At 36.4% G+C, this 72089-nt stretch overlaps 4 protein-coding genes across 9 annotated transcripts; 1 reads left to right on the forward strand and 3 right to left on the reverse strand.

Moving 5' to 3' along the window:
* The first annotated feature begins 34552 nt into the window (after window positions 1-34552).
* LOC113281702 (SNF1-related protein kinase catalytic subunit alpha KIN10-like) lies at window positions 34553-39363 on the forward strand. Of its 2 annotated transcripts, none has more exons than XM_026530502.1 (11): window positions 34553-34831; window positions 36020-36210; window positions 36430-36614; window positions 36704-36886; window positions 36983-37114; window positions 37323-37508; window positions 37682-37771; window positions 37853-37936; window positions 38290-38430; window positions 38567-38797; window positions 39003-39363. In XM_026530502.1, the coding sequence occupies exons 2-11, from the start codon at window positions 36024-36026 to the stop codon at window positions 39114-39116; spliced, it is 1533 nt and encodes a 510-aa protein (XP_026386287.1). In that variant the 5' UTR covers window positions 34553-34831; window positions 36020-36023; the 3' UTR covers window positions 39117-39363. The 2 variants fall into 2 exon arrangements, with proteins under 2 accessions (XP_026386287.1, XP_026386288.1); XM_026530503.1 differs by having other exon boundaries at window positions 34553-34807.
* A 1996-nt stretch (window positions 39364-41359) lies between these two features.
* Window positions 41360-43000, reverse strand: LOC113277460 (ethylene-responsive transcription factor ERN2-like). The gene has a single exon (XM_026526549.1). The coding sequence runs from the start codon at window positions 42968-42970 to the stop codon at window positions 41603-41605; it is 1368 nt and encodes a 455-aa protein (XP_026382334.1). The 5' UTR covers window positions 42971-43000; the 3' UTR covers window positions 41360-41602.
* A 1850-nt stretch (window positions 43001-44850) lies between these two features.
* On the reverse strand, window positions 44851-49558 carry LOC113281703 (CSC1-like protein HYP1). Of its 2 annotated transcripts, none has more exons than XM_026530504.1 (10): window positions 49349-49558; window positions 48619-49002; window positions 48370-48525; window positions 48113-48176; window positions 47728-47937; window positions 46522-46820; window positions 46042-46318; window positions 45634-45900; window positions 45304-45537; window positions 44851-45180 (listed from the first exon to the last, which is right to left on the reverse strand). In XM_026530504.1, the coding sequence occupies exons 2-10, from the start codon at window positions 48897-48899 to the stop codon at window positions 45031-45033; spliced, it is 1938 nt and encodes a 645-aa protein (XP_026386289.1). In that variant the 5' UTR covers window positions 48900-49002; window positions 49349-49558; the 3' UTR covers window positions 44851-45030. The 2 variants fall into 2 exon arrangements, with proteins under 2 accessions (XP_026386289.1, XP_026386290.1); XM_026530505.1 differs by lacking the exon at window positions 49349-49558 and adding an exon at window positions 49234-49251.
* Window positions 49559-50201: 643 nt separating this feature from the next.
* LOC113281704 (CSC1-like protein HYP1) lies at window positions 50202-55035 on the reverse strand. 4 transcript variants are annotated; one of them, XM_026530510.1, is made up of 10 exons: window positions 54917-55035; window positions 54049-54467; window positions 53799-53954; window positions 53542-53605; window positions 53171-53380; window positions 51966-52264; window positions 51485-51761; window positions 51040-51306; window positions 50704-50937; window positions 50202-50605 (listed from the first exon to the last, which is right to left on the reverse strand). In XM_026530510.1, exons 2-10 carry the CDS (start codon window positions 54330-54332, stop codon window positions 50450-50452), a joined length of 1947 nt encoding a protein of 648 aa, XP_026386295.1. In that variant the 5' UTR covers window positions 54333-54467; window positions 54917-55035; the 3' UTR covers window positions 50202-50449. The 4 variants fall into 4 exon arrangements, with proteins under 4 accessions (XP_026386295.1, XP_026386293.1, XP_026386291.1 ...); XM_026530508.1 differs by lacking the exon at window positions 54917-55035 and adding an exon at window positions 54708-54876; XM_026530506.1 differs by lacking the exon at window positions 54917-55035 and adding an exon at window positions 54704-54876.
* Between the last annotated feature and the right edge of the window lie 17054 nt (window positions 55036-72089).

Below are 72089 nucleotides of genomic sequence, written 5' to 3' on the forward strand. Positions count from 1 at the left end.
TGGCAGCAGCCAAGAATCCACTACCAAACTGAAATATGACTGAGTTATCAAAATCAGGATAGTACCCATGCATTCTATCATCCCCAGGAACCCAATGATATATTTGAATTCGAGCTTCACTTAAATCAATAACTAACATGATCAATCATGATCATCAGCATCAAGAACAACAGCCTGTCGATTCTGTCCTGGTTTGGATTATTGAAGACGAAGTGCCCCGAGTAAATAGGTCGGGTGTCTTCAACAGATTTTTGAATTCCTGCCTCCCCTTTTTGTAAAAGATCGAACTTCCTTTAAAAGTTACCCTAACTGGACTGCCCCTTAACAGGTCCCTTAACATTCGATCGGGTGCCAATAGTAGTTTCCTTGTAAAAGGACCAATTTTCCCTTTTATGCTTCTAAGTTCTTGTTTTGCTCATAACTTCTTCATACGAACTCAGAATGACTCTGTTCTTTCGACATTGCCTTCGTCTTCTCGTCCTCTACAAAATAAAAGTATAAATCTTGTAGTTGAATGAGTTCCAATTGGTCTATGGCACTTCTCCACTTGTATCTAGCTTCTTTTATTGCACAATTAAGTGTTATTTCACTTCTTTTGGATGATTTACCTAACAAAACACAAATAAGAGAAAACAAGCATAATATACAATAATTTGCAGGAAACCAACAAATACTAGCATGGAATTGACACCAAATATGTGTGAAATACGCACTTATCAAATTCCCCCACACTTACCTTTTGCTAGTCATCGAGCAAACTAAACTAAACTACAACAACTCCATTTCACCGACGATACGGTTGCACTTAGCATGTGCAACAGGCCTTTAAACCCCTAGGTGTCCCTAGTGGACGAGTTATAGTCTCGTGAGGGCTTACGAGAGGTATACCCACAAACCTACTCCAACTTCAAAGCGTTCCAGCTTCCCGAGCATCCAAAGAGCTATGAGGACATAGAGTTTCTGCATGCTAGTAATAAGAAGTTAGAAATACCAAAGAACATATATATTCTTAAATCTTGAGTGAGAAATAACCACACCATAATGAGAGAATGCGTGTTTGAGAGCGATCAATAAGCATTTCGCCTCGACTTCTGCCTCACTTAAAAGGATTTTATGATAATTGCACTCAATAAGACAGCTTTTTTATGGGTCTCACATGTGTGCAAGTAGGAATGAAGAGAGAAATCCTACACACGTTTAATGGTGGGAAGGAAACCTTCCGAAATAATTTCTGGAGACTCCACAAAATCGTGGAAAATAAAATACTTTTTCTGATGATCTCTAAGAAAGGAAATGAACCATTATTATTAAAAATAGAGGATGAGAGTACTTACCACCTTCACATCTGATTGCAATGATGATAACACCACTCTCACAGCATCCAATAGAAACGTCTTCCTTCGGCTCGTCTTCTTGGTCTTCGTCTTCGGTCTTCAACTGTTGACGATAAATTCTTGAACTTCTTAGATCCTTGACAAATTGTAACTCTTTTCCTCAATTTTCTTATTACTTGAAACTTCTTTATATATTTTTCTTCCCATTGCCTTATTGAACAAATAACAACCTAATGCAAATCTTTTTGTATTTTCTATTTTTTTTTGAACAAAAAGATTGCAACTACAAAAATAATAACGAAATTAAAATTAACATGACCATGAAAGAAGTACTTTACCACTTGATTCTTTACAACTTGTATCGTCTTTTATGTCATAAACTCCATTAATCCTCATCTTTTAATTTTCTTCGCTCTTGTAATAAGTCTTCAACATGTATATAAAATCTGCTCGTTGTATGTTGCTTTACTCGGATATAAAATTTGCTCTTCCTTGTACTGTTGCTTGTAAACCTCAAACATCTTCAACCTTCCTTGTATATTTTGATGTCGCTCCACTTTTTGATGATGATGGTGTTTCTATGGATCTGTTATTGGCGAGAGAGAGAATGGTGCTAACTGCAAATCAAACTACAAGAAGGTGGTTTTCATCTATAGACGTCACCCTCATGATTGAAAAAATTAGCACTCAAGAGATCAAAGTGTAGTGCTTCTATTGGTGGGAGGTTGGGTAGCTCACCATTCTACCCGGAATTAACGTACGGTGACACACACCCAAAAGAAAGCTCTTTAGTCATTGATAAAGAAATCTGGTCTGGTGCCTCAGTTGATATGAAAATGGGTAGTCTCCACTAATGATTGATCAACAACTCTAATAATGCATTTCTCCCTGCACCTCATTTGCATCACCGGCATGATTAAATCCATTATTTAACACTCCAATTCGTAAGAAATCCGAACGTAGTTCCCTAACACTTCCAAGTTCAGTTATGTCGGTCAGAATTCTCTATGTAAACATACCTAGAAGTATGCTAGCGACTCTAAAATCTCTAAAAGTTGGAGGTTTTATGCAAAAAATTTAAAAACTTTAAATGCAAAATACTCCCCCATACTTAAATTTTACATTGTCCTTAATGTAATTGACTCATCTGAAGTAAAATCAAGGTGGGAAATCAAAATATGATATGAAAAGCTAAGAAAAATAAAATACAAAAGATAGAGATACAAAACCGATGGGTTGCCTCCTATTTAGCGCTTAGTTTTACGTCCTCAGCCCGACTTGGCATTCTCCAAATTACTCCTCCAGATGGAGCAAATCATGAAGCTCAATCTCATCAATATCCACTGTAGTGAAGTTCTCGTAGTATGGCTTCAGTTTATGGACGTTGATCTTGAAAACTTTTCCAGTTTTAGGACTAGTTATTTCAACTGCACCATGAGGAAAAACATTAGTAACAACAAATGGTCCCACCCATCGGGACATTAGCTTGCCGGGAAATAACTTAAGACGAGAATTAAATAAAAAGAACTTTTTTCCCCACAACAAAATTTTTTCGAGAAATCATTTTGTCGTGGAATAACTTCGTCTTTTCCTTGCATATACGAGAGCTCTCATAAGCATCATTACGTATTTCCTCTAGCTCATTGATTTGTAGCTTTCTTTGTTTCGCAGCTTCATCATACTCCATGTTGTACATCTTTACCGCCCAAAAAGCCTTATGCTCAAGTTCAACCGGGAGATTACAAGCTTTTCCATAAACCAACCGATACGGTGACATACCAATTGGTGTTTTATACGCCGTTCTATACCCCCAAAGTGCATCATTAAGACTGAAGCTCCAATCTTTTCTCGTAGTATTAACATTTTTCTCCAAAATGGACTTAATTTCACGATTTGAAATTTCAGCTTGCCCACTAGTTTGTGGGTGATACGGTGTGCCAACCTTGTGTGTAATGTTGTACTTCTTGAGGAGAGCATGGAAGGATTTCTTGAAGTGCGAGCCTCCATCACTGATAACCACTCTTGGTGTACCATGTCTAGAGAAAATATATTCCTTCACAAACTCACAAACAACTTGAGAATCATTAGTAGGGGTGGCTTTAGCTTCCACCCATTTAGAAACATAATCCACATCAAGAAGTATATAAAACTTTCCATTCGAATTAACAAAAGGACCCATAAAATCAATGCCCCACACATCGAAAATCTCTACATTAAGAATACGTGTGAGTGGCATTTGATTTCGAGCACCTAGATTGCCTGTTCGTTGACATCTATCACAATATTTGCAAAAAGCATATGCATCCTCAAATAGGGTAGGCCAATAAAATCAACTCTCAAGAAATTTGAGAGCGGTATGTTTAGAACCAAAGTGACCACCGCATGCATAAGAATGACAAAAATACAGAATTGATTGAAATTCAGAGTTAGGTACGCACCTGCGGATAATCTAATCAGCACAATATTTCCACAAGTAGGGCTCATGCCACACATACTGTTTGACTATTTTCTTAAGATTTAGCTTTTGAAAATTAGACATGGTACCAGGTACTTTCCTTGTGACCAAATAGTTCACTATATCAGCATACCAAGGTGTTGATTCTTCAATCGAGAAGAGTTGTTCTTCTGTAAAACCATCTTGTAGGGGAAGTTTTTCTTCGGAAATAAAAAGTCTACTAAGATGATCAACAAAAGTATTCTCGACACCTATCTTGTCTCTGATTTCAATGTTGAATTCTTGTAGCAAAATAATCCATCTTATGAGTCTTGCTTAGCCTCCTTCTTTTTCAATAGGTACAGAAGTGCTGCATGATCATAATATACAATCACTTTTGTACCCACTAAATAAGCTCTGAATTTTTCTAGTGCAAAGACTATAGCCAGCAACTCTTTCTCAGTGGTTGAGTAGTTGATTTGAGCCTCATTAAGGGTCCTTGATGCATAATAAATCACATGAGACCTCTTGTCTACTTTCTGACCCAAAATAGCTCCGACAGCATAATCACTTGCATCACACATTAACTCGAACGGCAAACTCCAGTCAGGTGATTTAATAATTAGTGCAGTAGTCAACATCTCCTTCAATTTGTCAAAGGCATCCTTGCACTCCTGATCGAAGTTAAAGGTAACCTCCTTTTGCAACAATTTGCACATCGGCGTTGAGATTTTGGAGAAATCTTTGATAAATCGCCTATAAAAACCTGCATGACCAAGAAACGAGCGAATCAACCTCACCGTAGTGGGGTATTGTAAGTTTCTTATCAAGTCTATCTTTGCTTTGTCCACTTCGATCCCCTGAGAGGACACGATGTGATCGAGCATTATACCATGGTTTTCCATAAAGTGGCATTTCTCCCAGTTTAAAACAAGATTAGTGTCTATGCATCTTTTAAGAACAAGTTCAAGACTATTTAAACAAATATCAAATGAATAACCATAAACACTGAAATCATCCATAAATACCTCAATGATTTTTTCCACATAGTCAGAAAATATACTGACCATACATCTCTGAAAAGTGGCAGGTGCATTTCAAAGACCAAACGACATTCTTCTATATGCAAATGTACCGAAAGGACAAGTAAATGTAGTCTTCTCTTGATCCTCCGACGCAATAACTATTTAATTGCATCCCGAATAACCGTCCAAAAAACAATAATGTGAATGTCCCTCCAGCCTCTCTAACATCTGATCAATGAAAGGAAAAGGAAAGTGATCCTTGCGGGTATCCCAATTGAGCTTTCTGTAGTCTATGCACACTCTCCATCCTGTTTGAACTCTTGTAGGAACAAGTTCATCATCTTGATTTCTGAAAACAGTGACACCTGATTTCTTAGGCACCACTTGCACCGGACTAACCCATTTGCTGTCAAAATTGGGTAAATCACCCCCACACTTAGCAATTTGAGGATCTCTTTCTTCACGACCTCCATCATTGGAGGGTTAAGCCTACGCTGAGCATCACGTACTGGCTTGCTATCATCTTCCATAAGTATTCTATGCATGCACATTGATGGATTAATACCTTTAATATCAGCAATTGTCCAACCAATGGCCGTTTTGTGCTCTTTCAGAACCCGAAGTAAACGTTCTTCTTGTATGGCAGTGATGTTCTTTGCAATGATCACCGGAAGCTCCTCTTTATTACCCAAATAAGCATATTTTAAGTGATCGTGAAGAGGCTTCAATTCTAGCTTAGGTGCCTGCACAGTAGAAGGTAAAGGAACCTCATTAGTTACGGGTAAAGAAATATAAGAGATATTTCCCGTTCGAGCTTCTTGTAATGTTGTTAAAGCGCCACACATCTCCACTAGCTTTTTGGCTAAGTCGACGTCCAATTTTGGTTGCCCATGAACGCCCAAATCTATGATATTACGCAACACAACTCCAAGTTCATCTTCATTGCTCAAATCAAACATTTGTTGTGCTAACAAACCAATAACATCAATAGAAAAAGCGGAGTGCACATCACTACGATAACGCATGGCCTCAAATATGTTGAAGCGAATGATCTCCTTATCATATTCCATAGTGAGTGTACCTTGTACACATCAATCTTCGTCTTTGTTGTTTTCATAAACGGTTTCCCAAGAAGTAACGAAGTAGATGAACAATTATCTCCATTTTTCATATCCACAATGTAGAAATAAACCGGAAAGATTAACTGATTCAATTGAACTAACACGTCATCCACGACTCCCTTAGGATATATATTGGACTTTTTTGCCAATTGAATAGTAATCTTTGCCTCTTTTAAAGGTCCAAGATTCAAAGAATCATAAACATCGGCTGACATAACACTTATGGATGCTCCCAAATCAAGCAAATAACGCTCGAATCGACGATTACCAATAGTAATAGGCACTGTGAAGCCACCCGGATCTTCACACTTTGCAGGCATCTTCTTTAGTAAGATAGCTGTAGCACTTTCTCCCACCTGAGTAATTTGATTAGCAATCAACCTATCCTTCCTTGTACACAAATCCTTCAGAACTTTGGCATACCTGGGTACAGTTATGTTCGCCTCAATAAATGGAATGTTGATTTGTATCTTGCTGAAGATATCCATGATCTCCTTGTCTTGAGATTGCTTCTTTGACTTGGAAAAACGACTAGGGAAAGGAGGTGGTGTGGCAAAGGTGGGAACCGTGTCCTTAGGTTGTCCGGTTGAGGTTGGATTTTCCTTTGAGACGGTTTCCTCCTCTACTTCCTTTTCGATGTCGTTATTAACCACTTGTTGTTGCTTCGGATCTTCAGTTTGTCTTCACTTCTTAGAGTTACTGCATTAACGTGCTCTCTTGGTTCACAAAATTTTGTGATGGGAGTGTTGTCGACGCATGAGCCTTCATAAGATTCATATCAGTTGCCAATTTCCCTACTTGAGTCTGCAAATCTCTAATAGCATTATCAGGTTTTAACTGATTCTGTTCGACTTTCTGTATGAATTGATCAGTTTTCTGCTGACTTTGTTGAAACATAAATGAAAGACCTTGCATCATGGTAATCATCTTCTCAGAGGCGTCCTCCTTTGGAGCTTGTGGTTGCTGTTGTGGTTGGAATTTTTGTTAAAATCCACCTTGTCGAGCATATGGATTAGGAGCTGCAGCTTGCTTGTTTGCATAACTAAAATTTGGGTGATCTTTCCAACCTGGATTGTAGGTGTTAGAGTACGGATTATATCATGGCCTCTTATTAGGAAACACAACATTCACATGTTCAGACTCTTCTTCATAGGTAGGAATAATCACTGCTGCCATTCTTTGCACTACCTTTTCGATGTTGTTCATCCGTTGTTCTGATTGTGAAGTTTCTTCTATCTCGCTAACTCTTCTGACATTTGAGATGATTCTGGTGTAGAATTGTTGAGCGTTCGAAGTCATGCTCTCAATCAAACTAGTTGCCTGCGAGATTGTCTTTTCAGTAAGTGAACCACCAACAATTGCATCAATCAAATTCCTCTGTTCTGGAAGTAATCCTTCATAGAAGTATTGAATGATAAGTGTTGAAGATATGTTGTGGTGTGGGCAGCTTGCCAACATCTTTTTGTACCTATCCCAGTATTCATAGAGAGACTCCCCAGTAAACTGAAGAATACCACTAATCTCCTTACGGACAGAGGCTGCCTTAGAAGCAGGAAAGTATTTCTCTAAAAATAGTTTTGTCATCTCATTCCATGTTGTAATACTCCCTGGAGGAAGGTAATACAACCATTCTTATGTTGAATCTATTAAGGAGAACTGAAAAGCTTGCAACAATGTTGTATCACTGTCTTCGGCACTTGGCCTAAGACTTGTCATTTTCTGTTGAAATTGTCAAAGATGACGATTCAGATCTTCACCTGGAAGTCCCTTGAACTTTGGTAGATGATGAAGTAGATTTGACTTCAGCTCCACTGGGTTAGTGATTGTTATACATAGTGGTTGTGAATCTAAGCATGGAGATGTCAACTCTCGCAGCTTCCTTTCCACGGGTGGAGGTGGTGGAGGATTTGTATCGTCGTTCACATTGTTGATGTAGAAGGTTCTTCTTGCGTTTGCTGACGTGCTTGTAGTATTGTTCCTCTACGAGTTTGAATACCGCACCTCTGGTATTCCCAGTCTTTTGGTGCCAGAGATTAAGTACCTGATACCAAAAAAATTCTAGAGTAAAATCTAAAAAATATTAAAATTAATAAATAAAATAATTAACAATTTTTTTTTGTTATAATAAAAACTGAAAGAAAATAATAAAATAAAAACAAAATATAAAAACAAATTAAAAAAAATTACTCAAAGAAAATAAAACAACTAAAAGCTACCGACTGCTCCCCGGCAGCGGCGCCAAAATTTGATGCGCGTCGTTTACACAACAAATTAATTATCTTCTTTCCAAACTATTAATCGGTAATATAATGGCAAGGAGTTTGTTCCCACGAAGAGCAGGGAGTTTTTAGTTGTTAAAAGTAACCGAAAGGGTTTTTTTTTATATTTTAATCAAAGTAATTGACAAAAGAAAATATAAAAGATTTGTTGTAAATAATAAGAAGAAAGATGACTATAGAATCCTTCGCCGTCACTGAACCGAAACTTAATTGAATACAAGTTTATCTATTGTTGAATTTATATTGTTACCAACCGTAGAATAGCAATAAGCTCTGCTATCCCCCGGATTCCTGTTGTCACTGGATACGGAAGCGCTCGACTACCAGTTTCTATTCAACTAACCCACCAAGAATAAGCTCCCAAGGTGTAGATTAACCGAATGCTTTACACTTTGTGAATCAGGTTGATCCTAGCATCAGACGCATAGGCTCGGCCCGCTTACTAGTGTTATCTTTATACACAATTGCTTAACAGAATCCCTCCGTCAGCTCTTGCGATTTACTACTTGTGTAAAGAGCTGATGCGATAATTACACGTATCACACGACCCTAAACTAGTAGAAGAAATATTGATTGGTTAATTTAATTGATCACTTTAAATAACCCCTCTATATTCTTAAACATTGAAAATAATAAAGATAATCAACAATAAAATAAAACTTGAAATAAACTTGGTTTAAGAAATTAAAGCTTCATTGTTCAGGACTTTGAAATCATCCCTAATCAAAAAGAAGTTTAGCTACTCATACCTAAAAAGTAATAATAATTAAATAAATAAGAAAGAAATATATTGAAACTAAATATAAAAGCTCACAAGAAAAACTAGGGAGAAAAACTTTATTTCTCTCTCTGTTTTTGTCTCTAACTACAAAAGGAATAATAAAAGAAGAAGTGAAATTTTCGTTGGGTTTTGGTCCCTATTTATAGTCTCCAAATACCCTTCTGATCCACAATTATCGTACAAGATAGAGGTGCAAAGTCGGTGAAGTTTATCCAAGTGCCAAAATATGCTGATTCGGTGCAGGCAGGTCATATTTTAGTCGTATGCCCACAGATTCTGATTGGTTGTACTTCATATGAGATCCTTATATTGTCATCTGTGTCGTCGGTCTATCTACCTTCGATGATACGTAACGCACCGAATCACCACTTCTATCAAGAACGCTTCAAACCTGTGTTTCCTCTTCTGAGAATTACTTCAATCCTAACCCCACCACACGTCTTCTTCCGCTTTCCCTTTTGCTGCACGTGCTGGGTAGGTCCCGTCGTGACGTCACCATTTCTATCTCAGCACTGCTCGTCAGCTTCCAATAATGGCAGCAACACAGACTCGAGCCAACGCTGGTGAACGACCAAACAACATCATCACCATCAATCACCGTGGATATCTTCATTATTGCGATCATGAATAGCAACAACCAAGTCGGAATTCATCCCCCTTTTCAATGTCGAACAACTCATACTTCTCTGTTTCGTTCGAGCTTCTCTACCACAACAAATATGGCCGCAATCTCCATCCTCATCTCTTGATGGCAGGAACAGGACAATCGTGTTTCACTGATTTGAAACTCATCACCAAGATCGGGGTTAATTGGTAGCAGCCAAGAATCCACTGCCAAACTTAAATACGACTGAATTATCAAAATCAGGCTAGTACCCATGCATTCTATCATCCCCAGGAACCCAATGATATATTTGAATTAGAGATTCACTTAAATCAGTAACTAACATGATCAATCATGATCATCAGCATCATCAACATCAAGAACAACATCCTGTCGATTCTGTCCTGGTTTGGATTATTGAAGACGAAGTGCCCCGAGTAAATAGGTCGGGTGTCTTTAACAAATTTTTGAATTCCTGCCTCCTCTTTTTGTAAAAGATCGAACTGCCTTTAGAAGTTCCCCTAACTTGACTGCCCCTTAACAGGTCCCTTAACATTCGATCGGGTGCCAATAGTAGTTTCCTTGTAAAAGGACCAATTTTCCCTTTTATGCTTCTAAGTTCTTGTTTTGCTCACAACTTCTTCATACAAACTCATAATGACTCTGTTCTTTCTCCATTGCCTTCGTCTTCTCGTCCTCTACAAAATAAAAGTAGAAATCTTGTACTTGAATGAGTTCCAATTGGTCTTTGGCCCTTCTCCACTTGTAGCTAGCTTCTTTTATTACACAATTAAGTGTTATTTCACTTCTTTTGGATAATTTAACTAACAAAACACAAATAAGAGAAAACAAGCGTAATATACAATAATTTGCAGGAAACCAACAAATACTAGCATGGAATTGACACCAAATATGTGTGAAATACGCACTTATCAAATTCCCCCACACTTGCCTTTTGCTAGTCCTCGAGCAAACTAAACTAAACTACAACAACTCCATTTCGCCGACGATACGGTTGCACTTAGCATGTGAAACAGGCCTTTAAACCCCTAGGTGTCCCTAGTGGACGAGTTATAGTCTCGTGAGGGCTTACGAGAGGTATACCCAGAAACCTACTCCAACTTCAAAGCGTTCCAGCTTCCCGAGCATCCAAAGAACTATGAGGACATAGAGTTTCTGCATGCTAGTAATAAGAAGTTAGAAATACCAAAGAACATATTCATTCTTAAATCTTGAATGAGAAATAACCACACCATAATGAGAGAATGCGTGTTTGAGAGCGATCAATAAGCATTTCGCCTCGACTTCTGCCTCACTTAAAAGGATTTTATGATAATTGCACTCAATAAGACAGCTTTTTTATGGGTCTCACATGTGTGCAAGTAGGAATGAAGAGAGAAATCCTACACACGTTGAATGGTGGGAAGGAAACCTTCCGAAATAATTTCTGGAGACTCCACAAAATCGTGGAAAATAAAAGACTTTTTCTGATGATCTCTAAGAAAGGAAATCAACCATTATTATTAAAAATAGAGGATGAGAGTACTTACCACCTTCATATTTGATTGCAATGATGATAACACCACTCTCACAGCATCCAATAGAAACGTCTTCCTTCGGCTCGTCTTCTTCATCTTCTTGGTATTCGTCTTCGGTCTTCAACTGTTGATGATAAATTCTTGAACTTCTTAGATCCTTGACAAATTGTAACTTTTTTCCTCAATTTTCTTGTTGCTTGAAACTTCTTTATATATTTTTCTTCCCCATGGCCGTATTGAACAAATAACAACCTAATGCAAATCTTTTTGTATTTTATTTTATTTATTATTTTTTTTTTGAACAGAAAGATTGCAACTACAAAAATAATAACGAAATTAAAATTAACATGGCCATGAAAGAAGTACTTTACCACTTGATTCTTCACAACTTGTATCGTCTTTTATGTCAGAAACTCCATTAATCCTCATCTTTTAATTTTCTTCGCTCTTGTAATAAGTCTTCAACATGTATATAAAATCTGCTCATTGTATGTTGCTTTACTCGGATATAAAATTTGTTATTCCCTGTACTATTGCTTGTAAACCTCAAACATCTTCATCCTTCCTTGTAGATTTTGATGTCGCACCACTTGTTGATGATGATGGTGTTTCTATGGATCTGTTATTGGCGAGACAGAGAATGGTGCTAACTGCAAATCAAACTACAAGAAGGTGGTTTTCATCTATAGACGTCACCCTCATGATTGAAAAAAATTAGCACTCAAGAGATCAAAGTGTAGTGCTTCTATTGGTGGGAGGTTGGGTAGCTCACCATTCTACCCGGAATTAACGTATGGTGACACACACCCAAAATGAAGCTCTTTAGTCATTGATAAAGAAATCTGGTCTGGTGCCTCAGTTGATATGAAAATGGGTAGTCTCCACTAATGATTGATCAGCAACTCTAATAATGCATTTCTCCCTGTACCTCATTTGCATCACCGGAATGATTAAATCCATTATTTAACACTCCAATTCGTAAGAAATCCGAACGTAGTTCCCTAACACTTCCAAGTTCAGTTATGTCGGTCAGAATTCTCTATGTAAACATACCTAGAAGTATGCTAGTGACTCTAAAATATCTAAAAGTTGGAGGTTTTATGCAAAAAATTTAAAAACTCTATATGCAAAATACTCCCCCACACTTAAATTTTACATTGTCCTCAATGTAATTGACTCATCTGAAGTAAAATTAAGGTGGAAATCAATATATGATATGAAAAGCTAAGAAAAATAAAACACAAAAGATAGAGATACAAAACCGATGGGTTGCCTCCCATTTAGCGCTTAGTTTTACGTCCTCAGCCCGACTTGGCATTCTCCAAATTACTCCTCCAGAGGGAGCAAATCATGAAGCTCAATCTCATCAACATCCACTATAGTGAATTTCTCGTAGTATGGCTTCAGTCTATGGCCGTTGATCTTGAAAACTTTTCCAAATTTAGAACTAGTTATTTCAACTGCACCATGAGGAAAAACATTAGTAACAACAAATGGTCCCACCCATCGGGACCTTAGCTTGCCGGGAAATAACTTAAGACGAGTATTAAATAAAAGAACCTTTTGCCCCACAACAAAACTTTTTATAGAAATCATTTTGTCGTGGAATAACTTCGCCTTTTCCTTGTATATACGAGAGCTCTCATAATCATCATTACGTATTTCCTCTAGATCATTGATTTGTAGCTTCCTTTGCTTCCCAGCTTCATCATACTCCATGTTGTACATCTTTACCGCCCAAAAAGCCTTATGCTCAAGTTCAACCGGGAGATGACAAGCTTTGCCATAAAACAACCGATATGGTAACATACCAATTGGTGTTTTATACGCCGTTTTATACGCCCAAAGTGCATCATTAAGACTGAAGCTCCAATCTTTTCTCGTAGTATTAACAGTTTTCTCCAAAATGGACTTAATTTCACGATTTGAAATTTCAGCTTGCCCACTAGTTTGTGGGTGATACGGTGTGCCAACCTTGTGTGTAATGTTGTACTTCTTGAGGAGAGCATGGAAGGATTTCTTGAAGTGCGAGCCTCCATCACTGATAACCACTCTTGGTGTACCATGTCTAGAGAAAATATATTCCTTCACAAACTCACAAACAACTTGAGAATCATTAGTAGGGGTGGCTTTAGCTTCCACCTATTTATAAACATAATCCACATCAAGAAGTATATAAAACTTTCCATTCGAATTAACAAAAGGACCCATAAAATCAATGCCCCACACATCGAAAATCTCTACATTAAGAATAGGTGTGAGTGGCATTTGATTTCGAGCACCTAGATTGCTTGTTCGTTGACATCTATCACAAGATTTGCAAAAAGCATATTCATCCTCAAATAGGGTAGGCCAATAAAATCCACTCTCAAGAACTTTGAGAGCGGTACGTTTATAACCAAAGTGACCACCGCATGCATAAGAATGACAAAAAGACAGAATTGATTGAAATTCAGAGTTAGGTACGCACCTGCAGATAATCTGATTAGCACAATATTTCCACAAGTAGGGCTCATCCCACACATACTGTTTGGCTATTTTCTTAAGCTTTAGCTTTTGAAAATTAGACATGGTACTAGGTACTTGCCTTGTGACCAAATAGTTCACTATATCAGCATACCAAGGTGTTGATTCTTTAATCGAGAAGAGTTGTTCGTCTGGAAAACCATCTTGTAGGGGAAGTTTTTCTTCGGAAATAACAAGTCTACTAAGATGATCAACAACAGTATTCTCGACACCTTTCTTGTCTCTGATTTCAATATTTAATTCTTGTAGAAAAAGAATCCATCTTATGAGTCTTGGCTTAGCCTCCTTCTTTTTCAATAAGTACCGAAGTGCTGCATGATCAGAATAAATAATCACTTTTGTACCCACTAAATAAGCTCTAAATTTTTCTAGTGCAAATACTATATCCAGCAACTCTTTCTCAGTGGTTGAGTAGTTGATTTGAGCCTCATTAAGGGTCCTTGATGCATAATAAATCACATGCGACCTCTTGTCTACTTTCTGACCCAAAACAGCTCCGACAGCATAATCACTTGCATCACACATTAAATCGAACGGAAAACTACAGCCAAGTGATTTAATAATTAGTGCAGTAGTCAACATCTCCTTCAATTTGTCAAAGGCATCCTTGCACACCTGATCGAAGTTAAAGGTAACCTCCTTTTGCAACAATTTGCGAATCGGCATTGAGATTTTGGAGAAATCTTTGATAAATCGCCTATAAAAATCTGCATGAACAAGAAACGAGCGAATCTCCCTCACCGAAGTGGGGTATTGTAAGTTTCTTATCAAGTCTATCTTTGCTTTGTCCACTTCGATCCCCTGAGAGGACACGATGTGACCGAGCACTATACCATGGTTTACCATAAAGTGGCATTTCTCCCAGTTTAAAACAAGATTAGTGTCTATGCATCTTTTAAGAACAAGTTCAAGATTATTTAAACAAATATCAAATGAATCACCATAAACACTGAAATCATCCATAAATAGCTCAATGATGTTTTCCACATAGTCATAAAATATACTGACCATACATCTCTGAAAAGTGGCAGGCGCATTGCAAAGACCAAACGACAATCTTCTATATGAAAATGTACCGAAAGGACAAGTAAATGTAGTCTTCTCTTGATCCTCCTGTGCAATAACTATTTAATTGTATCCCGAATAACCGTCCAAAAAGCAATAATGTGAATGTCCCGCCAGCCTCTCTAACATCTGATCAATGAAAGACAAAGGAAAGTGATCCTTGCGGGTAGCCGAATTGAGCTTTCTGTAGTCTATGCACACTCGCCATCCTGTTTGAACTCTTGTAGGAACAAGTTCATCATCTTGATTTCTGACAACAGTGACACCTGATTTCTTAGGAACCACTTGCACCGAACTAACCCATTTGCTGTCAGAAATTGGGTAAATCACCCCCACACTTAGCAATTTGAGGATCTCTTTCTTCACGACCTCCATCATTGGGGGGTTAAGCCTACGATGATCATCACGTACTGGCTTGCTATCATCTTCCATAATGATTCTATGCATGTACATTGATGGACTAATACCTTTAATGTCAGCAATTGTCCAACCGATGGCCGTTTTGTGCTCTTTCAGAACCCGAAGTAAACGTTCTTCTTGTATGGCAGTGAGGTTCTTTGCAATGATCACCGGAAGCTCCTCTTTATTACCCAAATAAGCATACTTTAAGTGATCGGGAAGAGGCTTCATTTCTAGCTTAGGTGCCTGCACAGTAGAAGGTAAAGGAACCTCATTAGTTACGGGTAAAGAAATATAAGAGATATTTCCCGTTCGAGCTTCTTGTAATGTTGTTAAAGCGCCACACATCTCCACTAGCTCTTTGGCTAAGTTGACATCCAATTTTGGTTACCCACGAACGTCCAAATCAATGCTATTACGCAACACAACTCCAAGTTCATCTTCATTACTCAAATCAAACATTTGTTGTGCTAACGAACCAATAACATCAATAGAAAAAGCGGAGTGCACATCACTAGGATAACGCATGGCCTCAAATATGTTGAAGCGAATGATATCCATATCAAATTCCATAGTGAGTGTACCATTGTCCACATCAATATTCGTCTTTGTTGTTTTCATAAACGGTCTCCCAAGAAGTAACGAAGTAGATGAACAATTATCTCCATTTTGCATATCCACAATGTAGAAATCAACCGGAAAGATTAACCGATTCACTTGAACTAACACTCCCTCCACGACTCCCTTAGGATATATATTGGACTTTTTTTCCAATTGAATAGTAATCTTTGCTTCTTTTAAAGTTCCAAGATTCAAAGAATCATAAACATCGGCTGACATAACACTTATGGATGCTCCCAAATCAAGCAAATAACGCTCGAATCGACGATTACCAATAGTAATAGGCACTGTGAAGCCACTCGGATCTTCACACTTTGCAGGCATCTTCTTTAGTAAGATAGCTGTAGCACTTTCTCCCACCTGAGTAATTTGATTAGCAATCAACCTATCCTTCCTTGTACACAAATCCTTCAGAACTTTGGCATACCTGGGTAAATTTCTGATGGCCTCAATAAATGGAATGTTGATTTGTATCTTGCTGAAGATATCCATGATCTCTTTGTCTTGAGCTTGCTTCTTTGACTTGGCAAAATGACTAGGTAAAGGAGGTGGTGTGGCAAAGGTGGGAACCGTGTCCTTAGGCTGGCCGGTTGAGGTTGGATTTTCCTTTGGGACGGTTTCCTCCTCTACTTCCTTTTCGATGTCGTTATTAAGTACTTGTTGTTGCTTTGGCTCTTCAGTTTGTCTTCCACTTCTTAGAGTTACTGCATTAACGTGCTCTCTTGGGTTCACAAAAGTTTGTGATGGGAGTGTTGTCGACGCATGAGCCTTCATAAGATTCATATCAGTTGCCAATTGCCCTACTTGGGTCTGCAAATCTCTAATAGCGTTATCAGTTTTTAACTGATTCTGTTCGGATTTCTGTATGAATTGATCAGTTTTCTGCTGACTTTGTTGAAACATAGATGAAAGACCTTGCATCATGGTAATCATCTTCTCAGAGGCGTCCTCCTTTGGAGCTTGTGGTTGCTGTTGTGGTTGCAATTGTTGTTGAAAGCCACCTTGTCGAGCATATGGATTAGGAGCTGCAACTTTCTTGTTTGCATAACTAAAATTTGGGTGATCTTTCCAACCTGGATTGTAGGTATTAGAGTACGGATTATATCCTGGCCTCTGATTAGGAAACACAGCATTCACCTGTTCAGACTCTTCTTCATAGGTACGAATAATTACTGCTGTCATTCTTTGCACTTCCTTTTCGATGTTGTCTTTTCAGTAAGTGATCCACCAGCAACTGCATCAATCAAATTCCTCTGTTCTGGAAGTAATCCTTCATAGAAGTATTTAATGATAAGTGTTGAAGATATGTTGTGGTGTGGGCAGCTTGCCAACAGCTTTTTGTACCTATCCCAGTATTCATAGAGAGACTCCCCAGTAAACTGAAGAATACCACTAATCTCCTTACGGACAGAGTCTTCCTTAGAAGCAGGAAAGTATTTCTCTAAAAATAGTTTTTCATCTCATTCCATGTTGTAATACTCCCTGGAGGAAGGTAATACAACCATTCTTCTGCTGAATCTATTGAGGAGAACTGAAAAGCTTGCAACAATGTTGTATCACTGTCTTCGGCACTTTGCCTAAGACTTGTCATTTTCTGTTGAAATTGTCGAAAATGACGATTCGGATCTTCACCTGGAAGTCCCTTGAACTTTGGTAGATGATGAAGTAGATTCGACTTCAGCTCCACTGGGTTAGTGATTGTTATACACAGTGGTTGTGAATCTAAGCATGGAGATGTCAACTCTCGCAGCTTCCTTTCCACAGGTGGAGGTGGTGGAGGATTTGTACCGTCGTTCACCATTGTTGATGTAGAAGGTTCTTCTTGCGTTTGCTGGCGTGCTTGTAGTACTGTACCTCTACGAGTTTGAATACCGCACCTCTGGTATTCCCAGTCTTTCGGTGGCAGAGATTAAGTACCTGAAACCAAAAAATTCTAGAGTAAAATCTAAAAAATATTAAAATTAATAAATAAAATAATTAACATTTTTTTAATAAAAACTGAAAGAAAATAATAAAATAAAAACAAAATATAAAAACAAAGTAAAAAAAAAATTACTCAAAAAAAATAAAACAACTAAAAGCTACCGACTACTCCCCGGCAGCGGCGCCAAAATTTGATGCGCTTCGTTTACACAACAAATTAATTATCTTCTTTCCACACTATTAACTGGTAATATAATGGCAAGGAGTTCGTTCCCACGAAGAGCAGGGAGTTTTAGTTGTTAAAAGTAACCGAAAGTTTTTTTTTTAGATTTTAATCAAAGTAATTGGCAAAAGAAAATATAAAAGATTTGTTGTAAATAATAAGAAGAAAAATGATTAGGAAATTCTTCGCCGTCACTGAACCGAAACTTAATTGAATACAAGTTTATCTATTGTTGAATTTATATTGTTACCAACCGTAAAATAGCAATAAGCTCTGCTATCCCCCGGATTCCTGTTGTCACTGGATACAGAAGCGCTCGACTACCAGTTTATATTCTACTAACCCACCAAGAATAAGCTCTCAAGGTGTAGATTAACCGAATGCTTTACACTCTGTGAATCAGGTTGATCCTAACATCAGACGCATAGGCTCGGCCCTCTTACTAGTGTTATCTTTATACACAATTGCTTAACAGAATCCCTCTGTCAGCTCTTGCGATTTACTACTTGTGTATAGAGATGATGTGACAATTACACGTATCACACGAACCTAAACTAGTAGAAGAAATATCGATTGGTTAATTTAATTGATCACTTTAAATAACCCCTCAATATTCTTAAACATTAAAAATAATAAAGATAATCAACAATAAAATAAAACTTGAAATAAACTTGGTTTAAGAAATTAAAGCTTCATTTCAGGACTTTCAAATCATCCCTAATCAAAAAGAAGTTTAGATACTCATAGCTAAAAAGTAATAATAATTAAATAAATAAGAAAGAAAGAAATAGAAACTAAATATAAAAGCTCACAAGAAAAGCTAGGGAGCAAAACTTTATTTCTCTCTATGTTTTTGTCTCTAGCTACAAAAGGAATAATAAAAGAAGAAGTGAAATTTTCGTTGGGTTTTGGTCCCCTATTTATAGTCTCCAAATACCCTTCCGATCCACAATTATCGCACAAGATAGAGGGGCAAAGTCGGCGAAGTTTATCCAAGTGCCAAAAGATGCTGATTCGGTGCAGGCAGGTCATATTTTAGTTGTATGCCCACAGATTCTGATTGGTTGTACTTCATATGAGATCCTTATGTTGTCATCTGTGCCTTCGGTCTATCTACCTTCGATGATACGTAATACCGAATCACCACTTCTATCAAGAACGCTTCAAACATGTGTTTCCTCTTCTGAGAATTACTGCAATCCTAACTCCCACCACGCGTCTTCTTCCGCTTTGCCTTTTGTTGCACGTGCTGGGTGGGTCCCGTCGTGACGTCACCATTTTTATCTCAGCACTGCTCGTCAGCTTCCAATAATGGCAGCAACACAGAATCGAGCCAACGCCGGTGAACGACCAAACAACATCATCACCATCAATCACCGAGGATAACTTCATTATTGCGATCATGAATAACAGCAACCAAGTCGGCATTCATCCCCCTTTTCAATGTCGAACAACTCATACTTATCTGTTTCGTTCGAGCTTATCTACCACAACAAATATGGCCGCAAGCTCCATCCTCATCTCTCGATGGCAGGAACAGGACAATCGTGTTTCACTGATTTGAAACCCATCACCAAGCTCGGGGTTCAATGGCAGCATCCAAGAATCCACTACCAAACTTAAATATGACTGAATTATCAAAATCAGGCTAGTACCCATGCATTCTATCATCCCCAGGAACCCAATGATATATTTGAATTCGAGCTTCACTTAAATCAATAACTAACATGATCATCAGCATCAAGAACAACAACATGTTGATTCTGTCCTGGTTTGGATTATTGAAGACGAAGTGCCCCGAGTAAATAGGTCGGGTGTCTTCAACAGATTTTTGAATTCCTGCCTCCCCTTTTTGTAAAAGATCGAACTGCCTTTAGAAGTTCCCCTAACTTGACTTCCCCTTAACAGGTCCCTTAACATTCGATCGGGTGTCAATAGTAGTTTCCTTGTAAAAGGACCAATTTTCCCTTTTATGTTTCTAAGTTCTTGTTTTGCTCATAACTTCTTCATACGAACTCAGAATGACTTCGTTCTTTCGCCATTGCCTTCGTCTTCTCGTCTTCTACAAAATAAAAGTAGAAATGTTGTACTTGAATGAGTTCCAATTGGTATTTGGCCCTTCTCCACTTGTAGCTAGCTTCTTTTATTGCATAATTAAGTGTTATTTCACTTCTTTTGGATGATTTACCTAACAAAACACAAATAAGAGAAAACAAGCGTAATATACAATAATTTGCAGGAAACCAACAAATACTAGCATGGAATTGACACCAAATATGTGTGAAATATGCACTTATCATATATTGAATGAATTTTATCTTGATTCAAATTAACTAAAACACAATAAGAAAAACAATAAGAAGAAAAGTTTATTAAAAATTCTTTCGCCGTTACCAAGCGTTAACCGAGTTAGTATACTTATATATCTTTCGTGAGAACCATTCATCACCAACCGTAGAATAATAACTTGATCAGTGTTATCCCCAAAACTCCTTCTATCAGTGGATACAAAAGTTCTCAACTAGCAGTAACTATTCATTTGAACCACCAACTAGTAGACCGCTCAAGTTGTAATCAATTGAAAGCTTTAAAATTTGTGAATTTAGGTTGATCTTGATAATGTTGTCTTCACTCGCGATTGCTCCACAAAACCCCTTTGCAAGGTCTTGCGATTTCTAATTGTGTAGACAGGTATTGGATTATTACTTATCTCCTAACTTCTACTAGCTTTAGAACAATTAATAGATCCATCTAGTATGCATCCCAAATCAATCTAAGAATCACTCATAAACATTAGATATGGTAAATACAAGCGATGAGATGATAAAAACTCCAAATAGATTTATATGACTAAGAGGAAGGATCCCCTCACATGTTTATCTCACACTTTCGACGTCCTTTTTTTTTGAATAAAAACCGAACGATAACGGATTTGAAACTATTTTTTTAGGGGTATGTTCCTCTTACGAAGCTATATGTTACTACCAAAATGAGCGTATTCCGAAATATTAAATTTCACCACCTACTGATCTTAATTTCAATGGCTAAAAATTTGTTGATTTTCAACGACTCATTTTCGAAGTAGTAGATGGTGGTGTTATACCTCTTGGAATGAACTCAATTATGGTATGTATGTAAAGCTCTGCAAGAAGACCATACTCCCAAAATATTAGTTTTGAATCCGATATTTTACTTTTTATTCACAAAAAATAGGTCTAAAGTATGAGATAGTGTGAGATGGAACATGTGAACGGATCCTTCCTCTATAACTAATAAAGCTTCACGCTTAAAATATTAAATTCATCTTTAATCAACAAAGGTTTAGCTACTCATGTTACAAAGAAGAAGAGGATGATGGTTCCCCCAAAAGGAGTAAACCCTAGATGTAGAATTAAAGTATGAGAAGTAGAGATATTTTGTGGAAAACCTTAGATATCTTCTTTTATATCTCTGAATGCTTGGCCTTCAAGTCTCCTTTCTTTCTAGGGTTTAGAATCCTTCCGTACCCATGTTTCCTTGTTTTAGAAGTCAAAATATGTCAAAAAAAAAAAAACGCCCCTTCGGTTTTCCACAGTCGGCATGGTCGTTCTCTAATGAACCGTGCCGACTTAAGACCAAAAACATATAGAAAAAATGTCTGAAATAGTGTTACTTCCGGCATGGTTGATAACTTAGCCGGCATGGTAGTGCTATAGATCGTTTTCTTTCGCTTCGACTATTTTCCCATAACTTCTTCGTCTGAACTCGAAATGACCTTATTCTTTTTATGTTCATTTCGTATTCTCGTTCTATTCAAGTTGGTATTAAGAATTTTTGGATTTAAATGAGTTGAATTTGGTCTTTGGACTTTCTTTATCATTAGTACTTCATTTTGATCCTTTTGTAGCTCCTTTTTGGTTGATTCACCTAATATGACGTATAAAAAAGAAAGTAATCATAAAAAGTAATATGCAAGAATTATACTTAAAAAAAATATGGATTTGACACTCTAAACTTGTAAATTAAACACTTATAAAAATTCCCCAACACTTAGCTTTTGTTAGTCCTCGAGCAAATTAACTTAAATTAATCCTAAATATAACAACTCCCTTTCGTCGATGACACAGTTGCACTTAGCATGAACAACAAGCCTTTAATCCTCTAGGTGTCCCTAGTGGACGAGTTATAGTCTCGTGAGGGCTTAAAAGAGGTGTACTCACAAAAGCTACACTCCAATTCTTATCTACCCGTGGAGAATCTAGGAACGACACTTCGCATACTTCATTAGCTATGAGAGGAGTTACCTTGATTTGAATCCAATTACTGTACAAGAGTTTGCATTCAAGCGTACTAAAATTCATATATAAGTAAACAGAGCTCTACTCAGATAGTCGCACAATGAACATCAATAATCGGAATCAACAATCCACAATCACTTGTGAGTATATTAAAAGATATTTTGCAAATGTGACTAAGGTGAACAGTGTTTCCATAATATCTATGAACGTTAATGCCCAGATGGATTGAGATACTGGTATGAATCATAATTCTAGTATTAACTCATCCGGTATATACAACGATCCCAACACTTAATTTATTTACTGAACAATAATACATATATTTTTTTTGAATCGACAACATGATTAGAAGCGCATGCACCTTATCAGCAGATTACATGGTAGTTCCCATGGATCCTACATTCCAGCTTGCTTAGGCAACGGAGATAGGAAAAGAACACACACATATTGCTATCTAAGCGTTAAATCCTTTTTTTTATGAAGGTAATTGTACTAGAGAAAATAAAATAAAATAGTTGGTATTGACCTCAATCACTGTACTTAATCCTAACGGCGAAAACAAGGCGATACTAGTGCCCCATCAAATCACTTAGAGAAATATAAAGTTTGCAAAAATAAAAATAGAAAGTGATATAGTGACGACTCCGAGATACGTGAAAACTATCATGTTATTTCTAATACCCGAGCTCTCTCCTTTTATGAATAAACTCATTAGCTGGGTCGCTCAATCTTACAGCCAAGATGCTTCCATCCACTTAGATTAGTTAGTGTTATCCTGAATTGGCTCAAGTTTCTAGACTTTGGAGTTTATCATGCATTTTTTTTTACCCACACAAATGAAAACTAACTAAAGGCTAAAAACTTTATATGCTAAATACTCCCCCATACTTAAACTTTACATTGTCTTCAATGTAAATTTAGTAATTCAAAGTAAAATTCAAGGTCGGAAATTCCTAAAATGATATGCAAACTAAGAAAAATAAAACATAAAAGATGGAAATATAAAACCAATGGGTTATCTCTCATGCAACGCTGAGTTTTACGTCCTCAGTCTGACCTTCTTGTTATCGCCCATATACCAACAATCTTAAAATTTGGTAGTCCATCCAGAAAATAATATGCAATTCTAGTAACAACTTCACACAATGATTAACACAAGATATAAATAATAAAATTGTTATTCTATGAAAGTTTCCCCCACACTTAGTCCTTTCTACAGTCATAAGTGGATATAGAACTTAATACATGAGAACTTCAGAAGGTTCCTCTCGGTGAACCTACACAATGCTAGAATCAAATACATTAAGTGGTGAATTACTACTTAGAAGCAAAATAATCCTTTAAAACGTTGGAAGCACACAACTCCAATCCTAAGTGAGATATTTTTCTAAAAGCTGGGTTAACAACTTTTTGAGAAGCTACTTTGATTAGAAGAGAAGGATCAATAAAATATGGAATTATGTAAAGGATTAGATAAACCTTGTACGAGATCCTCATCGCTACTAATTAAGTTCAATGAATTATTTACCTCATGTGTATGGTGGTCCTCTATCAAACTTTTTGAAAGCATTATCAGTTTCTGCTTCAATTAAAATCTCAACATCGTTATAATCCGTGGCAAGATCAATTGGGTCTTCCACGAAATCAATCAATTTAGTTCATTCTCAATACACTATCTCATCAGCAACCTCGTTATCGGATTCCGAATCTTCTCCCAGAAATTCTAGTTCATTGGTGCACATCCTTGGAAATTTTGTATGAGTCTTCAGCAAAGAAATAATTAGGTCTACTACTTACAAATTAACCGTCCTAAAAATATTGTAATGCAGGCATTCTTTATAACGTTGATATGTGTTTGAGTATGTTACACCGTTTATAACAATGGTTAATTTGGTCATACCAATACTCCTCGTTTTGAATAGGCGAATGATCTTTATTATGATCCGGATATGGAATAACTTGATCACTATTACATCTACTTTCCAAAGGTTGCTCATCTTAAAAATATTCGTTGTCGTCCTTAGGAATTTCAGTATTGTTTTGGTTTTGAGGCCAAACATCTCCCTTATAGCTATTCTTACCGAGTTGAGCAATTCGAATTTTTAATTTCTCCATATTCCTTCGAATTTCTTGGTGTGATTCTTCCCAATCATGATAATGATGTTCAACCATTATTTGGATCGGTTGGTCAATACGTTCTTCAAAACCTATACTTTCACTCACTACAAGATTTATAGACCAAGTCTACCCTTTTTGAGTATGTGAATGATCATAAAAATGACCTGGAGTTGTGTTGAATATATTGTAGTAAGATTCGATTTCCATATTATTCTTCATGCTTGGTTGTTTCATTAAGTGGTTCCAACATAGATATATGGCTCTTTAAATGAAGAATTAACATCCAGCTTCAGCTTCTGCTCACCTTTAGGACATAAACGATTAAAAGTATAACCATCCTCCCATCCTTGTGATTGTGCACTTACATACCCATCATAAGGTTGTTGATATGTATGACATTAACCAAAAGGTTCCATAAGATATTGATCACAGCCAAAATATTGGTTTTGACCCTTGGTATAGTTGGTAGTTGTCATTACATTGAGATTGAAAACCATATTGATTACCACTGTCATATGAGTGATGTTTTGCATCATACATGTTATTTCCATAAGGAAACATTACGACTCACAAGAACAAAATAAAAAAAATCTAAACACAAAAAATAGTGATACTGACAACCTGTTTACAAAATTTACTTCCTGTTTTTGACGAGAGTTGAACACTTTCAACTAGTTGTCAACACCACAAAACCCTAAAACACTGAAAGGAAAACGTAAAAAATATCCTAAAATACGAAAAAAGCTAAAAAAAAAATTAACAAATCAATTAGCAACTGCTCCCGGCAGCGGCGGAAAAAATTGATGTGTGTCGTATGTGCAAAAAATGACTCAAGATATTTCCTACTATATGACTAGTAATATAGCAGTAGTAAGGATGGTTCCCGCAGAGAGCTGTGTAATTGACGGTTATTTGAATCAGTAAAATATAATAAATAACTAAAGGGGGATTCGATCGATTAACTAAAACACAATTGAAAAAAATAAGAATAAAAGATGATCAAGAATTCCTCTGCCTTTATCAAGCGTTAACCGAGTTAGTATACTTATCTATCTTTCGTGAGAACCATTCATCACCAACCATAGAATAACAGATAGATCAATGTTATTCCAAAAATTCATTCTATCAGTGTATATAGAAGTTTTATACTACCAGATTCTATTCTTCTGAACCACCAAGTAGTAGATCACTCAAGGTGTAACCCAATCGAACGCTTTAAGATTTGTGAATTTAGGTTGATCACTCTTAGATTAAGGTCCACTTGCTGGTGTTTCCTTCACTCTCAATTGCTCCACAAAATCCCTCTGCAAGGTCTTGCGATTTCTACTTGTGTATATAGGTATTCAACTATTACTTATCTCCTAACTCCTACTAGCTTTAGAATAATCAACTAATCAATCTAGTATGCATCCCAAATCAATATAAGAATCACTCATAAACATTAGATATGGTAAAGACAAGTGATGAGATGATAAAAACGCAAAACAAATTTGTATAACTAATAAAGCTTCACGCCTAGAATATTGAATTCATCCTTAATCAACAAAGGTTTAGCTACTCATATTACAAAGAAGAATAAGATGATGGCTTTCCCCAAAAGGCGTAAACCAGGTTTAGGTGTAGAATTGTAGTATGATAAGTAGAGATATTTTGTGGAAAACCTTAGATGTCTTTGAAAAAGTGGGGGTACAACAACCACACCCAATATTTCGCTTAGAAATCTGTATGGACAAACTTCAATATACTTTTTAGAGAATCAACTAGAAATTCAGACTCAATCTAGATAAAAAGTATATCAAAGAGTTTATACCTCAATCTCTCGATTTGATATATACTCAAGCAAATAGAAATCTGCGAGTCTTTATCAAATACTAGAGAGATAACTTTGATGGTAACAAAGACCAATATCCAAGTGTCAATCAATTTAAATCAACAACCAAAAGGTCGGATATTCTAATTGATTGAACAACGCACAACCTGTGATATTTCAATTATATAACAAAATATAATGCGGAAAAGAAATAACACAGACACCAAAATTTTGTTAACGAGGAAACCGCAAATGCAGAAAAACCCCGGGACCTAGTCCAGATTGAACACACACTGTATTAAGCCGCTACAGACACTAGCTACAAGAAAGTAGTATCGGTCTGGCTTCACAATCCCAATGAAGTCTTTAAGTCGTTAACCTGGTTTAGAAGAAGAAACCAAAGGTTAAAGGAGAATCGAATCTAGCTTAGCACAACTAGTATCACACAGAAGGAGTGGGGATTAGGTTTCCCAGTTGCTAGAGTTCTCCCTTATATAGTCTTTCAAATCAGGGTTTGCAATCATTGTTAGCTTGGTAACAAAGCATTCAATATTCACCGTTAGATGAAAACCTGATTAGATTCAAGTTAATATCTTTCAACCGTTAGATCGAAAACTAGCTTGTTACACACAAATGAAATGCACGTTTTTAGGTTTGTGTAACCGTACCCAAACTTGTACATTTGTTGGTTCAACAATAGTCAACCAAATGGTTAGCCATATGGTCACTTTCATATCAACCATATTCTTTTTCACCATAACTAGTTAAAGTGACTCAAATGAACTAGTTAGAGAGTTGTTCAATTGCAAGGAAATCTTATGTAACTAAACAAGACACAATTGAAGCAAAAACGATTTGATTCACTTGAATCGGTTCATGGACTATATAGCCATGGTTTGTAATTTGCATTCCTTAGTTTATATAAGAATAAGTTCACAAACATCGTTTTTAGATATAACCTACTCAAGTTCGCGGACTTAAGTTCTCGGACGGAGTTCACAAACTCCAGCAGAATTTCTCGGGACGAGAACTTCCGCCAGTTCGCGGACTGAGTTCGCCGACTTGGCTCACGCCACCATGTCGGTTCTCTTGATCAACAAAGTTCGCAAACTTCGGTTCAAGGAATAAGGACTTATACATATATGTGTTTCCACAACAATGCTTATATCCTCCAATGGTTATATAATCTAAACTCTCATTTCAATCATTTGAAACATTCTTAGAGGATGTTGATATTCTATAGTTGTTATTCACAAACTATTTTTCGTCAAAGTAAGCAATTTTCAAAGTGATTGAAACTTGTCATGACTTTCGTCACTAGGTAAGATGAACTTGGTTAAAGCGAAAGCTTACCAACACATATTTCGAGAAATAGATAGGCGAGATAAACTCGGCTCGAAATAACAAATGTGTATAATCTAAGTCTATATAGCAAAACGACTTTTGTCTCAAGATAAGAGATAAATAGACTTTTGAGTGATAGATAAGTTCAAGTATCCACATACCTTTTAGTCGATGAAGATCCACCGGTTCCTTGAGTAGTTTTTCGTCTTTTATGATGATTGCCATGGAGTTCTTGAGCTCAACTACACTTTCTATCCTAGTCCGAGACCTTAGCTATAGTAGACTAGAAATCAAGACTTAAAGTTTTGATCAGTAACATTGACAAACATGCTTGAGATAGCGACGCATGCGAGTTCGACCGAGCAATGCTCTAACAATCCCCCCCTTTGTCAATTTTAGTGACAAAACTATCAATACATATGAAATACAAAAAATAAATAAATTAACTTTTTTAGCTCATATTCCACATGTCTAATCTTCAACATTACTTGAAATCTTCGTCACTTCCAAGTACTCCAATGATCCCAAAGGTTGTAAGCTCAACATCATCGTTGTTGAAAATCCGTAGCTATAACAACGAGAAAACAAGAGTTCTCAATCATTTTTATACAATGTCATAGTATCATTACACATCGTCAAAGTTCAATTGTATCACAACTTCAACAACAATACTATGGTGATATGTATCACTCCCCCTTAGTCAATACTCCATCTCACGTGGAAACCACTCCCCCTTACATAATGATCCGAAAACCATATGTATTTGTAGTGTGAACTACATATTAATTCTCTCCCTTTTTGTCAATAAAATTGGCAAAGGTACAAGAACGAGATCCTAGTGAAATTTCCGAAAAAGACATTTCATGACCAAAATAAAGAAACACATATCATCTTATTTAGATGCAATCACATAGCCGAAGCTAAATGTATTCATCAAGGAGTTTATAAAGATACAAGATAACCCCTATAATATTCCACAGCCGCACTCCCCACAAAGATTTGGCAATTAAGCACAAGTTCAATTAAGAACTCTCCCGCATAAAATGTCATTCCCGAAAGAACAACAAGAGCGACCTTAATTTCGAAAGAAAAGAAGGATTTCTTTGGACATAACAAATTACATACAAGTATGAATTTGAATCCAAAATACTCAATTAAATTAACCACAAGAGAACCCATGATTAATTCAATCGAAAATGCTCAACATAAGTGAACTTATGGAGACTCAAAAATATACAATTAGATTAATCACAAGAGAACCCATAATTAATCTAATCGAAAAACACAACCAAACTAATCACGAAAGTAATCAATTTAATTGGTCATGCTCATTATAAGAAAACTTACGGAGCAACAACTAAATAACCAAACAAGATGATTAATTTAGTTCAATATACTCGACATAGAGTATTTATCGGAACAACAACTAAGCTAATCATAAAAATAATCAACTTGGTCGTTTAGTGCTCAACATAAGACACTTTACGGAGCCTCACAGTAATACATAAAGTATGGATCATGGAAGATCAATACTGCGGAATACACAAGGATTCATTCTATTTTCCATCACTATTCGCATAATGACATTCAATAGACATAATCCTTGCAAACAAAAGATTTTAACCTATCTTCCATCAATAATAGGCTTAACTTTTGTATTTGTCAAAAGTCTATTCATTCTTTTATTAATACATGCATATCGACATACGAAAGACTTTACTTTTGACAAGGTATGGGACAATCATAGTTCACGGACACAAACACACATATCCCATAACAATATTGCAATATATAAAACCATAAAGATTAATACTGCAAAAATCATCTTCCAAACAAGTTTAGAATTTAAACCAATAAATCTAAAAACATGAAGATGAAAACATTGGACATAGCTAAGTATAATCACAATTATAGCTTTTCCAAACTCTAGTTATTCTTCTAACAAAAACAAGAAAATAGAAGATTTACTAGGCAAATAAGATCATCTTTTACTCATTGTCTTCCTCATCGGAAATACTCCAAGATACTTGAATTGTTTTCAACTCTTCATTGAGCTCGGGAAACTTAGTTGCAACCAATGACAATTGTTCTTGTACGCACTTCACCCTTAGAATTCATCATGAGATCTAAGAAATTGAAAGGAACAAGAGGAATTTACTTACTTGGAGTGAATCTTGAACACCCTTTCTTTCAATTTCTCCAAGAAGGCTTCAATGGAGGAAACACACAAAACCCTAGAGGTTCACGCACGCGGGCGGGTGATGAAGAAGAGGGTGCATGAACTTCTTCTTTATAAGACCTATAATGGGATTGGACCCGTTTGTGAACCGCGACCCACACAAGGAAAGTGGGATTTTCTTAGCCGTTTGCACATCAAAGATTATGCATCCCGTTACAACACACTTTTGTGAGAGACGATGGATGCAGTAGAAATATTTATTCGGTATTCTAAAAGAGAATAACAAAACTGTACACAACTCAAACATTTCTTGCCCCATTCCAAGATATATACAAATAGGGTAGTGCCAGGCATGTCACCAAGAGGCATAATGTGCAGAGGAATTCTCATGCAACATTTCTGGTTGATATGTGTGAACAGTCCCCGTGATATAATCAACATAATGATGATAATCAGGGCAGTCAGAGCTTTCTATCTTTAGTTTGATCTGGCTAGAAGGAAAATTCTTTCGATTCCTAGGCTGTATAATATTATTCGATGGTTTAACATGTACAAAACCTTTTTCGGAAGGATTCTTAGACTTAACAGAATTAAGTTTTTCTAAGAGATTAAAACGCCTTCGAACGCTCTAAATAGATCTTTATCAATTGATCCATTACGATAGTATTCCTCAAAGAGATCAAGAGTTAATCTAGTGAGGGTCCATATCCTTGAGCGTGACCAACGTTTCCTCAATCTTTCCTTCTTTTTATTTTTTCCTTTAGATTGGTTCTCATCATTTGAATGATCCTTTTTAGATGAAATTAGATTATCATGTGAACCCGGAGGTTTTAACCATAATAATTCTTGAGCAATCTTTAAGGACTTCTGACGTGCATTACAGATGCCAAGAGCTAGTTTTCCAAAGAAATTTCCCATAGGACAACTTTTAAGGAACAAACAAACACAAACTTATTAGGTTTATAGTGTTTGCCTGTTATGATACCAATTGAAAAAGTGGGGGTACAACAACCACACCCAATATTTCACTTAGGAATTTGTATGGACAAACTCCAATATACTTTCTAGAGAATCAATTAGACATTCAGACTCAATCTAGATAAAAAGTATATCAAAGAGTTTATATCTCAATCTCTCGATTTGATATATACTCAAACAAATAGAAAACTGTGAGTCTTTATCAAATACTAGAGAGATAACTTGGATGGTACCAAAGACCAATATCCAAGTGTGAATCAATTTAAATCAACAACCAAAAGGTCAGATATTCTAATTGATTGAACAACGCACAACCTGTGATATTTCAATTATATAACAAAATATAATGCGGAAAAGAAATAACACAGACACCAGAATTTTGTTAACGAGGAAACCGCAAATACAGAAAAACCCCGGAACCTAGTCCAGATTGAACACACATTGTATTAAGCCGCTACAGACACTAGCCTACTCCAAATTAACTTTGGTCTGGACTGTAGTTGAACCCCAATCAATCTCATACTGATCCAAGGTACAATTATGCTCATACGTCTCTGATCCCAGCAGGATGCTACGTACTTGATTCCCTTAGTTGATCTCACCCACAACTAAGAGTTGCTACGACCTAAAGTCGAAGACTTTAATAAACAAATCTGTATCACACAGAAAAGTCTACGGTAATATACAAATCCGTCTCCCACGAATATACCTACGAGTTTTGTTCCGTCTTTTGATAAATCAAGGTGAACATGAACCAATTCATAAACCGGACTGATATTCCCGAAGAACAACCTAGTATTATCAATCACCTCACAATAATCTTAATTGACGCAGCGAAAAAGATATTGCGGAATCACAAACAATAAGACGAAGTGTTTATGATTTCTTTTATATCTTGCGTATCGGAGATATCAATCTCAAGCCAATTATTACAATTGTACTCGTACGATAGAAACAACAAGATCAGATCACACAACTACAAGAAAGTAGTATCGGTTTGGCTTCACAATCCCAATGAAGTCTTTAAGTCGTTAACCTGGTTTAGAAGAAGAAACCAAAGGTTAAAGGAGAATCGACTCTAGCTTAGCACAAATAGTATCACACAGAAGGTATGGGGGTTAGGTTTCCCAGTTGCTAGAGTTCTCCCTTATATAGTCTTTCAAATTAGGGTTTGCAATCAATGTTAGCTTGGAAACAAAGCATTCAATATTCATCGTTAGATGAAAACCTGATTATATTCAAGCTAATATCTTTCAACCGTTAGATCAAAAACTAGCTTGTTACACACAAATGAAATGCACGTTTTTAGGTTTGTGTAACCGTACCCAAACTTGTACATTTGTTGGTTCGACAATAGTCAACCAAATGGTTAGCCATATGATCACTTTCATATCAACCATATTCTTCTCCACCATAACTAGTTCAAGTGACTCAAATGAACTAGTTAGAGAGTTGTTCAATTGCAAGGAAATCTTATGTAACTACACAAGACACAATTGAAGCAAAAACGATTTGATTCACTCGAATCGGTTCATGAACTATATAGCCACGGTTTGCAATTTGCATTCCTTAGTTTATATAAGAATAAGTTCACAAACATCGTTTTTAGATATAACCTACTCAAGTTCGCTGACTGGGTTCGCGGACTTAAGTTCTCGGACGGAGTTCACAAACTCCAGCAGAATTTCTCGGGACGAGAACTTCCGCTAGTTCGCGGACTTGGCTCACGCCACCATGCCGGTTCTCTTGATCAACAAAGTTCGCAAACTTCGGTTCAAGGAATAAGGACTTATACATATATGTGTTTCCACAATAATGCTTATATCCTCCAACGGTTATATAATCTAAACTCTCATTTCAATCATTTGAAACATTCTTAGAGGACGTTGATATTTTATAGTTGTTATTCACAAACTATTTTTCGCTAAAGTAAGCAATTTTCAAAGTGATTTAAACTTGTCATGACTTTCGTCACTAGGTAAAGATGAACTTGGTTAAAGCGAAAGCTTACCAACACATATTTCGAGAAATAGATAGGCGAGATAAACTCGGCTCGAAATAGCAAATGTGTATAATCTAAGTCTATATAGCAAAACGACTTTTGTCTCAATATAAGAGATAAATAGACTTTTGAGTCATAGATAAGTTCAATTCTCCACATACCTTTTAGTCGATGAAGATCCACCGGTTCCTTGAGTAGTCCTTCGTCTTGTATGATGATTGTCATGGAGTTCTTGAGCTGAACTACACTTTCTATCCTAGTCCGAGACCTTAGCTATAGTAGACTAGAAATCAAGACTTATAGTTTTGATCACTAACATTGACAAACATGCTTGAGATAGCAACACATGCGAGTTCGACCGAGCAATGCTCTAACAGTCTTATTATATATCTCTCAATGCTTGGACTTCAAGTATCCTTCCTTTCTAGGGTTTGGAATCCCTCCCTAACCATTTTCCTTGTTTTAACAGTCAAAATACGTTAAAACACGTCCCTTGGGTTTGCCTCAGTCGGCGTGGTCGATCTCCAGTGAACTGTGCCAACTTAGGAACAAAATAGCTCAGAAACTATGTCTGAAAATATGCTACTGCCGGCATGGTCGATTCCCAAGTGAACCATGCCGACTTAGGGAAAAAAACATACAAAAAATTTGTCTGAAAATAATGTTTTTTTTGGCATGGTTGTGTTTTAGGTCGTTTTCTTTCGCTTCGTCTATTTTTTCCCATAACTTCTTCGTCCGAATTCGGAATGACCTCATTTTTTTTTGCATTCACTTTATTTTCTCATTCTCTTCAAGATAGTATTAATAACTTATTGATTTGAATAGTTGAATTTGGTCGTTGTCCCTTCTTCATCGTTAATACTTCACTTTAAGCACTTTGTAGCTCTTTTTTGGATGATTCACCAACTAGAAAGTAATCATATTAACAAGTAATATGCGTAAATTATACCTAAAACAACTAAACAAATATGGATTTGGTACTCTAAACATGTAAATTAAGGATTTATCAGTAACTAAGGCTTATTTATGCTTTTTTGTTAACTGAAATAAATGTAATGAAAACAAGTATGTCACAGTTGATAGCAAGATGAAACCCCATCTTAAACCCAATGTATTGCAATATATGGTTGAGGATAAGCAGATAATATTTATATTGCTTTGAGTTTAGCAAGATATTTAATCAAATAAAGATCACAAACAATGCGATTGGAGATGAATATTCCCCACCCCTAAATTTAAAGAAATATTGGAACGAGGATGTCTTATTTGTATTGCCACTTAGAAAACACACATAACAATCGTTGGGTAATCTCATGCGCTTAGGCCAAGCACTATGGTGAGCTATTTCGCTATAACTTAATTGTAACGAAATCGAACTGCTATGGTCTTCCGCGTAGCTTAAATGTAACGTTATCCCTTAGCTATACTTTAAATTAGATCACATCTGGTGCACCTTGTAGCATAGAGAAATCGCATGGAGACTGAGTATCCGTTTGTTTTTTTCACTTTAAACTGAGTTTCCGTGTAATATTCAATCAAACGGATACTCAATATCCATTTCTGGATTTTCTCATTTTACATTAATATTTGTCTTTTTCACTCTTTTATTTGCTTTCGTTTTTTACAGTATTTAATGGAAGTTGAGTTTGTGTATAGTATGTAGTATGGGTAAGAGGTTGTCTTTAAACTCATTTCCATTGGCTTTAAATAAGCAACCAAGGAAAATCCCTCACCACATTGGTTGGCCTTGGGACAAATGGAGAATTTCTTTTGCCAGGTGCCCTTATAATATGTTGAAGTTCTCTATGGGCACATCTTCTTTCTCAGGTATAGATTCCAAACCGGGTAGACACGTCATGAAGAGAAAAGAGGAAAAAGAAAACTAGAAAACTAAAATAATGAATCGACGACACGTCAGGAAGAATCACCCAAAAAATAATAAAATAGAAAAGAAGAACCATACGATTGGTTTATGTCAAAAAAAGAGGAGAAGAAGAGGGGAGGGGTGCGCAATGTACACATACTGAAACAACAACAGGCGTAGGATAAGAAAAACACAAAAACACTCTCTTTCTCTGCGGCTCTCCTTCTTCTCCATTGCACCTTTCCTCTTTCGTTTCTCTTCGCAGAGATACAAACACATTCATTTACCTCTGTGTGGTTTTTTTCTTTAATTGGTGGTGAAGAATTTAAAGATCTATTTCTTATAATTTGATTCTTCTTGGGGTTATTCTCGTCTCTATCTATCTTGTAAGTTCTTTTATTTCTCTCTCTGTTTCTCTTGTTTGATGCTTGGGTTTTTATTTTTCCCATTTTTAGATCTTTATTATCTAGCTAAAATTGATTTTTATTTTGGGGGTTTTAATTATTTTTTATGTGAATTGATGATTATTTCACATGCATTTAGTGTTTAGAGAAAAGGGTTTTCTGGTTCATCAATTCTAATCTCTTTTATTTGCCAAAGATTGGATTTTTATTTTTTATTGTTTTTCTGTTGAGTACATACATGAGTGACATGAGGAATACAAAATTATATCTGTTAAGAGAAGGACTGAAGGAGAAATTACTGGATTAGATTAAAAAAAAAAAGGATGCACCTTACATCTTCTGTAGTATACATACATAGGTCTGTTAATCATTTGTTGGTCGTATTTCGATTTTGCTATATCAGATGTGGTTAACATTTTATATGTTGCTGAATTTATCATGGGAGTTATTGATTTTTGTGATGAGTGTTCTTGTTATGTTAGGACAATGTCTGCATTATCTACTGGGAATGCTTGTTAGGTTGAGATTTGTTATTTTCATTTACGACCAACAGAAGCTGCTTTGGTTTTCTAGGTGTTATGCCCATGTTTCTTCGATTAAGTTTTTAGAATGTAAAACATTTTGATCACTTCTTTCTACATGTGGCGGATGGTTTAATGCAAAGCTAGTCGCCTTTTAAAGCATGCTTTTGTGGGTTAAATTAGCATCCTGTTTGGACCAACCATGTAATGCTTGCGGACATGTCCTAAGTGTAACTACGAGAGAGTGGCATCTAGAGAACTGCTGCTTTCTTGATTGGAAAATTGGGCTTACTTATGTAAGTAACTATTTGGTGAAGTTTATGTGGGAGGTTTTAAATAATATTGTAATTTATTGTCTCCATGTAATATGTTAGTAAAAGTGAGATTCTACTTCCTACACATTATATTCTTGCTTTATTGGCCATCAATTGTGTGCGAAACCTGAGGCACGAAAGCTGCTCGACCGATTTTCAGAAAGCTTCCTTAACCATCAACGTGTGGTTGGCATGCATGTGCTCTCTGTTCACTTTCCATTTACATTGGATGAAATCATTATCACATGATGACCATCCTTTCTTATGAATACCTCTCTTGTTCGTCATTCTCATTCTGCATCTCACTCGTGTATGTTTATCATATCCGATATCAGGAAAATGGATGGACCAGGTGGCAAAGGTGGCACAGCGGATTCATTTTTATCGAATTATAAACTTGGAAAGACACTTGGCATTGGTTCCTTTGGGAAGGTGAAAATTGCAGAGCATGCACTAACCGGTCATAAGGTTGCGATCAAAATCCTGAACCGCCGTAAGATAAAGAACATGGATATGGAAGAAAAAGGTGCTGTCATCAATCTTAGCACTTCTTTCATGTGTTTGTTCACTTAGGAAAGCCACATCTCAGATATTCCGTTTCTGTTTTTGAATTATTGTTGTCTTCATCTTTCTAATCGTTGTTCACATTCGTAGTTCAGCTATCCAAACATATGGCTTATTTGATTTGCGCAAAACAAAGGCGCCATGTGGTTGATTCTCGACTGATGTGTTTCATTTCATGCAGTGAGGAGAGAAATCAAAATCTTGAGATTGTTCATGCACCCACATATTATACGACTTTATGAGGTTATAGAAACACAAACCGATATCTATGTTGTGATGGAGTATGTGAAGTCTGGAGAGCTGTTCGATTATATTGTAGAGAAGGGTAGGTTACAGGAAGATGAAGCTCGCAATTTTTTCCAGCAGGTATTTATGTCTCTTATTTTTAGTTTTCTGCGTGTGCTTATATTATTGACTGTTGAGGAAGTCTTATATCATTTTTTGTCTGTAAGCAGATTATTTCTGGTGTCGAATATTGCCATAGAAACATGGTGGTTCATCGGGATCTTAAGCCTGAAAATTTGCTTTTGGATTCGAAAGGTAACGTCAAGATTGCTGATTTCGGATTGAGCAATATTATGCGGGATGGTCATTTTCTGAAGACAAGTTGTGGAAGCCCAAATTATGCTGCTCCTGAGGTATTGCGTTAAACCTAGAAATTGTGTATGGTACTTAGGCTGGGAATCTGTTAGCTTTGGTTTACGCTTCAAATTGTGATCCGTCATATTTTGTAGGTAATTTCTGGAAGACTGTATGCTGGGCCCGAGGTAGACATTTGGAGCTGTGGTGTTATCTTGTATGCGCTTCTTTGTGGTACCCTTCCTTTTGACGATGAAAACATTCCTAACCTATTCAAGAAAATTAAGGTAGTCTTTACTTTCTGTTTGCTTTCTTTTGGGTCAATTTGGTTCGATGTGACTGTATATATAGTACAGAAGCATCATGTAGTAATAAAGATTAAAATCTATTTTTGCTGATGTTGTCGTTCTGATTATCTGTCTTTCCATCCCACTGGATTTAGTCACATATTGTCCTCAAAGAGGTTTGAATAGTTGATACCAAAATTCTCTACAGGGGGGAATCTATACTCTACCGAGCCATTTATCACCTGGAGCAAGGGATTTGATCCCAAGGATGCTTGTCGTTGACCCTATGAAACGGATGACCATTCTGGAGATCCGTCAGCATGCGTGGTTTCAAGCTCATCTTCCACGTTATTTGGCTGTTCCCCCACCTGATACGATGCAGCAGGCCAAAAAGGTATGACAACTAGAAAAGTTTGCTTGGATCCTAGGATTTCTTTTTTTTTTTTACTATTTTTCCCTTTTTGACTCGTAGAGGCATTTCTAGTGATGTCCATTTTGGCAATATTTGCTTACAACGGTTCATAGCACAGATAAAGCAATATATTTTATCCTCTCTCTCCATCACAGATTGATGAGGACATACTTCAAGAAGTACTTAAGATGGGATTTGACAGAAATCAATTGGTTGAATCTCTTCGCAACAGAGTACAGAATGAGGTATCAAGTTACTGAAATATTGATGACTGTTGTTAATTCCGTAATGTATCTAGTATTGGCTTAACTTGTTAATCACTACAGGGGACTGTTGCGTACTATTTGTTATTGGACAACCGGTTTCGCACTACCAGTGGCTATCTTGGAGCTGAGTTTCAGGAATCTATGGTGGGTTCATCTGTCCTAGTTATAAAATGTTGCCTGTTCTGTCTTTGCTTTTCATTCCTGAATGTGCCTTCTTCTATGTCATTGATTATTATTGTGCCCCGTGAGGAATATTATTACGCACTTTCAATCTGGTCTTCAGTATCATTAATGAATGTTAAATGCATTTTGATTGATTAAAAAAATTCGATGAAAACCGATTTTGGTTTCCCAGAACCCAACATTCTGCTTTTGTTGTGGAGCCTTCAATTGTTGGGTTAAGTTTCCTGCACATTTATCACGCATATTATGCTATCAGATATATGTTTCTTGATTGAAAAATCTTTTAATTTATTTTCTTATGGGTAACTCTCCAGGACTCTGGTTTCACACGTACCCATGCAGCTGATGCTGCTAGTTCACCCATTGCACAACGAAGTCCAGGGTATTTGGAGCAGCAAGGAATTGGGTTAAGAACTCAGTTTCCAGTTGAGAGGAAATGGGCACTTGGACTTCAGGTTCAGTTTTTATCTTTCTTATGAAGTTCCATTTTCATTCTTAATTTTCTTGCAGTAATTTCAGCTAATTCATCATTGATTAGAAGAAAAGAAAAAGGAACTCACTATTGATAGCATTATTTGGTTAATGTGGCAGTCTCGAGCCCATCCTCGTGAAATAATGACAGAAGTTCTCAAAGCTCTACAACAACTCAATGTGGGCTGGAAAAAGGTTGGGCACTATAACATGAAGTGCAGGTGGTCGCCTGGACATCATGGAGGCATGGTAGACAATTTGATTCATGTTGATCATTACTTTGGGGATGAATCTGCCATTGTTGAGAGTGATGGCATCAGCTCACAAAATGTCGTCAAGTTTGAAGTGCAGGTACTATAATCTTCTTGCTAAGTCTTCCTTCAAGTCGTCATAGAATTTTGCTCGTACAACATGGTTTGACCAAATGCTTCTCAAATGTGACTTAAATGTCTTAATAAATAATACTGCAATATCTTAGGAGCGCTGTCAGAAAATGATAAAGGTAACTTTCCATATTCGTCAGCATTTGACATGGCTTATTCTGTTTCATTAACAGCTTTACAAGACTCGTGATGATAAGTACCTACTCGATCTACAGAGGATCAGTGGGCCGCAGTTTCTATTCCTTGATCTTTGTGCTGCTTTCCTTGCACAGTTGAGAGTCCTTTGACATTAAGGATCACTAATAGAAAGAGAAAATATCTCATCCTGAAGCTCCTTGGACACTTATTAATAAAACTTTTGTTTAAGCTGTATATACAAAGTCTAGCGGTGTTGCTCTGTTTGCAGGACCGGCCCTGGGTACAAGCGACCAATAGTGTTGCTTCGGGCCCCTATTTTTTCAGGGCCCCCAAATCTTTTCCTTTTTGATCCTGTATGTTTCTAAATCTTTTAATGGAATAATTTTTTAGGGACCATGGTTTTTTTGAGGGAACCATGGTGTTATTAGGCCACCTTCCCTATAGTGATAAGGGGTGTCCTAAAACGTTGAAATGACTAACCTACCCTTAACCTAATTTAATTTAAAACCAACCTAATAACCACCTATATATATATATATATATATATAACCACCTCCTCCCACCGCCGATCACCGCCGATCACCACCACCACCACCTTCGATTATCACCACCACCGATCACCACCGCCGCCGATTACCACCACCACCTCCGATTATCACCACCACCAACCACCGATTACCACCACCTCCTCCCACCACCACCGCCTACTTAAGAAATGTAACAACATCAATGCAATCACAATTAAGTTCGGTTACATAATAATTTTATCGAGTATAAAAGACGTCAGCCGCAACCTGATTCTGCCATGGGACCATTCCGGAGGTATTTTCCAACAAACCCTTCACTTTAATTTGATTTTGATTGCTTCAATCGAATAGAAATCATCAAAATAGGGTTTTAATAGGAGTTACAGAGCCATGTTCGGTTAGGCCGATTTTCCAAAAAATCCTAGTTTACTAACCGAACTTCTTGAAAATGAATAACACGAAGAACAGTTCGGTTCCATTGGATTTAAAAATAAGTCACTGAACTCTCTATTCGGTTGTTTCGCAAAAATTTTTAAAACTACAAAGTAACCGAACTCCACCCTTAGAACCGAAAAAAAACAAATCCAGTCTAACCGAACTGTGTTGTTGTGACCACTATGTTGAGTTCCAAAATAACCGAACTTAGCCAATAGAGTTCGGTTTGTTCGCAAAAACTTTTAAAATTACAAAGTAACCGAACTTAGCCAATAGACGCTGGAACTTTACATTTTTTTTGTTTGTTAAGTTCGGTAACTTCACAATTTTATCGCAGAAACCGAACTCAGAATTCGGTTGGTTAGCTGTTAGGTTCAAGTTTGCGAAAGAACCGAACTTTGTAAACTTATATACTCTTATATTACGTAAAGTTCGGTTAGATCAAAAGTGCATGCAGTTTGTGAACCAACCGAACATAACGCTGTAACTCCTAGAAATTCTATTATTTGAGAGTTCGGTAACCTGCGTGTTTGGAACAAGTAACCGAACTACACTTTCAGATGAGTTCGGTTACTTGTTCATCTCATGGGGCAACCGAACTACAACTTCAGATGAGTTCGGTTACTTGTTCTTCAAATAAAATAACCGAGCTGTTCAAAATCCAGTTCAAATCCGGATTATTTTGAAGATTAACAAATATTCTAGGAGAGGATGGAGATGAAGAATCAGATGAGTTTTCATCATTTGAATACTCAAACTTAGTGAATTGGAAAAAAATTTTATTTTCCATGTTTTTCTCCTTCATCTTCTCTAACTTTACTCTCTCAATAATTCTACTCAACTAATAATAAACCCATCTTTTAATTTAATCTCACTAATTATTTTAACTAAATCATTCACTAATCATAACCTAAAATTAATTAAGAGGATAAATTAGGTATTAAATAAATAATTAGATATGGGGTGATTTAAAATTATTTCTAATGTCTTTTATCCAAAATAAAACCATGGTCCCCAAAAAATCATGGTCCCAAAAAAAATCGTTCTTTTAATGATGCATATGGTCTAGAAAATCCAGGTGAAGATATTACTGTAGACAATCATTCTCTTAACAGGTTTAACAATGGCTGAAGGCCAGTATAACTGTGAGCTTGAGCTTGAAGTACCTGTACCCCTATCTGATCCAGCGGATGGGTTCTTTTCTTTCTTGAAGCATGCATGCGTTCTTATTAGCTAACAAAGTGAGGTCAAGACTGGAAATTTGGTGACAAAAGAACTGATGGTCTCCCTTAATCAGAACTGAATCTTGTGAGGATGATTTACATCTTCCTGTCATATCGCTCTCATAAAAAATATATCATACATTCATACCGCCATACAGTCTTGATAAATGGTACCGTGCGCTTAAATAAAAGCTTTAAAGACTACTGCATTTATTCAATTAACAGTTTACTACAATAAACTTCAATTTAAAATAGCATTTGCATTAATATTTGATTCATGGGAAGAAAGTAGCCTTGTGGCTTGTGCTAATAGTCCTCTAATGCATTTAGATTCTACTCCCAAAAGTACTTTAGGTATACTACTGGTCAACCCTCATTTCGTATCCACCATTAGTGTGACGCAGAACATACACATTTATCCGATTAAGTCTCTCCCTACCTGATAACTATTTAAGCAACGAGGCATATCGGAGAAAGATCATCAAGAGAGCTCCAAAGCGATAATTCTCCGTCATCGCTCGAGGAAGAAGATGGTGACAACGAGGACACAGTCAATGGAGGAGAAGAAGGTGATTGTCCAACATCTATCAAGGTCTCTGTAGGGCTTTGCTCCTGCTTATTTTCAACTTGAACTGCTTCTGCATTTTGAACTTCTTGTTCTTCATCAATTTTCTTCTCTTCCTTGTTATGCTCACAAGTAGTACCACTTGCTAAGTTACTACTAATAAACCTTCCAGCTCTACCTTCTAGATCATCATATTCTGAACCAAGCCTCAACTTTAAACACTCGGGTATACCATTGAAAGCATAAAGCGATGCAGAAGATATCCTTTCATATTTCATTCTTTTCATGGCTGCTCTAAGCATCTCAGGCTGATTTCTATCACACTCAATGTCCTCATGGTTTTCTTGTTCGATTGGCTCCGTGATATCTTCTGCTATCTCAAAAGGATAGTAACAACTAGGCAACGATGACGACCCCGCTGCAGCAGCATCTATAAATTGAAAATCCATAACAACATCATTATCATCTTGGAACTGATCGTCTATAAACATCTGTCCTTGATCTTCTCCAACAAGTTTTTCTTCCTTCTCTCCTTCTCCTTCCAAGTAATAGTTACTAGCACTATCAGTACTTAGATGATCACTAGGACTACCCCACTTGTACTCCATACCCATATCTCCTACTACTGGATCTTGGTATTCTCCATTTAAACTTAACTCATCAAAACTTAACGTATTCATATAATCACTGTAAGTAGTAGTAGGAGCAGCAGTTGTATAACTTGCGGGTTCATCGAAGAATTCGGTCAGCTGGGTTTCATGTGCTAGTTCATCTGTTTCATTAAGTTGTTGTTGTTGGTGGTGGGGGAGTTGTTGTTGCTGATGATTAGAGATTGAACCAGAAGAGTTGAGATTGTTTCTGCTGGACTTGAGTTTGTGAAGAAGAAGGTTAGATATCTTTGAAGGAAGAGCTGGTGTTAAAGGAGCAGAAGAAGAAGAATTAAAAGAAGGCCAAAAGTTTGTTCGTGTATTGGAACCACGTAGTAAACATGCAGCTTCATCATAAGCTCTAGCTGCTTCTTCAGCTGTATCAAAGGTACCTAACCAAACCCTAATCTTTTGTATGGTATCTTTGATTTCAGCTACCCAACGTCCTGATGGTCTTTGCCGAACACCAACGAATCGTTTACGGCCTCGTCTTCCTCCATTTAATGCTGCTACTTCTTTTACTAGCTCCTTAGTATTATCATTACTACACTGATGCTCTTGAGCAATATCTTCTGGTTCCTCAATTGTCTTTCTTTTCCTCGCCATGTCTTTCTTTCTAGCTAGAAGAGGGAGGAGGTTAATTAATTATGCTTGGGTTCTTATGAACATTAATAGTTATATACTGTATTTGATCTCTCTTTTTCTCTTAGCTCATGTCTAGCTAACTAGGTTGGTGAATTTATAGAGTGAGTGCGAAATGATTAAATTTTGTTGATGCTAGCTTGTTGTTGTTACCTGCTTGTCTTCTTACTTCATATCAGACCATATGGAGGTTTTGTCATGGAGTATATGATACGTCACTAGTATATGTGAAGTTCTTACTACTTGGTCAATAGACACAATACACCTTTTGCAAGTGGTTGCATGTTGGATATGCCTTGCCTCGTATGTTACATAAACATGATATCTAAGGAACCCATTTTTGATCTACGGGATACGGAAATTCTATGCAACATATACAAGAAATGGATGCTAAAGCAAGATGCCAAAGGAAAAATTGATCAAAATGGGGACGAAGTTGGATATTCAGGACTTTGAGCTTTAAAAAATAAATAAGATTCCTACAATATAATACTCTATAATATAAGGAGACGTAGATATAGTGTTTGTCATTGCAGAAGAAGAACAAAATGTAAACGATTTCTTCAATGCCCCACAAAAAATGTTGGATACTACAAAAAAAAAAAAATTCTCTTTTAATAAATAGTTTTTCTTAAAATAAAAAATAAAAAAAATTATAATCTATTTAATTGTGTAATTACGTTAGCCAAATAATATATTCATTTAGCTTTGTTTTTACTTATCTAACATTTTCTCAAATTTGTAATTGGCTTTTCGTCGCACATTATCGAGCTGGGAGTGAAACAGCTTTCTCATACCGCGTTCATTTAACGGTTTCAAATTAGTTGATCCCTTTTGGCGAGTTCAAATGCTCATCTTTTAACCTCACCTGTGTCCAGTTCTTAAGTACAATCTTTTTGTCAGAAGTAATTCGGCTCAAAGCACAAAAGTTGCAATATCAAAACAAAAGTTAAATCGGCAATTAGGGAGAGTATGTGGCTGCTGAAAGTTGCACGAACACAGTACACTATTACGACTCGACGCGACACAGTGCTGATGTGCAGCGCAAACAGGCAGACAAAAGAAACTGTGAGGCATCTTAAGTAAGCTGCCCTAAGCTAGCATTTGGTTTTCCTAGTGCGAATGAATCTTGCACTCGGGGCAAAGCCCCAAATAAGGGGCGAATCATTTATAAATTACTTCCTCCGTGATTTTTTAGTAGGTCAGTTTCTTTTTTTGAAATAATTAAGAAAATTAAGAGAATTAATTATTGAAAGTGGTCTTCTACACACTTGTCAATAAAAAAAGTGAAGTGAAATGGTCCCCATAACACTTGTCAGCCAAAGAAATAAGTGAAATGATCCACATAATACTTATCATCAAAAGAAGTTAAAAGAAAAGTGATCCCAGAAAATTAAAGTAACATTTGACTTTCCAATTAGAAAACTGACCTATTGTTTTTGAAATATTTATTTATAGAAACTGGCCTATTAAAAAGTAACGGAGAGAGGACTTTATTACATTTCTATGAGAACGAACGACCTAATCAACACAGGCTTCTAGGACACCGATGTATCTGACAACTTGATGTCTTAGGGAATATCGGATGTTTCTGTTTGCCTGAGCAAAAGAGTACAAAATAAATATGAAATCGTCAAAATTGGGCAAGTCCTTCCGTGGATCATGACTTCTTGAAAGTTAGCTAGTGTTAATAAACAAGCATTATAGTGAGCTTCCAGGAGATTACATCTTAATTCCAAGATTCCAGCTTCCACTTGGAACTTTGTGAAATAAGAGAAGATCCATTTCAAAACTATGTTAAATTTGAAAATACAAGGTATGATAATAATCTTAAAGCTCAAACATTTAACATAAGCCTTTTTTGTTATTATTACTACTATTCTACAACAAACATTCACCCCCATAAATTGCTGCTTTTTCGCTTTATTCGAGCACAATGGACAATTTTAACACAACTTACATCAACATTTTCAAATTTACCTCAGTATTGTGTAACAAGAATGTATAAAATTTGAATTAGAAACTTAAACAGAAGAAAGAAGGGGAGTACTGTGGTACCCTGCAAATTCCTGGTTTGGCTTCAGAGCTGGATCCCTATAAGCGGTGGGAAGGTTCTCCAGAAATTCAGGCATTGTAGGATCGTTTTCATTTTCTCTGTCTTTCTTGATCACACTCTGTACCAAATGGACAATATTACGAGTCAATATCCGTTGATACACGAAAACTAAAAATAACGAAATCCAATAAGAATTTAGGTTCAATTTCTTGATTAGCAGATAAAGAATGATTAATGGTACCTCAACAGAATGGGACTCGAAAATTGGTAAGAAACGTTTCCGACAGTATTCGTTGAATAAAAGAGTGATAATCAAGAGTGGGAGAATTAAGGTTGATGCAACAGGGAGCTTCTTCAATCCAAATATCCCAATTGCTATTGTTTGCAGTAACAGAAGAGAAAATATTGTCGAATTATGAACAGTAGGCCACAACTTGCCGCCAGTTTCATATCTTGGTTCAAATACATCTAGTAACTGCAAAATGATTTCCAGATGTTATTTGCTAGAATTTGTAAAGCATAACTACGAAGTATTATGTTAGGCATACATGTATGAAAGACTTATTCTAACCTGGTTACGGTAGACAATGTATCCAAGACAGAAATAAGCCAAGAGAAAAGGCAGAATCAACGGAGCTAGGAAGACATATGTTAGGCCGAGAAGCCCAAAAAATAGGATTCTTGGTACTTCACTGTGGAAAGGAAGAGATGGAGGGTCGAAATCATGACTTCCTACACAATTTTTAAGCGAAGTCCAAAGAAGAGGAGACACTCTGAAGATTTCTGACGATAGACTTGTCCATCCATTAGTGACAACGTAAGCAATAAAGAACGATGCCTGTAGAGAAATATAATCAAACAATAGGGTAAGCTTGATAAATCAAGTATCCAGAATGGGTTACAGTAATCCTAGAAATATGTTGAAAAACAGAATAATATACACAACAGTAACAGAAAAAGATCTTTAATATATCCTTGCCTGCGCGGGAACAGCCACAGCTAGCTTCATGGGAATGTTCTTTGGTTCAAGCAAATCATTGAATTGCATAATAGCTGATCCGGAGAGTACGTTGGCGAAAAAGATGTTCCATACAGTAAAGATGAGTACTTTAGTGCAAGCACTTCTCTCTATTCTACTATAAGAACTAAAGCCTTGCATGGACGACAAGAGCATCATGATGGGAGGCACAATTTTTAAGAACAAAGTAAGTATGAGACTCGGCAGATAACCTGTAATCACTTGATTTACGAAAGTTCTGCATATTGTAAAAAAAACATCAATTGATTTTCTGCATAGAACTTTATCTTCTTGGGTAATAACATACACTAACTTAATTAAGCATGCAGAAGCACCGGATACAACAAGAGGTTGCTCCAGTTACCTCGATATTCTGCATCACTGAAATGAACCCAAAAGAATCTAAGACTGGAAGTACACATTTCAAGAGTAGATACATACATGTTAAGTATGCCTTTCATAAAAGGAAACAGCTTCTTCAGTTGATTCAGATTGGTAAGACCTTGAACTAATACAACGGGGATAAGGAACAGAACCGTAAGAACAATTGATAAAACAATAACCACCAGCTTGGAAATCCATCTCTGCAGGAACGACGGAGAAAAGAATGGCCAATAAACATCACGAGGCTCAGGTGCTTGCTCTGTGACCCACTCAGTGGGATTATCTGACTGACGCATGTCGGAGACAACTGCAGCACCATAGCGGGTTTTGAAGGAAACAAATGCTGCAGGTACTTCCTGCCAAATTGAAGCAGATATAGAATCAAAGGGGACATCTAGTATTACTCAATGCAAAAGAACAGTGAATAGGACATATGAAGACTCAGGAAAATAAATAGTATGCCATTCTTTTGAAGTACATATTCTGACAGCATGTGGATCTAAAAGTGAAAACTGAAAATGCACAACTACCAGATGAGCGGCCCAATGAAATTGCGACAAAAGGGTTATTGTGGAAAACCTATCCCTTTAAAGGACGACCACTCCCTAACCAAGTTAGAGGACCCAAGATGTTACTCAATGCTACCTAGCATTTTTCCTACTGAAACCTGAGTTCTATCGACCTGTGCCACTGCACATGTTGGATTACATAATTTGAATGGTCTGGTATTCTGGTAACTTAAACCCCATATAGCATTAAACACTTGATAAGTGGGAAAATCTGGTACTCTGACGGAAGAATAATATTAACACTGGTAAGAAGTCATTTGAAATATGATTTTCTGTTTAAGGCATCAGTTTTTTCTTTTTTTGCAGTAAAGTATTGGATAGATTGTTCAGTGACTAGACATGTAACAACCAGAATAGTGGTCATAATAAACCACCCCATATAGCAACACATCTCTCTCCTGCCAGTGAAACATCTGCGAGGCACTCAAATGTTCCTCCAAATTACCTAACTTCATTTTAATGATGGCTTAACTATCAACATCCTGCTCAAACAAATCTAAGAATCCGACAGGGTGAAATTTCTTATAAGGAGTATTTGCTTTAAGCGGGTGATCGCAAGTTCTCCATACCAGTCTAGAAATGTGCAATAAATCAGGAGGAAAATGCAAGGGAAACACCATGCGAGAGTTCAGAATTTAATTTAGCATCTGAAGTGCAAGGAGAAACCAAGTAAACTCTTAGAAAATATCCTTACGATAAGACTCTTGATTCTGCTTGGTGTGTTGACCACCGTATGTGACAAATAGGTAGAAGGGTGATATTCCATAAAAAAACTCCTAATACTTTCGCTGAAATTGCCAAGTCGGGATACAGGGACGCCACGAACTAAAACGGTGAACTGATGTGGCTGAGGTTTGGATGCGTAAAAACAAGCAATTCTTTTTAAGGAAATATATTTGTATTCCTGCAAAATTGATATCAAAAGAAATGTTAAATCTGTACTCCAAAATGTTTTCACTATTCTAGCAACTTTTATATTAATATGGGTTACAAGAAGGATGTTAAAATCTCCAAATCCAGGACAGTGCCTAATTGCTCAGAAGACAAATTTATCAAAGAATCTGAAAGAAACAACTTACTATAAAAAGAAGATAGCAAACAAATGCTGTGATAAAATATACAACACAGAAGTGAACCCATAACCTGCAAGATGAAAGGTAATATGATGCTGAAAATCTCTGCTAATACGATAATATTAGGAAGTCGATCACAAAACAAGACTTTCATTCACAAATTAACCACTTCAAGCTTTAGGAAGCCTTTTTAACAAAAGTTACCCACAATTCTACACATGTTCTCTACCTGAGATATGACTAAAAGGTCCAGGGAGTAATACCTTTTTGAGCCATCATTTACATTTGCAATGCTGAACAAGTCCAAGGACTTATTTGGAATATCGGCAAAGTCCGAGGCGCTTATCTGAGTCCCAAAATAGTTAATTGGAACAAGGATAAAGATCCCAATAACAGCAGCAACTGTAAAGACTTTTATACTGCACAAGAGATCGAATTGTTCAGTTAATATAAACACTCGTTTTGCAAAGTTATAAAAGATAATTGTTAGTAATAATCATATATAAAGTTACCTGAATGTGAGAATGCGAATAAAGACAACAGCATCCAAACCTGTACTCGTCAGAAGATCGTCTTCTGAGAGCTGCCATGCCCTTTTAACCCAACCTGTGGAAGGCAATAGCCTATCTAAATGGAAATCACCACTATTCTTCGCTTTTCCTTCGGCAACCAAGCGGGGAATATATACATGATTGTAACTTGGTTGCTTCCTTAATATAGAATACAATGTGAAATATAAAGCACATATGACAATATTAATTCCCACAGAAGTTAAAAGAGCCGAAACAATCATCTTATATCTATGTTTCGTGAATCAGTTTCTCACTGCCATAAACAACTGCAAAGGTGGAAATATGTACTGAATTACCACAGAATTTCACTCTCATATATAAAACCTGCAAACAAAAATTTAAAACAAGTATGAAAAACTTAAAGCTGGGAATTATTTTTTTTAACGCAATTACCCAACATTTCATCTACATAAAATGATAACACCGTATCTCTCAAAACAAAACAAAAAATAATTTCCAAGTTGAGTTTAGGTTCATTAAATCTGAAAATCAAGAAATTTAGCTAATAAAAGTAATCAAATTGTACAAACAAATCAATAAGTGATACTAGGTTACCATATATAGCTCCAATAAAATCCTAGAAAAATTAGCTGAAACACATAAAATTCAACCAAATCAGAAAGACCCAGCACGTGAATGAATTAGGAAGATAGGTGGAGAGTGAACTTACAGTGTCAGTTTTTGTGGTTGAGAAATTTGTGACACAAAGAAATAATGGCGGATTGCGCCCTTGCCGTTTATATACTGAAAACAAAAGAATAAGTTGAGCTACTTGCCCTTCTGTGCATGTGTCTCTGTCTAATTGACCCGCGTGTGATATAGCATAATATGAATGCTTTACTATTTTGAGAAAACTACTTTCTTTTCTAAGGTTCTAATCATTTTCATTAGCTTTACAAATGAATTATTTACTATTTGGATTTCACGTAATGGGCGACTTGCTGGTTGTATCTACTGATTTGTCATACCAAACCTTCATAAATATTCTTTGGGTTTCATCCCTTTTCCTAGTGTGAATGAATCTTGCACTCAGGGGCAGACCCATGCAAGGGGCAAATCAATCATGAATTACTTTATTATGTTACCATTAGAATGCCCAACCAACACAAGCTTCTAGGCCACCGCTGTATCCGACAACTCGATGTCCTAGAGAGTATCGGATTTGCTGTTCGCCTGAGCAAACGAGTACAAAATAAATAGACAACTTGATGAAATTGTCAGAATTGGGCAAGCTTTCCCGAGGAGGAGGATGACATCTTGAAAGTTAGAAGTGTTTTAATAAAAAGTGAGCTTCCAGGAGATTACATCTTAATTCCATGATTGATGACTGTTCTCCAGCTTCCACTTGGAACTTTGTGAAATAATCTTATGCTAACTATGCTTCAAGGAAAAGAAGAAAAGAATCATTTCGAAGCTATTTGAACAATGCAAGATATGGCAATAAACTAATAACAATAAATAATCTCATTTCTGGCATCAATTACAATTCATTGGTGTTTCACATCCTTTTTTTTGCAATTCCAGAAGAAGAAAAAAAGCAACATATTTTTAGTTTATATTAGCCAAAAAAAAGTGACTGTAAAAGCCGAAGCTAATCCTACACCAAAAGAATTTTTTTATTTTGATAGAGCAAAAACAACAACAATCTTTCTCGCTTTATTCGATCACAATGGACTGTGGTCTTTTATTAGAATGTGAAATTTTTTTATTAACAGTTTCAAATTTACCTTACTATTGTGGAACAAGAATGTGAATTTTTTTTATTAGAAACTTAAACAGAAGAAAGAAGGGGAGTACTGTGGTCTTGATTCCCTGCAGACTCCTGATTTGGCTTCAGAGCTGGATCCCTATAAGCAGTCGGAAGTTTCTCCAGAAATTCAGGCATTGTAGGATCGTTGTCATTGTCTCTGTCTTTCTTTATCACACTCTGTACCAAATGCACAATATTACGAGTCAATACTCGTTGATACACGAAAAATTTAAGTTCAATTTCTTGATTAGCAGTTAAAGAATGATTAATAGTACCTCAGCAGAATGGGAATCGAAAATTGGTAAGAAACGTTTCCGACAGTATTCGTTGAATAAAAGAGTGATAATCAAAAGTGGGAGAATTAAGGTTGATGCAACGGGAAGCTTCTTCAATCCAAATATCCCAATTGCAATAGTTTGCAGTAACAGAAGAGAAAATATTGTCGAATTATGAACAGTAGGCCACAACTTGCCGCCACTTTCATATCTTGGTTCATATACATCTAGTAACTGCAAAATGATTTCCAGATGTTATTTGCTAGAATTTACAAAGCATAAAAACTACTACGAAGTATTATGTTAGGCATACATGTGTGAAAGAGTTATTCTAACCTGGTTACGATAGATAATGTATCCAAGACAGAAATAAGCCAAGAGAAAAGGCAGAATCAATGGAGCTAGGAAGACATACGTAAGGCCGAGAAGTCCAAAAAAAAGAATTCTCGGGACTTCACTGTGGAAAGGAAGAGATGGAGCTTCGTCATCATGACTTCCTACACAGTTTTTAACCGAAGTACAAAGAAGAGGAGCCACTCTGAAGATTTCCGATGATAGACTCGTCCATCCATTAGTGACAACATAAGCAATAAAGAACGATGCCTGTAGAGGAAACATAATCAAGCAATAAGGTAAGCTTGATAAATCAAGTATCCAGAATGGGTTACAGTAATCCTATCAAGAGTTTCATAGCACAACTGATTCATAACTGAGGTATCTTGCTGAAAAACAGAATAATATACAAAACGGTAACAGAAAAAGATCTTTAATACATCCTTACCTGTGCTGGAACAAGCACAGCAAGCTTTATGGGAATGTTCTTTGGTTCAAGGAAAGTATCCACTTGCCTAATAGCTGATCCAGAGAGTACGTTGGCAAAAAAGATGTTCCATACAGTAAAGATGAGTACTTTAGTGCAAGCACTTCTCTCTATCCTACTATAGGAACTAAAGCCTTGCATGGACGAAAAGAGCATCATGATGGGAGGCACAATTTTTAAGAACAAAGTAAGTACGAGACTCGGCAGATAACCTGTGATCACTTGACTTACGAAAGTTCTGCATATTGTAAAAAAATATCAATTAGATTTTCTGCATTGAACTTTATGTACTTGGGTAATAACATAAACCAACTTTGATTATATGCAGAAGCACCGGATGCAACAAGAGGTAGCTGCAGTTACCCTGAAATTCTGTGAAACTGAAATGAACCTGAAAGAATCTAAGACTTGTGAAATACGCATTTCAAGATTAGACACTTACATGTTAAGTATGCCTTCCAGAAAAGGAAACAGCGTCTTCAGTTTATCCAGATTGGCAAGACCTTGAACAAATACAACGGGAATAAGGAACAGAACCGTAAGAACAATTGATAAAACAACAACCACCAGCTTGGAAATCCATCTCTGCATGAACGACGGAGAGAAGAATGGCCAATAAACATCATGAGGCTCAGGTGCCTGCTCTGTGACCCACTCAGTGGGATTATCTGACTGACGCATGTCGGAGACAACTGCAGCACCATAGCGGGTTTTGAAGGAAACAAATGCTGCAGGTACTTCCTGCCAAATTGAAGCAGATATAGAATCAAAGGGGACATCTAGTATTACTCAATGCAAAAGAACAGTGAATAGGACATATGAAGACTCAGGAAAATAAATAGTATGCCATTCTTTTGAAGTACATATTCTGACAGCATGTGGATCTAAAAGTGAAAACTGAAAATGCACAACTACCAGATGAGCGGCCCAATGAAATTGCGACAAAAGGGTTATTGTGGAAAACCTATCCCTTTAAAGGACGACCACTCCCTAACCAAGTTAGAGGACCCAAGATGTTACTCAATGCTACCTAGCATTTTTCCTACTGAAACCTGAGTTCTATCGACCTGTGCCACTGCACATGTTGGATTACATAATTTGAATGGTCTGGTATTCTGGTAACTTAAACCCCATATAGCATTAAACACTTGATAAGTGGGAAAATCTGGTACTCTGACGGAAGAATAATATTAACACTGGTAAGAAGTCATTTGAAATATGATTTTCTGTTTAAGGCATCAGTTTTTTCTTTTTTTGCAGTAAAGTATTGGATAGATTGTTCAGTGACTAGACATGTAACAACCAGAATAGTGGTCATAATAAACCACCCCATATAGCAACACATCTCTCTCCTGCCAGTGAAACATCTGCGAGGCACTCAAATGTTCCTCCAAATTACCTAACTTCATTTTAATGATGGCTTAACTATCAACATCCTGCTCAAACAAATCTAAGAATCCGACAGGGTGAAATTTCTTATAAGGAGTATTTGCTTTAAGCGGGTGATCGCAAGTTCTCCATACCAGTCTAGAAATGTGCAATAAATCAGGAGAAAATGCAAGGGAAACACCATGCGAGAGTTCAGAATTTAATTTAGCATCTGAAGTGCAAGGAGAAACCAAGTAAACTCTTAGAAAATATCCTTACGATAAGACTCTTGATTCTGCTTGGTGTGTTGACCACCGTATGTGACAAATAGGTAGAAGGGTGATATTCCATAAAAAAACTCCTAATACTTTCGCTGAACTTGCCAAGTCGGGATACAGGGACACCACGAACTAAAACGGTGAACTGATGTGGCTGAGGTTTGGACGCATAAAAATAAGCAATTCTTGTTGATGAAATATATTTGTATTCCTGCATAATTGATATCAAAAGAAATGTTAAATCTTCACTACAAAATGTTTTCAATATGGGTTACAAGAAGGAAATGTCAAATCTCTAAATCCAGGACGGTGCCTAATAGTACTGAAGAGAAATTTTGAAATTTATCTAAAAATCTGAAAGAAATAACTTACTATAAAAAGAAGATAGCAAACAAATGCCGTGATAAAATATACAACACAGAAGTGAACCCATAACCTGCAAGAAGAATTGCAATATGATGCTGAAAATCTCTTCTAAAATGATAATATTAGGAAGTCGATTACAAAACAAGACTTTCATTCACAAATTAACCACTTCAAGCTTTAGGAAGCCTTTTTAACAATAATTACCCACAATTCTACCCATGTTTTCTACCTGACATATGACGAAAAGGTCAAGGGAGTAATACCTTTTTGAGCCATCATTTACATTTGCAATGCTGAACAAGTCCAAAGACTTATTTGGAATATCGGCAAAGTCCGAGGCATGTATCTGAGTCCCAAAATAGTTAATTGGAAGAAGGATAAAGATCCCAATAACAGCAGCAACTGTAAATACTTTTACACTGCCCAAGAGACCAAATTGTTCAGTTAATAAGAACACCCTTTTCGCAAAGATATAAAATATAATTGTTTGTAATAATCATGTATAAAATTTACCTGAATGTGAAAATACGCATAAAGACAACAGCATCCAAACCTGTAGTCGACAAAAGATCGTCTTCTGAGAGCTGCCATGCCCTTCTAACCCAGCCTGTAGAAGGCAATAGCCTATCCAAATGGAAATCACCACTACTCTTCTTTGTTTTTCCTTCGGCAACCAACCGTGGAATATATACATGATTGTAACTTGGTTGCTTCCTTAGTATAGAATAGAATGTGAAATACAAAACACATATGACAAGATTAATCCCGACACAAGTTAAAAGAGCCGAAACAATCATTATTTTATACTGTTCCCAGTCTTATATCTATGTTATTTGAATCAGTTTCTTACTGCCATAACCAACTGCAAAGGTGGAAATATGTACTGAATTTGCCACAGAAGGTCACTCTCATATATATTATATATATAAGACCTGCAACCATAAAAATAAAACAAGTATGAAAATTTTAAAGCTGGGAATTATTTTCTTTAACGCAATTATACAAACACCTAATCTACATAGACGAACAACATCATATCTCTCGGGAATTTTTTTCTTTTTCTAATTTTGATGAAAACCCAAGCAGCATTGAAGTGTATTAAATCTGAACATCAAGAAATCGAGCTAATAGAGGTAATCAAATGTTATAATAAATCAATCAGTGATACCTACAAAAATTAGCTAAAACACATAAAATTCAACCGAATCAGAAAGACCCATCATGTGAATGAACTAGGAAGATAGGAGGAGAATGAACTTAGAGTGTCAGTTTTGTGGTTGAGAGATTCTTAAGAAATTTGAGACACGGATAAATAATGGCGGATGCGCCCTTGAAGTTTATACACTGAAAACAAAAGAAAAGAATAAGTTGGGCTACCTGCCTCTTGTGTGATGTGTCTCTGTGTACTTGACCCGCGTGTGAGATTTGAATGAATGCGTTACTAGAAAAGATCTTATTCTAATCATTTACTATTTGGATTTCGTGTGTTGTATTCTAATCGTACCAAACTAAATATTCTTTGGGTTTCATCCCTTGTCGACATAAAAACATTTTTAATAGGGGGCTAATAGAGTTCGGATACATTTCAAGGGATTTTAAACACCGAGTAAGATAAATACAAACATGAATAAGATCCCGCATTAGTTTTCGTCGCCTGATAAATTAATAATGAAGATTTCGTCCCCGGATACAACAAAGATGAAGCTTTCGTCGTTCGAGAACATCCCTGTTGATCTTAAAACAAAAACTAGTAACCAAGAACTGTCATTAAAGCGTAAATAAACCTTCAAAAATGAGATAAAACCACCATAATGGTGTAGATAACTAAAAAACATGATAACAAGTAAACTAAACTTACTAACTAACCTAAAAAGCAAGAAAAAAATGAAGAAATCTGCTCAGATCTAGCCCAAAATGGACTAGATCCGAGCAGAAAATGAGTTGCTAGAGGTGTTTTTGTTGGAGAAGAAAAAGGGGTGAGAGAGGAGAGAGAAGAAGTTTAATTGAAAACACAGACTTATTAAGTCTTATTAGGTTGCTTCATATAGAGATAATACATTATTGGAGATAATACTTTCCTCCATATAGTCAGATTGCTTCAAACACAGACTTATTAGGTCTTCCGCGTGTTTGCCTGCTTTGATACAAACTGAAAACGCGGGGTACCAAAATACACCACCAACCTTTTCTTAGGCAACCTTTATGGACTAAACTCGAATACAATTTCGAGAGTTCAACTTAACGAATCTCAATCAGGAATTATATGAAGAGCTTATATCTCTTTCTCTCACAATTAGAATGTTAACAGAGACTAGTCCGTGAACCTGATTATACCGTGAGAGTACTTGGACGATTTCAAAGATCAATATCCAAGAATCAATCAAGTCGTATCCAACAAACAAGGATGGATATATCTACTTTGATTGATTTACGTACAACCTGTGATATTTCAATTATAAACAATGTAATGCGGAAAAGAAATAACACATATACCATAAATTTTGTTAACGAGGAAACCACAAATGCAAACAAACAAAAAAAAAACTCGGGACCTAGTCCGGATTGAACACCAAATTGTATTAAGCCGCTAGAGACACTAGCCTACTACCAATTAACTTCGGGCTGAAATGTAGTTGAGACCGAATTAACCCTCACAGCAATTTAGTTACAGTCGCGCTCCTTACGCCTCTTGAATCCCAGCAAGACTTCGCGCAATTAATTCCCTTAGCTGGCGTCCTTTACAGCCTAAGAGTTGCTTCAACTTAATTGAAGACTTTAAACCAATCTGCCTCCCACAGATAAGCCTATATGTGATTTCCGTTCTGATCAAAGATCAAGGTGAGGTAGGAAATCGATTGCAGTTGAAAAAGTCTAGCAAACCTCAAAATCCGGTCTTATGACTTCCGAAGAGCATCCTAAATTATTATTCACCTCACAAGTATGAACTTGGGGAATCACAAAGTCTGAGACGAAGAAACTTTGTGATTTATATCTATCTTGTTTGTTGGAGTAAGCTCAACAATCAAAACAAGATCAGGATACACGAATTATCAAGATAAAGATATTTAGACATGGCTTCACGAATCCCTATGTGAAGTCTTTTTAGTCGCTAAACCCTAGAAGGGTTTGGAGGAGAGGACGACTCTAGTTTACAACTAGGACACACAAAAATAATGTCAGGGATTCAAAGGTCCCAATTGTTTGTGGTTCTCCTTAAATAGACTTTCAAGGTCAAGGTTGCTTTGGATTTAAGCTAAGGTAGCTTTGGAATCAAGCAATCAATAATCACTGTTAGATGAAAAAATTGACTTGAGATTAACATAGAATAATATACACTATGGTTAGGATAGACCGTAACCGAACCGTGTATAATGACATGTTCATGAAAGGTTAGCCGAAACTAGCCAATTGAACGATAAGCTTAACCATTTTCATATAACACTTTAAGACTTTAACCTTGAGTCACAAATATGATCAATCATGTCTAGATAGTGTTTTTAGAGAGTTATTCAAACGTCGATTATCTCATAGAAATAATTCTTGATGCATATGAAAATATTCGACAAGGTAAGTACGTGTACTGTACCTGTACGTGAATATTTTTGTCATAGTACGTGTACCCTTAAGACAAAAGTGAGTTCAGGAACTCACAGATCTTTTAAGTTTGCATACTGGGTATGCGTACCTTATCGGTTTTGAAACCAATAGATCTTTTATGGTTTGCATATTAGGTATGTGTACCTTCCTGGTTCACGAGTCCACAGACTTATGGATACCGGGTATGCGTACAAAAAAGTCGTTGCCGAACTATAGCTACGCCGGTACGTGTACTGGGTGCATCTGTACATGTACTGCGGTCCTGGACTTATAACAGTTCTCCCAGCATGTGAACTGGTATGCATATTGTCTTGTATCCAGATTAACAGTAGTTTTATATCTCTCTAATAATCGAAATGAAACATTCCCGAATAACATCAATGACACATATCACTGTTCTAGGCTATTTTAAAATGATTCAATCTTGAATCATAATTAGGTTACAAACAATAAATTGTGTTTAACTAACTTCATCAAGTATGAACAAATGTTCTTAAGCTTAGCATATTTCGAGAACGACATTCAAGATAAAGTTGACTTGAAATTTCTGTTATGCATGCACTGTTTTATTTAGTCATGCGATAATGTCTCATAGATAGAAAGGTGAAAACTTGAGAAATAAGTGGTTCAGTCTTCACTTACCTTTTGTTGAAGAAGTTCTCCAAAGCTCCTGTTGATCTTCGCCTTCAAACGGTAGAACGCAGTGATATCTGATATAGTAGACTAGAAATCAAGATATTATTTTGACAATTAAATTTGACAACAATCTTGAGATAGCAACACTTGTGAGTTCGACCGAGCAACACTCTAACAAGTATCAGTTCACTTAGGATATTAATATCTTTGATTAAATTAAGTTATTTTATACTAGTAAATGTAATAGAACAACCATGCATACATGATTGCATGTACCTATTAACTAAGGATAGTTAATTCTTGCATGAGCATAAATATATATAAATCCATGTATTGTTCAAGAGGAGATAAACTCAAATTTGGAATAAATATAATTTAAACTTTATATGTTTAATTAAGGAAATGTTTTCTTTAATAACTGTTACTCTTAGGTGGATTCTTGGAAATGACGAGTGGATTTGTTTTGAGTTGGCATTTGTGATTATCTTCGCTAGATTTTGTTTATCTAGTGTCAAAATTAATATAGAGGACTAGAGTTGGTCAAGAGACGAGCTGTCTTCTCAGATATCTCTCCTTATGATTTGGGAAACTAAATATCCTAAGAGACATCATGGTTATCAGAGGAAATCAAAAAAAATTCACTCAATCGCCACTCATAAGAATCCACCAAAGATATAAGAGCTATTAGGAATTAACCTTTTGTTACAGCACTGCTCGGTTAAACCCACCAAGCGTTGGCATGTCAAGTTTGGTTTTCATATTTAGTTCCAAAACTCGAGTCGCTAAATAAGTGGACTAAAGTCAACTTCGTTAGGTTAGGCTATAGACGATAGAAATATCGTGCTCCAGTTACTCACGAAGACCTGAAGATGGATTGAAGACATCAAAGACATTATCCTTCAGCTTGAGGTTAGTAACTAATGACTTGAGTTGTTCCATTTCTATCTTTTTTCTTTCAAGTCTTTTAGATTAAAAACATAACATGCGAAGCTACATTCATGAAACTCTAGTGATTAGACTTGGTCATGCCATTATGATCAAAGTATCAAGGAATTATATTGAATTACGAAGTATAACGCTTATCTTTTGAATTTCGTAAATACGACATCAACATAACTTATGTATTTAGTTACTTGATTATGTGCGGGATATAGATGTGATTTCATTATAGGAAACTATGTATTATCACATTGGTTTAAGGAAGTATATGTATGAACTTGTTTCATAATCGAAAGGGAAATCATAAGTGTGTTGGTCCGGTTCTTTATTGAATAATATTTGGATGACCAATGCAAGATGACAAGGTACAACCGATCTTAACTTATGTTGAGTATCAAGGTATAACCGGTCATATCCTATATTGTGTGACAAGGTGTAACCGATCCTAACTAGCTTTGGGAAGCAAGGTGTAACTGTTCACAACCTACATTGGGAAGCAAGGTGTAACCGATCACAACCTACTTCGGGAAGCAAGGTGTAACCGGTCACAACCTATACTGGGAAGCATGGTATAACCGGTCACAACCTATATTGTGAGTCATGATATAACTGGTCCCAAGAGCAAAACCGAGTTTCCAATATTGACATATTTCTTTATGTTTTGTGTGATTTTGGAATTAAGGTTTGCTAAGATAGGAAACTTCTAGAAGTGTACATTATTTGAACATGTGCATAACTCTTATCATTAATTTTTCAAGGAAATTCCTTGATGCTTAAGGTGATCCCGAACCGAAATTTTGAAAAGCATTTAATTATGATTTTCAAATATATATGTTTTAATTACCAACAATTAAAGAATATCCTCCGGAAAAGGTTTATTAGTTAATGTGCTCATAGAAGTTTTCTAAGAGAGATTTCAGAAATATTGTTTGGCATTTAATTATAAATAGGAAAACCAAAATTAGGTACTTTGATGCATATCTTGAGAATATTTTCGGTTTGGAATTTTCTTGTTGTCCAAACAACCTTGGTCTATAAATACTTGAGTCTTCATTTTTTTTTTTTGCAAACTATCCTAAGAGTCAGGCAAACTTCATTTGTGCTGTTTCTGGTGGATCCGTCTATTCGGAGAGGAAAATACCCTAATTAGGCAAAATTTCTTACGACCGCTCGTATAAAGACTTCTGTGGGATCAAGAAGCTCTACGAGTACTGTTGGTGGGAAATTAGATAATTGCATTGTTATTTTAGTTTTCGATCATTAATTTGATTGACTAACTGTTGTTGAATCTTTGATTGCACCTAGTTTGTTTATTCTAAGATCCTTCTCTTCTGATGTAAGATAGACTCATTGATTTGCCATTGTTAACAGACTTCGTTTTGTGTGATAAATCAATAGAGTAATCAAGTTTCTTTTTGCAGGTTGTTACTTTGAAGATTAAATCTAAGATTGAAGACTTTGAGGATTTGAAGACTTTGTTCTTGTGTTTTAATCTTGGTGTGACTTTTTGTGACTTGATTTCCGGGATTAAAAGGTTGTTTATTTTCGATAAACACAAGCTCTTTGAGATCAATAAGTTGTTTGCGATTTTATCATAAACATTGTAATCAAGATTGATTATTTCGGTAATCATTGTCATGTTTGATTTCGTAAGCTAGGAGCTTCTGATCTGGTGACAGATCTTAAAAACAGAAGATCTGTAACTGTGCTTTTATCATATATTTTGGTATTGTGATTAGAAAGTGAGTTTGGTTACCAAACAGTTTTGATCCTTTACTGTTTGGAATACGATCCAAATGAATCTTGTCTTTCTAGTTCAAAGATTGGTAGCAGAAGTTATTGTGAACCATTAAGAAAATCTACTAGATTTAGTCCTAAAGAGAACGTTTATTCTGCTAAGATATCTAGTATCAAACGTCTATTGAGATCTTCAAATCTGCTAGATATTATCGGAACAAAATTACCGTTGAAGATGAGTAACTAGGATTTTAGATTGCTTGGTTTCGTCCACATGAAGTTGCAGGTTTACTTTTTGTAGCGTCTTAATTCATTGAGTATTCAAAACTGGACTAGCTAGGTCCTGGGGTTTTCTACAAGATTGTAGTTTTCCTCGTTAACAAAATTCTGGTGTGTGCTTTACTTTATTTCCTTATCATAATTGTGTTTATGTTATAATTAAATTAAATACACTTGTACGTTTATTAGGCACTTGATATTGATCCTATATAGTTTCGGTCTTGTACCGTAACTATTATCAAGTGAACATCTTGTTGTTGTATTGTCTCAATCTTGTATCCATAGACGATCTCGCAAAGTGTATTGTGATTCGCCACTTGGATTTGATTTCTCACATATCATAGGTCAGTCTGGACTAACCCTGTTCCAAGTGAACACCGTGTTGAAATATTCCTTTAGTGATTGTTGCTTAAAGAGGTTTATACACGGTGGCTCTTGAATATATTGTGATCGAACGAAAATATTGTGGTGTACTCGGATATCTCGTCATTTCACCTTTAATCAAACATGTAATCATAAATAAAATAAAAATAAATTCAAGTGTCTCTTCTCTCGAACGATACATGGCTTTTTTTGTATCCATATCCACATGCAAGAATTAACTTTTCATAGTTTGTAGGTACATGAATGCATGCTTGATTTATTAGTATTAAATCACTTAATTTATTTAAATATATTAATATCCTAAATTAACCGATACTTATTAAAATACATGCACTGGAAGTGCGCGTCATATGTTTATGCTAAGTTGGAACTCGTCTTTAAGTTTTATTCGTTTTTACTACAGTAAGGGGAGAGATTTGTCATGTTGAAGATTGTTGAAACACCATAATCACCTGGAAACTCGATTTTTTTATGTGTTGTTCCCACTCGCTTGAGTACTTTGAAACCTCGCGTTTTTAGGGGCCACTCAAAAGGATTTAGGGCTGCCAATAATAAAACAAAAAAGGTCACCCAAAGGGAAAATGTAACCAGTCCTTATCTCGCGTAATTCGTAATGGCAAAATTACCCTTATATATTCGGAGGATATGATAACATTTTTATCCTCCGATTGCAATCGGAAGCCAAAATATTACCCAGACTTCCGATTGTAGTCGGTGCAGTATTAGAATAATTTCTGTTTCATTTTTTCCATTTCTTTTTCATTTTTGAGTTGTTAGAGTTATAGAGAAGAAGGTGAAGGAAAAAAGGGAAAACCCATTTTATCACTACAAAAATGGATGGATATGAAGAAGAATGTGAGAATCATGGCGAAGAACAAAATGTTGAGGGTTCACGACCGTTTAGAGAAGACGATTTGGGGTATATGTTGAATGATCCAAACTTTTGTGGAGAGGAAAACCTAAACGACCCTTTCATGGAAGAAAATGGAGAATCGCCTGATATTGAAGCTAACGATGCATGTAAAACACAGGTATTGTGTTAAGAAACTCAAATACTCGATTTGCATGCGTTTGTGTGCTTTTGTAAACAAGAAAAACCGATTATTGCATGCATTGAATGCCATGAACTACCCAGATTCGGTAGATAATTTCTCGAATAAACTTACGAATATAACACACAAAGTACCAAATATGTATATTCGGTAGTTCCAAGATAGTAGTTTACTGCCGAATATGAGAAAAAACCCCAAACTGGTTTTCCAACAAAAACTACATTCGGTAGTTATGTAGAGTTATTTACCCCCTAATGGCCCCAAAAACGAATTCCTCAAAAAATTTCAAAACTCAGTATTCTTATCCTTTACAATCGGTAATAGTTTAACATTATTTGACTGCCGAATATAACAGTGGCCTCAAAATAAAATTTCCGAAAACTTGAAAATCGGATGTTTATCGATTAAAGTTATCTCCCAGTTATTTATATTCGGCTGTTTTACTATATATTTTAGCTTCTGATTATATCATTTTTTGCACTCAGTAAACTGTGTACATTCATTTGCATAAATCGGGTGTTTTGGGTAACCGATAGGATTCCGAATATAGTATATTCGGCAGTTTGGCTTATTTAATAACCTCCGATTATTGTATAATAATTTTTTGCTTTCATATGCAGGCCGTTGAAGAGTTTGTTGATGATTTCTATTTGAGGCCCGACACTTCCCTATACTATGCAAACGATTTGGTTTACTCATTACTACTTTTTTTTTTTCAAAATTTAAATGTTAAATGGTTATGCTTTTTTTTTCAAGCCTTAATGCATGCAATAGCGGTAGTGTTTCCGGAAGCCCAAAACTTGCAATGTACGTGGCACATTCAATGCAATCTCAAAACCAATTACCATCATCATTTCCAAGCTAAAAGACCAAGGAAGGGTACCAAGAGGTCAAAGGAAGAGGATGAGCGCATTAGTAAATTAACCGTGGAAGAACGTAAGGAAGAGGATAGGTTATTTGAAGAAAAGTGGAAGGAGGATGGAATTATTTGGAAAATGTTCATGAAAGCATGGGACAAAATCGTTTGGTCGATGACCGAGGAAATTTACGAATGTAACTTGAAGAAATTTGAGGATGAATACGGCACGGACTACCCAAAACCGGTTGAGTATTGTAAAAAACAATGGTTAACGATTAAGGAGAAGTTTGTGTTTGCATGGACATATGAATACCGTAACTTCAAGAACGAGGCGACAAGCATTGCGGAGGGGTCTCATGGTCGGCTAAAGAAAATACTAATTGGTAGTCAAAATGGAGTTGTGTCGATCCAAGAAGCAATCCATGAATTCACCAATCGTGATCTCGTAAAGATTAAGAAATGTATGCAATTTAGTGTACACCAATTCCCGATGGAACATATTAAGGAAAAATTGCTTCTAAGGGGAGTTGTTCATAAAGTTTCAAGATGGGCAATAAATCGCATGATGAAACAATTGAAGTTATATAAAACTTATGATGACGAGAATACGGTTTGTGTTTGCAAGGATATGATAGGTATTGGACTCCCGTGTCGTCATAAGTTGGGTAGGTATGTTGAAGTGATTGACATCAATGATATTCATCCATTTTGGAAGCAATTAAATTTCACTCCGAACACCCCGGTAGTTGATGGTCCGTCTTTCTTGGAGTCGGAATTGTGTGCACGAATAGCCGAGCGTTACGCTACATCAAACGGCACCAAAAAGAAAATATTGATGCATAATTCGGAGGAAGCCCTTCACCCTTGTTTAAGGGAGGTTGATGAACCTATTAAGCAAAAGAACACCGGTAGGCCGAACACCGAAGTGTCGAGGACCATCCAAAGAAAAGAGTTGAAGGAGTATTTGTCTAATAAAAGAATATTGTCTAGGCACGAGTGTTCGGAAGCCGAATTTGAAGATGAGTCGGAACCTAAGAAAAGAGGTCGTCCAAGAAATAATCAAAGTGGACCAACCACCCGACAAGTAAGGCCAAAAATCTCTACAGAGCCTTCTCAAGTAAGTCAACCCAATGTTGTCGAAGAAGTTGTTGAGCAAATGAACGCCTCGCAACAAAACCAACCAATGGAAATTCTTACTATAAAAGAGGACAAAGGTACTCTTAGTTGCCCTAGAGATCTTAATGGAAGACCAAATCGATCCACATATACAATATACAAAGAGTATTTGGAACAACTCCCTCGACTTATCATTCCATTTGTTTTGTCGACCGACGAGGTTGATGGGGATGGAAATTGTGGGTTTCACGTTGCTACGGAACAAATGGGTTACTTTAGAGAGGCGGATATCGAAGATGTCACCCAATGCCAATATTTAAGAAATAAGATGGCGGTACAACTAGTGAATGACAAGGGTTTTTATATGGAGATGATGAGGCGAGGAGATAGATACGACAAAGAACAAGAGTTCAAAGACTTAGTTGCGTGTGTGAAGTGCCGAAAGGGATTGAAGACAATCGGATCCAAGTATTGGATGACAATGCCTAAATTTGGATATCTCCTAGCGGACGTTTTGAATTGCGTGGTACATTTCTTTGTTCCTCCTATGTATGGACTTAGCATCACGTTTGCACCCACAAGAACGGCTTGCGACGAGTCGGTTAAAGATAGAAGAATCGTAATGGCATTTGTGAATGAAATGCATTTTATCGGTTTAAGAGTAAAGAAAGATTGTCCGTTACCTCCGTTGAGTAAGTGGCACGATTACTTCCCGATGAACCATTGCAAAGATTGGGTGAAACAATATGAGTCCAACATGGTTGATTGGGATCGCGTTATAAACAACAACTTTCCCGCTGAGTTACTCGAATTGATCCCCTCAGATGATGACGATGTTTGATCGTTTTTTTCGAACATGTAATTTTTACATGTTTTTTGGAAACTTTTTTGTGAAGATATATGATTTAATCGGTTGCAAAAAATACAATGTTGTCTCCCGAATGTAGGAATCGGGCTCTTTAATTTTTCCTAACTATCCGATTATATGCATTTTGAACTCAGAACCCAGGAGAAATTGGAACACTCCTATATTCGGCAGTACATATACATATCTTACTTCCGAATGACGTGCCTTCGAAAGTATATTACTTCGTTTTACTTCCGAATATTATAATCGGTTGGTATTGATACACGTTTTGATTCCGAATATTATAATTGGATGGTAATGATACACGTTTTGATTCTGAATATTATAATTGGTGGGTATTTCGAGGCACGGCTATAATTTTTTTGAAACTATGTAATCGGAACAACAGTATTATAACACTTCAATACGATTAATCATATTCGGGAATTACATATTTTATCAAACCGCCGATTAGTATTAAAAATTTGAATTTACAGCACTCAAACATCACATGTTATTCTTTTTTCCCAGTCTGAGATGAAACAATCAATGCGGCTTCGAAATGTAGAAACGACTCTCCTCTCCACTTGGAATAAGCATCTTGTGCCGCAAACCTGTCGTCTCTGTGCCTACAAGAATACGGTTGTACTCGGTGCACAATTTTATAACATGGTGCACCCTTGAAGAAACATGGGATGGTTCATAATTGTGGCGTGGCTTCTTGTACTTACCAACAAAAGGACCCAATGAAACGTTAATCCAAAATATACGATCGTCCTGCTGTTCTTTGGGTAGATCTTTCACAATGTAATAATTTTTTATCCATTCGGTCTCTTTCTCAACTTGTTTTAATCTTTCTCTTTGATGGAATTGTTCTTGACCTCGCTTCTTAGCCTTGATTTCCTCTTCCTCCTCCTTCGTTGCCACTAACGATGGTTTAATTTTTTAGGTTGTTTATTCTTTTTTTGTATTTCTTCTTCCATTGCTGCAATTGATGTAGTTGTTCGCTTGCATCTTCGAAGTATGTTGTCGATTGATGATGGACTTGCCATTAAAAAGGTTTTTCATTTTGATTTTTTACTCAATAATAACTGAGAGGGGTTACCCTCCTTATATAGATTAGAGTTCCAACGGCTCTAATTTTTGAAAATATGGCCGTTGAGGTTTCTGAAAATATGGTCGTTGAGGTTTCGTATCAATGATGCACTACAATCGGTTGCTAACGATACACGTATTTCCTCCGAATAGGACATTCGGTAGCGAACTTAAATTTTTATCTACCGATTAGGTTGGTATTTCTAAACACGACTATATCATTCGGAGGCTATTTTTTTTTTGTAAAGTCCCGAATGTACGATGGCCCAAAAATCAGAATTTGGGAAAAACTGATACTTTTCAAATTTTGAACTTGCAATAATCGGAAGTCAACTCAGTTACCCAAACTTCCGAATATGGGTTGCCTAACCTTCTATATTGGCCCTTGGAACCACCTAGAGCCATGGCATGGTTTGTTTTGAACTTGTAATATTCGGAGGATAATTTTTTTTTGTAAAGTCCCGAATGTACGATGGACCAAAAATCAGAATTTGGGAAAAACTGATACTTTTCAAATTTTGAACTTCCAATAATCGGAAGTCAACTCAGTTACCCAAACTTCCGAATATGGGTTGTCTAACCTTCTATATTGGCCCTTGGAACCACCTAGAGCCATGGCATGGTTTGTTTTGAACTTGTAATATTCGGAGGATAATTTTTTTTGTAAAGTCCCGAATGTACGATGGCCCAAAAATCAGAATTTGGGAAAAACTGATACTTTTCAAATTTTGAACTTGCAATAATCGAAAGTAAACTTAGTTACCCAAACTTCCGAATATGGGTTGTCTAACCTTCTATATTGGCCCTTGGAACCACCTAGAGCCATGGCATGGTTTGTTTTGAACTTGTAATATTCGGAGGATAATTTTTTTTTGTAAAGTCCCGAATGTACGATGGACCAAAAATCAGAATTTGGGAAAAACTGATACTTTTCAAATTTTGAACTTCCAATAATCGGAAGTCAACTCAGTTACCCAAACTTCCGAATATGGGTTGTCTAACCTTCTATATTGGCCCTTGGAACCACCTAGAGCCATGGCATGGTTTGTTTTGAACTTGTAATATTCGGAGGATAATTTTTTTTGTAAAGTCCCGAATGTACGATGGCCCAAAAATCAGGATTTGGGAAAAACTGATACTTTTCAAATTTTGAACTTGCAATAATCGGAAGTCAACTCAGTTACCCAAACTTCCGAATATGGGTTGTCTAACTTTCTATATTGGCCCTTGGAACCACCTAGAGCCATGGCATGGTTTGTTTTGAACTTGTAATATTCGAAGGATAATTTTTTTTTGTAAAGTCCCGAATGTACGATGGCACAATAATCAGAATTTGGGAAAAACTGATACTTTTCAAATTTTGAACTTGCAATAATCGGAAGTCAACTCAGTTACCCAAACTTCCGAATATGGGTTGTCTAACCTTCTATATTGGCCCTTGTAAAGTCCCGAATGTACAAAACAAATCATTGTCATTTATCTGCTCTTCTTTACTTTACGACCGTGACTACCTCCCAGTCCTGCACGACCACGGGTTTGAGCACCTTCAGTTGGAGCAGCTTCAGTTGGAGCACCTTCAGCGCTCGATGAAGCTCGAGTTCTTGTACCCGTCTTTGATACTGCCACCTTGGGCGGATGCCTCTTCGTGACTTTCTCCCTAAACTGGGCAGCATAATCTTCGTTATCCATATTATCAACTAGGTCTCTAGCCTCTTTGATCTTCTCAGCTGGCATGGGATCTCCGCTCTTCAGGCATGCAGTTAACATTTTGGAAACACGCTTGAACCTATTCACCTGTTTTTTATACGTAATGACATAACATCAAACGGTAATTATCTAAGATTTATAGGAATAATATAAAATGAACAAAAATATAAGAACACACACCAGTCTATCATAACCAGCTGGTTTGTCTTTGATGATACAATTATAACTTGAACCCGCCGCAGTAGTGTTGGATTTGATTTCACGGATAACCAAAGGATGTGATACGTTGTTATACCAACTCATATAGTCTGGAGAATTTTCATCACCTCGGGTGGTTCGTCTACCAGTGTCGATAATGAAGTCATTCCTCTTATCCCAGTTATCAAAAACAGTAGGTGGGCCTGTGTGAACAATCGTGAGATTGTCACCACTAGAAGAGCACAACTCCAACTCCAATTTGTAGTAATCCCCCATTTCCTCCACAGGTTGATGTTGTATATACCCGTGTTGTCGCATCACCTTAGAGGGGTTATACATCACATATCCTGTGGGGTGCCACAATGGTCCAAAATAAAGGGACAAATCCGACCGAACATTTATATGCCCACTGGCTCGATCTTCCTTGTATGGATCAAAGCATACGTCTGAGGCCTTCAATTGGTCCAAAATCTCCCTCATGCGAATCAACTGCTGCTCTTTTGTCCTAGAACGGTTGTCTTCAAATATATACTTTGTTCCTCTAGGAGTACCTTTGCACCACCCCGGGTTCTCTCCGGCCAACTTCAGGATAGGGAAGTGGTCATAGATCCATGCCTATATACATAAGAAACCAAGTTTTAGTAAATAGATTGTGTATATTCGGTAGTAATTTCCAAACATTATTTCCGATTATATATAATCGGAAATAAAACTAAGTACCTATCCACCGAATAACCAACATTCGGAAATAGATATGGATCATTTCCCAACGAATATGCGTCATTTGGAGTTCAATAACCTATAGTTTTTCTGGCATGTATATTCGTTTCTAATATCAAAAGAATATTTCCGATTATATATAATCGGAAAACAAAATAAGTACCTAGCCACCAAATAACCAATATTCGGAAAAAGAGATGGATCATTTCCTACCGAATATGCGTCATTTGGAGTTCAGTAACCTATAATACTTTGGCCTATATACTCGGCAGTAACTCCCCAAGACTAAACTCCGATTCTAAACAATCAGAAGTAAAACTAAGTAACATGTTCCCGAATATGCATAGTTTGGAGTTATGAATATGCATCATATGTATTGTCTACCGAATAACTATAGAGTGAGTTATAGAGTTAAAGAAAAAACCTGCAATAGAGCCACGTTCCCGACAACTTGGCAGGTTCCTAGGCTCGAAGCCTTTCTCAACTCTTCCATCAAGAATGTTAGGCATGCCGTGCCCCAAGAATAGTCACCGACTTCATGGAGAGGATCCAAAAGTTGTATAAGGTTGGCGTCTATCCGGTTGCCAGAAGGACATTTATGTAACTTCAATATCATATAGGGTACCCCTTAACTAGAGTCTTTGGCTGGGTATAAATTGATGGCCCCTAAATCCTTTCGGGTGGCCCCTAAAAATGCGAGGCTTTGAAAGGCACATTTGTTCAAGGTTTTAACATTTCATGTTTGCCACGCGAAACTCATTTTTTCCGAAGATGAATCCACGCCATATCACCTTCCATGTATAACTCGTCTTTCTTTATTACTAACAACCTTCGACATAGCAGATCAACATAATTGTTATCGTAGTGGAGCAAGAGTCATCATGCTTTGCGCAGGTGGATGCCGTTGTGGTCAGTACGGAGCAACAAAAAAGGTATCAAATAGGAGTGATTACTACGCTACGGATTTCTGGATCAAGATGAGTCTCATCGTGAGTCAAAGAATGATGCTGACGAAAATAATGATGTTAATCCTTTTGGACCATTAAAATGGTAACAACCTTTAACATATCATATCTTTCTCCTTACTATAGTGAAAACCAAAAGAACCCGAAGACGAGTTCCAGCACGACATAAGCGTATGAACAGGATTTTTAGAGCATGTATTTTAATAAGTATCACTTAACTTATGATATTAATATATTTAAGTAAGTCAAGATATTTTAAACTAGTAAACATAATAAAAGTAAATGTAATACAAGAAACCATGCATGCGTGTACCTATTAACTAAGGTTAGTTAATTCTTGCATTAGCATAAGGTTATATAAAGTCATTGTTAGAAAGAAGATATCCGAATTTGAAATAAATTAATATATTTTTAAACGTTATATGTTTAATTGAATAAGTGATTCCTCTAATAACTCTTATCTCTTAGAAGGATTCTTGGAGTGATGAATGAATTTATTTGGAGTTGGCATTTGTGATTATCTTCGTTAGATTTTGTTTATCTAGTATCAGTGATGAATAATTAATACTAAATTATGTCTTGATTAATTAATTAACTTTTAGTCTTGTTCCAGAACTAGAGATGGATGTGGAAATGCAACAAAATCTTCAACAAGAAATATCAAAACAAATTGATAACGTCTACGACCGTAGTTATGTTCATATTTGTTACGATGAATGTTGGTAACATGAACTGCAGTTATGAGAAAAGCTTTTACTATGATTTCATGCAGGATAATTAATACACTTGAAATAATTACGTAAACACTTAGTGAAAAGGAGAGAGTACCAATTACACCATCAACTTTTTCGTTTGGAAACATGTATGGACTAACTTGCTACAATCAGTAGTATAGCGAGATCAACATATAAGATCATGTACCTGAGTTGTAGAACAAGTTTACTTGGGTGATCTCACAAATCAATATCCAAGTAATAACCTAGTATGTGTCCAAACTGTTATGTGAACTGAATTCCAACAAGAGCAAGTCTTGTAATCTATTTTTCAAAATACGAATTCTTAAAATAAATCTTGTGGGTTCAGCACAGTCTTTTAGGCTTAAAAACCGTATAGGTTATTTAACGTACTATTTGTGATATTTCTATTATGAAGAAAAACAATATAACGCGGAAAACAAACAACAAAATACACCAAGAATTTTGTTAACGAGGAAAACTTTAATGTGCAGAAAACCCCAGGACCTAGTCCAAAACTTGAACACCATACCATATTAAGCCGCTACAGACACTATCCTACCATCATACTTCAGACTTGAATGTAGTTGAGACCGAATCGACAGTGCGAGTAATTCGGCTTCAGTTGTGCTCCTTTACATCTCTTGGATCTCGCAAGACCCTACGCAACGTGATTCCCCTAACCGGCATCCTTTACAGGCCTAGGAGTTGCTTCAACATTAGTGAAGGCTTTTTGACTATTCTACCTCTAACAGGAAGCCTATTTTAATTTCTCTTCAGAAAGATATTCAATCAAGGTATGAAAATTTATATGCTTATGAGGGATCTTCAGGAAAATAATATATCAAAGCAAACTCAACGATTAGAACAACTTACTGTCTTCAAAAGTTATTGAGATACCTAATAAATCCTACCTCGCAAGAACAATCTAAACAATTCAAAACAGAAGTGATTCAAGTATCAATCTTGTGGAATCACAAAGTTTTAGACGAAGAGTACTTTGTGATTTCTATCTATCTTGTTCTTGATCTATAGTTCGGAAACTATAACAATCGGTAGAATAAGATCCGGATAACAACGAACTATCAGGTAAAACATAGTCTGAACGGGCTTCACGAATTCCTTAGTACAGTCTTTCAAAGTCATAACCTAATACAGTTCACCAGAGAAAACCTAGGCTTTATAGGATGACTCTAGCCGCAATTAGGACATAGAAGTGCCGGGACTGAGATTCTAGTTTGCAAGAAGTTCTCTATTTATATTGATGAACAAGGATTGGTAGGTTTTAAATAAAGTTAGGTTCGTAAACTAGGCAAGAAAAAAAATAAATCGTAAACTAGTTTCCATGTTTACGAATTGCTTTCTAACCAAGAAAGCTAAACTTTTCCATATAGATTGTGAAAAAGCGGGGGTCTAACAACCTCACCCAATATTTCACTTAGCAATATGTATGGACTAACTCCAATATACTTACAAGAGAATCAACTAGACAGTTAGACTCAATCTTAAGAAAATTATATCAAAGAGTTATATCTCAATTTCTCAATTCAATCCGCAATCAAACAAATAATAATTTGCGAGCCTGATTGAATATAAGAGAGGTAACTTGTACGGTACCAAAGACCAATATTCAAGGATCAATCAATTTCAATCAACAACCAAAGGTTGGATTTACCAATTGACCGATTT

Source organism: Papaver somniferum, chromosome 5 (assembly GCF_003573695.1).
Source record: "Papaver somniferum cultivar HN1 chromosome 5, ASM357369v1, whole genome shotgun sequence".
NCBI classification, from domain to species: domain Eukaryota; kingdom Viridiplantae; phylum Streptophyta; class Magnoliopsida; order Ranunculales; family Papaveraceae; genus Papaver; species Papaver somniferum.

What these genes read in the sequence shown, in the direction of transcription:
- LOC113281704 (XM_026530510.1), bottom strand. Translation starts at nt 54,332, where the DNA reads ATGATTGTTTCGGCTCTTTTAACTTGTGTCGGGATTAATCTTGTCATA. An exon ending in GTAAATGATGGCTCAAAAAG is followed by an intron (nt 53,606 to 53,798) that starts GTATTACTCCCT and finishes TTCTTCTTGCAG; the next exon opens with GTTATGGGTTCACTTCTGTG. An exon ending in TCGATTCCCATTCTGCTGAG is followed by an intron (nt 50,606 to 50,703) that starts GTACTATTAATC and finishes CATTTGGTACAG; the next exon opens with AGTGTGATAAAGAAAGACAG.
- LOC113281703 (XM_026530504.1), bottom strand. Translation starts at nt 48,899, where the DNA reads ATGATTGTTTCGGCTCTTTTAACTTCTGTGGGAATTAATATTGTCATA. An exon ending in GTAAATGATGGCTCAAAAAG is followed by an intron (nt 48,177 to 48,369) that starts GTATTACTCCCT and finishes TTCATCTTGCAG; the next exon opens with GTTATGGGTTCACTTCTGTG. An exon ending in TTTGCTATCTTCTTTTTATA is followed by an intron (nt 47,938 to 48,112) that starts GTAAGTTGTTTC and finishes TCAATTTTGCAG; the next exon opens with GAATACAAATATATTTCCTT.
- LOC113281702 (XM_026530502.1), top strand. Translation starts at nt 36,024, where the DNA reads ATGGATGGACCAGGTGGCAAAGGTGGCACAGCGGATTCATTTTTATCG. An exon ending in CATGGATATGGAAGAAAAAG is followed by an intron (nt 36,211 to 36,429) that starts GTGCTGTCATCA and finishes CATTTCATGCAG; the next exon opens with TGAGGAGAGAAATCAAAATC. An exon ending in CTCGCAATTTTTTCCAGCAG is followed by an intron (nt 36,615 to 36,703) that starts GTATTTATGTCT and finishes GTCTGTAAGCAG; the next exon opens with ATTATTTCTGGTGTCGAATA.
- LOC113277460 (XM_026526549.1), bottom strand. Translation starts at nt 42,970, where the DNA reads ATGGCGAGGAAAAGAAAGACAATTGAGGAACCAGAAGATATTGCTCAA.